The following is a 72,089-nucleotide window of genomic DNA, read 5'->3' as shown; positions in this document are numbered from 1 at the left end:
TGTTCATGAGGTTGGTTGGGAGGTCACTTATTATTCTCGTCCTTTCTTCTCGGTTACCTGCTATGTTGGGATTTATGCACACAAAGAAAGGAGATCTTGTTTTTGCTTTTTTTTTTTTTTACGTTAGTGACCCGTGTTAGTTGTAGATCTAGAAGAACTAAAAGCTTAACTAAGAGATCCCCACGATGGGCGCCAGATTGTTTGACCAAAAAATATAACTCTTGGTTCAAATAATTAAATTTATGTGATAATGAATTAAACCTAGTAAATAATAATATTTCTAGATGTGACTTCCGAAAGCGTGATTAACGTCGAATAGATCTGGTAGGAAAGTGATAACAGCATGCAATAACTATTCTAAAAAGTATGAGAAATAATGTAGCATTTAATAACAATGAATAACAATATTTGATATTCAAGCAAATAGGAGGAGTGATTCACCCAATAAAGGATATACTAGACGGTTGTTCCCCCTGACAATGATGAGTGACAAACAAATCCTTGAATGTTCGAATTATTCTCGGATCTGATGAAAAAGTATGAAATAATATAGACAAAAATCTTGATAAAAAAGTAGTGTTTGTATCTTAGTAAGAGAGAGAGAGAATCTTTTGTCAAAGTCAGTTCTTACAAAATGAATATTGCATGCCTCATATCATTGCCTTTTTCCTATTTATATGAGACATTTTCCTAATAAACCCTAATAGTACAAGTACAGAGAATATTCACTAGAATATTCTCTTACATATCTTATTTTGAAAATCAGTCGTTACAACTTCATCAGCGATGCTCGACTTCGACCATTATCAACACCTCGACCATGGCTCTCGTCGACTCTTCGGCTATAGGTCTTGCTGCTTCCTTCTCCACCTCGACTAACGACGGCTCGATGACTCTTTCTTTAGTGTTATCTTATCTTAAATATTCTAGGGCAGATTTTGACCCATACATTACTGCTGAAATACTATATCCGAAAGCATTTAAACTCTTTTTGATATAGTCGACTATTTTTTCAGGATTGGCTGATAATTATACTGTATAATGTTAGAGAGGGAGAGAGCCTCTTGCTTAATTTTAGGACAATTGAACACCCCTTCTAAAACGTTTACCTTTTCAACGCTGATATGTTGTTTTTGTTTTAACCACAACAAAACATTATTAGTACTAAATTAGAGGCGGTAAAAATTTATCTTTATCGAGTGTTTACGCCAAATTATAATTATTTACTATAGTTAAGTAATATATTAAAGTAAGAATATGTGTTAATTAACTACGGGTTAATGATAACTATGTTGTAAAGACATGTTTCATGTATTTCCCGGATTAATGCCAACATTCCGTGGCGAGTAAGTATTTACCTATCTCGATACACTTGATAGATTTGTTGTTTTAGTTACTATCACATGCCACAGACGAATATATGGGTGGATTCAAGCGGTACGTTTTTGGGGTCCCTTGTCTTCTCAAATCATACAACTTATTTTATGCTTGAATTGAAAACAATTAAAGAACAAGTTGTTATTTGTTCCCCTCGGCCCCTCCCCATTAAAAGTCATTTACTTGTTTATTACTTCGATCGCGATAAAGTTGAAAAACATACGATCAATATTTACATCAAATTAAACCATTCGGATTGCCCAGTTGGTTTGGAGGGCGGCTGGGATCGATTCCCCCCTCAATGTCTTCTGGGTTGAGCTTGTCGCACAGGACTTGCCTAGTGCGGTTTACATCCTCTGCGTGGTTTGCATGCTATTACACTAGGAAAAGTTTACTCAGTGCGCATAAAGTGCTCACCCGAAGGGCAGAGGTTGTGGCAGAGGTTGTAGCGGCTGCGAATTTCCCCTCTTAATAAAATAAATATTTACATCAAATTAAATAATATAATTGTAGCAATGACACATTAAAGTGAGATTACATATCAATTAACGTTTTTGATTAAGTGATAAAAATTTATATGCACGATATATATCTTGAATTTATTTGCTTGGTATAAACATCATGCGCGGGTATTTTCTTAGACAGTCTACACTAATGCAAGCATTAATGGCTGTTTTCACGGCTCGAACCCAGCAAAAGGTGGAGCATAAGTGGCTGAAAATCCGGAGTGTACATAATGTTCCAATATTTCTTCAAACGAAAAAATGAAAGAAGAGAAGGACCATTTGGGGTAAAAGAAAAAGAAAAGCCTTTGGCAACCAACAAACTAAAAATAAAACTTCATCTTTAAACATATAAATTAATTTTTTCAGTAAAGGTGATTTATAAAAGCCAAAGCATTGCTAGCAAGTTTAGTAACATAAGATATGGTACCACTAATCTTAGTCTTCACAACAGGATTCACTTTCCTATCAGATAAACCATCTAAACAAGAATTAGCATCACTTATAACAGCACTAGCATAGGTCTTAGCATTATCCCATTGAAATTCCTTATCTGGATCATTAAGATGATTCATTGCACCAAGTGTTTCCTTCAACTCATATACTGCATCTTTCAAATCAGTAATGCAGTCTTTAATGGCAGCAGCTTCATATTTTGTAATTCCTTTCTTTTTCCCTAGCTCAGATACCATATCGGAAGCGTTTTTCGCGCTGTCTATGGCTATGTCAAGGGCAGTGTCACACAGTTTTATGGTGTTAGTTTGGATAGAAGATGCATAAGGGACAAGTGTTTTTATGCAAATGGGAGGGAATGTTGAGATTAAGGTGCATTTGGATTCAATGAAGTTGGTGTAGTTTGAATTGGAGTTGGCTTGTGTGTGGGAGATTGTGAATAGAACAAGAATTGGAAAGAGGGTCTTGATCAATTTTCTGGAATTAGAACTACAACGCTCCATTATTACTATATTTGGAATTGGAATTAGAATTAATTGAGACTGCTCAGTGTGTTGGGGTTTCAGAGAAGGTGTAAATGAATATATATAGAGAGAGAGAGCTCAGCTCAATATCAGGTGGATTCTATCTTTTTTCTTTCTTTTGATAATAATGGTGGTACTCGGATGTATTTGTGCGCATTTCTATTACTTTATTTTGGGTGTTTGCTAACTTCCACCAATATATATATATATATATATATATATATATATATATATAGAGTCATTCTACCCACAAGTAGAGGCTAATACATGATTTTAACTTTACTGGTTGAGTTTGAATTCTACCCCAACTCATGATTAGATTTACTGGGTTTGAAATTAACTTCTGTGCTCATTTAGTGAATTTTCTGGTCCAAGTTACATTTGACACCCGTCCCTATCACTAGTGGCGTAAAAATGGATAAAATTATTCATTTATATTATCTAATAAAAATAGGTTGGATAATGTATTTTTTTAAAATAGTCGGTCAAAAATGATCATATTCAAGAAGCCAACTCATTTTCTATTCGTGGGTCAAATAATTTATCTATTTTTACATTACTCATTTTAATTCGCTCATATCCGACCCAGCATGCTCATTTGTCACACCTACCATCAAGGCTTAGACATAGGAAGAACACTTACCTTTTTAAAAAAATTTATTAAGATTTGAACCTTGGTATCTTATAATTTTCACTCATTATATTGATAGGTGGGCCACACCCTTAAATAGCAGTGAATTCAATCTTACACCATAACTGATGATGCATGTATGAACATAGGTCATTCAATAAAATAATTTTTTGGGCTTGTGCTAATAGTAGGGTATGTAGTATGTACTAAATGTGAGTTGTGCATGACAGATATGAACAATATTTCTAGCTGTCATATAGGGCAGCAACCACATGCAGATTCAAGTCACGTGAACTAAGTTAAATTATTGATTCATAATTTTATTATATATCAAGCAGTTAGAAGGAAATTTCATATATTGCAACATTGAATCATTCTCTCGAATTTTATTAGTTGGAATGAGTATGTATCTAATGCATTTGAGGATTCAAGTCATATATATTCCTTAATAATACATCCAACCCCAATGTCTGGAAATAAAATGGAACAGCTCTTGTAAAATCCTCTTATTTTCTTATTGTAGATCCTCTTATTTCTTATTCTAAAGTTTGGGGTTGGGAGATGGGGAATGGTCAACGGGGGGAAAGACAAAGGACCCAATGGATATATATATATATATATATATATATATATATATAATACTCTTACACCCTCGGAGTAGGAATGAGTTATGCGTAAACATTACCCTCCCCAGACCCACTTGTTAAATTATATTGGGTTGTTATTGTTGTTGAACTATGGATATTTTAAAGAAATTTAATCATAATTTTTTTTTGAAAAATAATTACTTCAACCTTTAAAAACTCTATCTCGATATTTTAATAATCACTCAAAAATATAGATATTTCAATCTTTATACTCCATCTGTTTCAATTTATGTGAACCTATTTGGCTGAGCATGAAATTTAAGGAAAAAAAAAACTTTTAAACTCGTGGTATAAGATGAGGCATATATATTTTGTGTAGATATAAATTATTGTAATAAGATAAATTATTTCCAAATATAAATAAAGATCATTCTTTTTGATATAAACTAAAAAAAATAGGTTGAAATATTTCGATATTCTTTGTGTAAATCTGCCACATGGAGATTTTGGCAGGCTATTGCTGCATGGCTACAAGTCAATACCCTCTGGGGCACATGATTGTATGGACTTTTAGGTGCTTCTAACGTGCCATCCCAAAATAAATAAGTAAATTTAATAATAGTAGTTGAATATGGCATTTAGGCGATGTTTGTGGAAATCATTCTCCTTAAATCAAGGTTAAAGTTTAATTTATCGTATGGCCACTCATTAAAGGTCTTTTTCTGTAGCGTTTTGGGATTCGGCTTTCTTTTTTAGGTACGAATTTTGGGGTTTTGATGAATTTGAATTTGCATAATTATATAAAGTTTATTAAAAGGAAAAAATACTCCTTATAAGAATATTTTTTATTCCAAAAATTGAACTCAAAATTTCTAGTTAATAATAAAAGGATCATATCTATCTCACATCAAATATTCCTTTGTAAAGCATGCAAGTGCTTCCTTTGCTGCAAAAACAAATCAAACACATACTTCTTTCTAAAATTAAATATATGAGTTTACAAAATTTAATTCTTACAAATGATAATGCCGAAGCTGGTTTAAACATTAAAGCAAGTGGACGACACAAATATGTGCGCAACGTGAAATGGGGTTGATTTTCCCGAGGAGCAATTAAAGGGAGAGAAGAATGAATAACAAGCCTAGTGTTACACCCCGCACTTTGGGGGTTTCGATTCGGGGGAGAAAAAGTCCTTCTGATTCTCTGTCGTAGACTACTCATGAACTTTAGGCTTTTTAATTTTAAGTATATATAAAGGGGTAGAGGTATTGAAGCTCAACTTGTTTTCCACGTGCGTGTTGCCACCAAACCGTACCAAATGAGCCACCTTGAGGGGGAACCTCAAGGGCCTGCCTGGACGACTCAAAGGAGTGTCTTAGGTATCCATACGAGTTAGGGAACTCTATGGACGGCGCGACGCTTTAGGGCTAGCGTTGGGCACGAAACGGGCGCTGGAGGCTTGATATGTGGGACGAGTATGCCCTGCGGGCTACCGAAATGGTGGATGAAGACCTCTGTGACGATTGGATACTTGAAGCACCTATCTTAGGGGCCTCATATGTCGACTTGTGAGCATGACTTGGGTTCAACCATGCGAGCAAGGGTCTGTTGGCCTAGACGTGCAGTTGTGGGCGACACTGCACAATTCGGGATGGAAGTATGTCGCGAGGGCTATGTATGGGCATGCCATGAAAGATGCACATGACGAAGGCCAAGGACTAAAGGTTTCTGTACTCGGGCGAAGCACAAGCTAGGTGCGGATGCACGAGGCGAGTGTCAAACTTGAGGATTGGACTGTGCACGCGAGAGCGATGCTCAGTTCTAGGCGAGGGACAGACATGTCCTGATCCAACCCTGGGTGTGCGCATGGATGAGATCCAGCAGATGCGATGCGCCACAATTAGTCGAGGCCATGAGCCTAGACATCAGACGGGCGGCACAGTTGGAGCAAGCCTCCTAGGCAAGCTTCACCACAGGCACAAGATCGTGCTAGAAAATCTGAGAAAGGAGAAAGGCTGGCCTGTAGCGAAGGGTGACTGCAGGCGCCGCATGGGCTATTCGGTGTCGCTGACGTACGTAAGAAAGTCGGCCTGTGACACGTGGTATTAGAGCTATTTAAGGCCATACTATGCCAGGACATGGTGTCAAGGCAAGAGTTGAGATGGCGAGTGCATTTTGGATGTCAGTGCAGAGATCATATTGAAGCAGAGATTGATGTTCATATGCCACCAAAGATCGAGAACCCGATACTACTGGTCGAAAAGGGATTGGTCGCGTGAGTTATGGCTAGAATTGCTTTATCAGCCATGAACTACGTGTGAAGACCTATATTGTGAGTGTTAATGCACGAAGGATGATGTCGTGCCATGATATGAGAGTTTATGCACGAAGGGTGATGTCGTGCCATGATATGAGAGTTTATGCACGAAGGGTTATGCCATGCCGTTTCTATTGATTTTATGGTAAGATTGAGAGTAAAAGCACGAAGGGTGATGCCGTGCATTTTTCCCTTACTGTATTCGTTGTTTCTGTTGATTCATAGTATATTGGTGGTTCCAGTTATCATTCTGATGTAGTTCCTTATCTCGTATTTCCCCCAGCATGTTTCCCCCCTTCCCGATATTTCCTGTCTAGCTCTTCATTACTGTTATTTGTATATACACTGTTAAATTATACAGGTTGATTTGTAGGTGCCTTGCCTTAGCCTCATTACTACTTCGTCGAGGTTAGGCTCGACACTTACTAGTATATGGGGTCGGTTATACTGATACTGAACTCTGCACTTTCTGTGCAGATTTTAGTACGGGCTTGGGTTGATCGAGATTTTGCTATTGGACCGCTATCCGGAGACTCAAGGTAAATCTGTCGGCGTTCACAGACCTTGAAGTCCCCGTCTATCTTTTATGTTCTACTGTTTCTTTCATTCAGACAGTTGTATTTCTTTCAGACTATTACTTGTAGTAAATTTTAGAATGCTCATAAATTGTAACTCCAGATCCGGGTGGTAGTAATTAATACAATTTTTATATTATTCCGCACTTATTATATTTCATCTTAGCTAATTATTGTTATTTACTGAATGGAAATAAGGATTTGGTTTAATGATTCTCTAACGTTGCTTTCCTAACAAGTGAAATGTTAGGCGCCATCACGGTCCCGATGGTGGGAATTCTGGGTCGTGACAAGTTGGTATTAGAGCACTAGGTTTCCTAGGTCTCACGATTCACGAGCGAGCTTAGTAGAGTCTGGAAGATCGGTACGGAGACGTCTGTGCTTATCTTCCAGAGGCTATGAAGTTTAGGAACAAATTTTACTTCTATTATTCTCTGTAGTGCGATGTTGTTTTCTCAATACTGATTGAACTTTTCTACTCTTATTTTCTCGCAGATGGCGAGAACACGTACCGCATTTTCAACCGAGTAGCAGCTAGAGCCTCCAGTGGCAGATCCTACGAGGGGCACAGGTCGAGGCCGAGGCCGTGCCAGAGGCCAAGGCAGGGGTAGGGCTCAGCCCAGAGCCCGAGCAGTGGCACCAGCGGTGGAGCCTCAGGTAGAGTTTGATGAGGAGGTTCCAACCCAGGCTGTACCAGCTCAGGTTCCGGAGGGATTCATTGCCATCCAGTGCTTTAGGACGCTTTGGTCCGTTTGGTGGGCCTTATGGAGAGTGTGGCCCAGACTGGCGCATTTCCAATGGCACCAGTCGTCTCTCAGGCTGGAGGAGGAGCCCAGACTCCTGCTACTCACACTCCGGAGCAGATGGCTCCCCAGTATCAGACTCCAGCCGCTCATCCAGTCGGAGTAGTTCAGCCGATTGTTGCGGCACAAATCGGTGATGAGTCAGTTATGTCTTCTGAGGCTTTTTGGAGATTGGAAAGGTTTACCAAGGTCTTCCCGGCTCACTTCAGTGGTGCTCCTTCAGAGGATCCCCAGGAGTATCTTGACAGTTGTTATGAGGTGCTACGGAACATGGGTATAGTAGAGACCAATGGGGTCGATTTTGCTGCATTTCAGATGACTGATTCCGCCAAGAAATGGTGGAGAGATTATTTGTTGACAAGACCAGCGGGGTCGCCTTCTCTTACTTGGGACCAGTTCTCTCAGCTCTTCCTAGAGAAGTTTCTGCCTATCACATTGAGAGAGGAGCGTCGTCGTCAGTTCGAATATCTCCAGCAGGGCAGTATGACTGTTACTCAGTATGAGACCCATTTTGTGGATTTGGCCCGTCATGCTATTCTTCTGCTTTCTACCGAGAGAGAGAGAGGGTGAGGAGGTTTATTTATAGACTTGCTCAGCCTATCAGATTGCAGATGGCTAAGGAGACTGGGAGTGAGATTTCTTTTCAGGCGGCTGCCAATGTTGCCAGGCGAGTCGAGATGGTTTTAGCTCAGGGGAGTGGTCAGGGGTCTGACAAGAGGCCTCGTCACTCCGGTGGATTCAGTGGAGCCTTATCTGGAGGTCGGGGTACTTATGGCAGAGGCCATCCCCCCAGGCTGTTTCATTCAGCACTCCAGGCATCCCACGGTGCCTCAGGTGGTCGTGGTCCTCATATGCCTTATTCCGACCAGCTAGCCTACAGTGCACCACCAGCTCCTATTAGTGCACCTCCACTCCAGAGTTATCAGGGTGGTTACTCAGGTCGACAGGGTCAGTTTCAAGGTCAACAGTCACAGCAGCCGAGGTCATGTTATACTTGTGGTGATCCGAGGCACATTGCTAGATTTTGCCCTCAGACATCAGGCAGCTCACAGCATCAGGGTTCCCGTGCCATGGTTCCGGCACCACCTGCTCAGCCTGCCAGAGGCAGGGGTCAGGCAGCTAGAGGTAGGGGCCAGACTGTTAGAGGTGGAGGTCAGGCCGTTAGAGGTGGAGACCAGCCAGCTAGAGGTCATCCCAGGGACGTAGTTAAGGGTGGTGGGGTCCATCCCCGATGTTATGCTTTCCCACCAAGGCCTGAGGCTGAGTCATATGACGTTCTTATCACATGTACTGTTTCGGCTTGCAGTAGAGATACTTCAGTTCTATTTGATCTGGGATCTACTTACTCCTATGTGTCATCCTATTTTGCTTCATATTTGGTTGTGCCTCATGATTCTTTGATTGCTCCTGTGTATGTGTCCACACATGTGGGAGATGCTATTATTGTAGATCATGTTTATCGTTCTTGTGTAGTCACCATTGGGAATCTTGAGACTAGTGTAGACTTTCTACTTCTCGATATGGTTGATTTCGATATCATCTTGGGTATGGATTGGTTGTCACCTTATCACGCTATATTCGATTGTCACGCCAAGACGGTGACCTTAGCCTTGCTGGGGTTGCCTCGATTAGAATGGAGAGGGAATCTTGGTCATTCTACCAGCAGGGTTATCTCTTATGTGAATGCTCGACATATGGTCAAGAAGGGGTGTCTAGCCTATTTGGCTTATGTCCGCAATTCTAGTGCGGAGATTCCTTCCATGGATTCAGTGCCGGTTGTTCATGAGTTTCCAGAGGTGTTTCCTGCAGAACTGCCGGGGATGCCACCCGACAGGGATATTGATTTCTGCATTGATTTGGCTCTAGGCACTCAGCCCATTTCCATTCTGCTATACCGTATGGCCCCGCCAGATTTGAAAGAATTAAAGGAACAGTTGTAAGATTTCCTTGATAAGGGCTTCATTAGACCTAGTGTCTCGCCCTGGGGTGCACCTGTGTTGTTTGTGAAGAAGAAAGATGGATTGATGAGGATGTGCATAGGTTATCGGTAGTTGAACAAAGTCACCATCAAGAATAAGTATCCATTACCGAGGATTGATGATTTATTTGATCAGCTTCAGGGTGCCAAGGTATTTTCGAAGATTGATTTGAGATCTGGCTACCATCAGTTGAGGATTAGGGCATCTGATATCCCTAAGACGCTCAATAAGAACCCGGAATAGCGGAAATAGGTTCGTGTTCCGCTTCCAAAGTCAGTCGTCTTTGCCGACAGCTTTTCGGACTCGTTACGGGCATTATGAGTTTCTGGTGATGTCCTTTGGGTTGACAGATGCCCCAGCAGCATTCATGGATTTGATGAATCGGGTGTTCAAGCCCTACTTGGATTCCTTTGTGATTGTGTTTATTGATGATATCTTGATCTACTCCCATAGCCGAGAGGAGCATGAGCAGCACCTTCGGATCGTTCTTCAGACTCTAAAAGACAGTCAGTTATATGCTAAGTTCTCAAAATGTGAGTTTTGGTTGAGTTCAGTTGCTTTCTTGGGTCACGTTGTATCAGCCGAGGGAATTCAGGTGGATCCTAAGAAGATTGAGGCAGTTTAGAACTGGCCTAGACCCACTTCAGCTACGGAGATCAGGAGTTTCTTGGGTTTGGCGAGCTATTACCGTCGATTTGTGGAGGGGTTTTCATCTATAGTAGCCATGTTGACTTGGTTAACCCAGAAGGGTGCCCCGTTCAGATGGTCGGACGAGTGTGAGGCGAGCTTTCAGAAGCTCAAGACTACTTTGACTACGGCACCGGTATTGGTGTTACCCTCAGGTTCAAGATCTTATACAGTATATTGTGATGCATCTCGTATTGGTCTGGGTGCGGTATTGATGCAGGGTGGCAAGGTAATTGCATATGCTTCGCGGCAGCTGAAGGTTCATGAGAAGAATTACCCTGTTCATGATCTAGAGCTGGCAGCCATTATTCACGCGCTGAAGATTTGGAGGCACTATCTTTACGGTGTACCATGTGAGGTATTCACGGATCATCAGAGCTTGAAGTATTTGTTCAAGCAGAAGGAGCTCAATTTGAGGCAGGGGAGGTGGTTGGAGCTATTGAAAGATTATGATATCACCATATTGTATCATCCCGGGAAGGCCAATGTGGTGGCTGATGCTTTGAGTAGAAAGTCAGCTAGTATGGGTAACCTTGCATATATTCCAATTGGTGAGAGGCCACTTGCATTAGATGTTCAAGCCTTGGCCAATCAGCTCGTGAGGTTGGATGTTTCTGAGCCCAGCCGTGTTCTAGCTTGTATAATTGCTCGATCTTCTTTGTTTGACCGTATCAAGGAGCGGCAGTATGATGATCCTCATTTGCTTGTCCTTAGGTACATGGTGTGGCACGGTGATTCCAAGCAGGTTACGGTCAGAGATGATGGAGTTTTGAGGATGCAGGGTCGTGTTTGTGTGCCTAATGTGGATGGACTTCGTGAGTTGATTCTAGAGAAGGCCCACAGTTCCCGGTATTTTATTCATCCGGGCGCCGCCAAGATGTATCAGGACTTGCGGCGGCATTATTGGTAGAAAAGGATGAAGAAAGACATAGTTGTATATATAGCTCGGTGTCTAAATTGCCAGCAAGTAAAGTACGAGCATCAGAGACCTGGTGGTTTGCTTCAGAAGATAGATATTCCTGAGTGGAAGTGGGAGCGTATCACTATGGATTTCGTTGTTAGCCTCCCACAGACTCGGAGAAAGTTCTATACCGTTTGGGTTATTGTGGACAGGCTGACTAAGTCAGTGCATTTCATTTCTGTGGCAGTTACCTATTCTTCGGAGCGATTGGCAGAGATTTATATTCGTGAGATCGTCCGTCTTCACGGTGTGCCCATGTCTATCATTTCTAATCGTGGTACGCAGTTCACCTCGCACTTTTGGAGGGCAGTACAGCGTGAGTTGGGTACGCGGGTTAAGTTGAGCACAACATTTCATCCTCAGACGGACGGGCAGTTCGAGCGCACTATTCAGATCTTGGAGGATATGCTCCACGCATGTGTTATAGACTTCGGAGGATCGTGGGATCAGTTCTTACCCCTTGTAGAGTTCGCCTACAACAACAGCTACCAGTCAAGCATTCAGATGGCTCCCTATGAGGCATTATATGGTAGGCGGTGCCGGTCGCTAGTTAGGTGGTTTAAGCCGGGGGAGGCTCGGTTGTTGGGCACAAACTTAGTACAGGATGCCCTGGATAAGGTCAAGATTATTCAGGATCGACTTCGCACAGCTCAGTCCTGGCAGAAGCATTATGCCAACCGCAGAGTTTGTGATGTTGCATTCATGGCCGGGGAGAGAGTGTTACTTCGGGTATCACCCATGAACGGTGTAATGAGATTTGGAAAAAAGGGCAAGTTGAGCCCTAGGTATATCAGGCCCTTTGAGATTCTGGAGAGAGTGGGCGGGGTGGCTTACACGCTCGCATTGCCACCTAGTTTAGCAGTTGTTCATCCGGTATTCCATGTGTCCATGCTCCGGAAGTATCGCGGCGATCTGTCCCATGTGTTTGATTTCAGCTCTGTCCAGTTGGACAAGGATCTGACTTACGAGGAGGAACCGGTGGCTATTCTAGCCCGGCAAGTTCGCCAGTTGAGATCAAAGAGTTACCCTTCAGTTCGAGTGCAGTGGAGAGGTCAGCCTGCTGAGGCAGCTTCTTGGGAGTCCGAGTCCGATATGCGTAGTAGATATCCCTACCTTTTCACCAGCTCTGGTACTTTTCTATGTCCGTTTGAGGAAGAACGGTTGTTTTAGAGGTGGAGAATGTGATAACCTAAAAGGTCATCTTATGTTTTAGAACTCGATTTTACGCTCTTAAGCCTTAAAAACCTCATTTTTACCCTCCTTGATTTGCGTGCGCAGTCTAGGCGTATTTCCGGAAAACTTATATGTTAAAAATTGATGAAAATAAGAATTTTTGCCTTAAAAGTTGATTTTAGTTAATTTCGGTCAACATTTTTGGTAAACGGGCCCGGATCCGTGTTTTGACAGTCCCGGTGGGTCCGTATCAAATTATGGAATCTGGGCGTATGCCCGAAATCAAATTCGGAGGTCCCTAGCTCGAGTTATGAATTTTTGATGAAAATTAAAAGTCTGAAAATTAATTATTTTTAAGAATTGGTTGATGTATGGACTTGCTGATACCGGGTCCGTATTTTGGTTCCAAAGCCAGGTATAGGTCCAATATAATATTTATGACTTGTCTGTGAAATTTGGTGAGAAACGGAGTTGGTTTGACGTGATTCGGACGTCTAGTTGAGAAAATAAAAATTTTAAAGTGTTCTTGAAAATTTCATTGGATTTGGTGCTAAATTCGTAGTTCTAGGTATTATTTTGGCGATTTGATCGCGCGAGCAAGTCCGTATGATATTTTTAAACTTGTGTGCATGTTTGGTTAGGAGCCACGAGGACTCGGGTGAGTTTCGGATAGGCTACGAGATGTTTTGGACTTAGAAATTCTCGTATTTTTGTTGTATCTGGTGTCTGCTATGTTGTGCTTCACGCGCGTAGTCACTCTCGCGATCCCGAAGGGAAAACTGGGTTGGGGAGGATTTTACTCTACACGAACGCGAGACCATGGTCGCGAACGCGGAGCATTGGGGGGAATTGCTCTACGCGAACGCGACCCGTCGAACGCGAATACGTAGCTTTAGCTAGGCTGGGCAGGGGACCTGGGAAACTCTATGCGAATGCGAGCCTTGTCTCATGAATGCAAAGGCAAGGCGGGCTAAGCCTTCGCGAACGCGTAAAGCCTCCCACGATCGCATAAGTCCTTAGGAGGCTGCTCTCCGCGAACGCGACAGTGTTCACACGATCGCGATGAATATTGTTGCCCAGCACTTAACAGAATCCAAAAACGGGAATTGGCCATTAACTCATTTTCTCAAAAACCAAACGGGATAGAGGCGATTTTCAAGAGATATTTTCTTCCCCAAAGTGTTGGTAAGTGATTCTAAACCATTTTCTTTCAATTACCCATTATATTTCATGAATTTTCAACTTAAAATCTAGAGTTTTCATGGTAGAATTATGGGTTTGGGTAGAAACTAGGGATTTCTGAAATTTGGGGATTTAGACCTCAATTTGAGATCGGATTCCAAAACCAATTATATATCCGGGCTCGGGGGTGAATGGGTAAATGGATTTTGGTCTGAATCTCGGGTTTTGACCAAGTGGGCCTGGGGTCGATTTTCGACTTTTTGGAAGAAAATTTGGGAAATCTACATTTATGCAATGTAATTAATTCCTTTAGCAATATTTAATATTACTGAGTCATTTTTGAATAGATACGAGTGGTTTGGAGGTGGATTTTAAAGAGAAAGTTGTGATTGAGTATTGAGTGGCCTTTGGAGCGAGGTAAGTATTGTGTCTAACCCTGAGTTGAGGGAATTAGGAACCTCAGATTATTTTTTATGTGAAATTCATGTGAGCGGCGTTTATGTGAGGTGACGAGTACTTATGCGCCGCCAATTTACCTGTCTTCCCTGTTTTCTCCCGTTTTTCTTATATTGTCTCTTTCCTATGCCTAATTGTTACGTGTTTAGACTAGTGTTGTTAAATTGATCGTTCTTATCATATTACGGATTCTCTGGTGATAATTGAGTATTTATTTCAAAGTTGAGATTGATATTGTGGAACCAAATGTTGAAGTAAGGCTTGTACTTGTTATTCTATCTCGTTGTTATTATTTATGCATTGCATTATGGTAAGGGAGAGTGTTAATGCACGAAGGGTAATGTCGTGCCATATTGTGAGTGTTAATGCACGAAGGGTGATGTCGTGCCATATTGTGAGTGTTAATACACGAAGGGTGATGTCGTGCCATATTGTGAGTGTTAATTCGCGAAGGGTGATGCCGTGCCATATTGTGAGTGTTAATACACGAAGGGTGATGCCGTGCCATATTGCGAGTGTAAAAGCACGAAGGGTGATGTCGTGCCATTATATGAGAGTTTATGCACGAAGGGTGATGCCGTGCCGTTTCTATTGATTTTATGGTGAGATTGAGAGTAAAAGCACGAAGGGTGATGCCGTGCATTTTTCCCTTACTGTATTCGTTGTTTCTGTTGATTCATAGTATATTGGTGGTTCCAGTTATCATTCTAATGTAGTTCCTTATCTCGTATTTCCCCCAGCATATTTCCCCTCCCGATATTTCCTATCTAGCTCTTCATTATTGTTATTTATATATACACTGTTAAATTGTACAGGTTGATTTGTAGGTGCCTTGCCTTAGCCTCGTCACTACTTCGTCGAGGTTAGGCTCGACACTTACCAGTACATGGGGCCGGTTGTACTGATACTGCACTCTGCACTTTCTGTGCAAATTTTGGTATCGGCTCGGATTGATTGAGATTTTACTATTGGACCGCTATCCGGTGACTCAAGGTAGATCTGTCGGCGTTCACAGACCTTGAAGTCCTCGTCTATCTTTTCTGTTCTACTGTTTCTTTCATTCAGACAATTGTATTTTTTTTAGACTATTACTTGTAGTAAATTCTAGAATGCTTGTGAATTGTGACTCCAGATCCGGGTGGTAGTAATTAATATAGTTTTTATATTATTCCGCACTTATTATATTTCATCTTAGCTAATTATTGTTATTTACTGAATATAAATAAGGATTTGGTTTAATGATTCTCTAACGTTGGCTTGCCTAGCAAGTGAAATGTTAGACGGCATCACAGTCCCGATGGTGGAAATTCCGGGTCGTGACACTACGACCATCAGAATCAGACCACTTCAGAGTCGTTGTTTCCGGGATCGTCTGTGTTTTGGAAGGTGGTTTTGGGGCATCCTAGTTTGATTGAGATATCGTTAGGGATGTCCTCCGTGCAGCGGGTGCTGTTTTCAGAAGGATTCTATTGAGGCGTGTTTGGCTTGCCAAAAGAGACATTGTGCGATGTTGTTGGGATAGTTCCACAAGAAGGGACAAACGGTTTGCATAAGCTCAATTGTTCTTGATTGTGATGATCCGGAAGTGTGTCAGCAACTCTGTTAGTAGTGGGTTAGCAGCTTTGCTAAGCAAGGCATAGACGTATTATAATTCATACGCAGACTGAGAGCGTTCCTTGCATAGGTTGAACACTGCTTGGACCAAGAGGGTTCAGTAGCATTGGAAGCTCGTCAGGTTGCGGCGTTTTGTTCATGTTAAGCAGACAGTTGAAGCTGTTGGCCGTTTTGAATAAGGAAATGGGTGACCCCAGTTTCTTTCGAAAGTCTAGGCTTCTGTCGAAGGTGATGATATGCCGATAAGTCGGGTGGTCAGGAAAAAGGCCATGTTTGCCAGGTCGTGCAACCATATTGCAAAGAATGTGAGCCGTGGACTATAAACTTAGGGCAGATCATGCAGAGATCTTGCCGAGGATGCAAGCAGTGCATCACTTGAGTGTCTTTCCTGTGGGATAGACTTATGAACTGCCTGAGGGCATTGAGAAGGGACCTTCCAGTGGGATGAGAGGCCTAGTGCTAAATTGCCAAGGTGAGGAGGCGAATTCGAAGGAAATAGCGAAGCTTCAGAATTGTGCGGATTTCCAAGTTAGAAGGTGTCATTATGGAAAGGGGTACGTCGAATGATCGGGGACCATTGAGATGGGGCCAAGTGCGAAGCTCACCGAACCGGGAAGCCATGATAGCAGAACCAAGAGAGTTCTTGTCTATTGGGCGAGTACAGAAGTACTACCGGGAGCATTGGTTACTTGCTGAGGAAGTAACAGTTAGAAAACAAAGAGCTTTGTTCGTGAATATTGCAATGCTATAACTTTGAGAATGTAGTACTCACCAAGAGTACGTCCCAAGAGCTTGTTGAGTACCAAAGGGTACGAAGCAGTTGAGTTGCCAAAGGTTCCATGTTGCAGCATGAATATCCTAAGGCCGGGCTAATATGCCAAGTGGGACAGGAGCGTCAAGAAGTATCCTCCACATTGAATGCGGGAGGATCCGCCTATGCAGAGGCATTGGGGCAAAATTGTGAGTCCTAAAACAAGCAAGCCTTCCAAGGTAACGAGGGTGCATAATCTGCTTACCATTGAGGGAAGAGCTTCGGACGGACATGAAGGCCGTGAGGGTCATGGTGTGATTGACCAATGTGAGTCACCACAAAGTTAGACACCAGAGGGTGAAAGTGCGGAGGCACTTTCCAAGCAAACACCGAAAGGAGGTGAAGTGCAGAGGCACACTTGGAAGATAATTGGGGGAGAAGTACAAGGGGCATGACTCTATTTTGAGCAGGACTTCGAGGAAGTCTAACCCACAGGATAAAGGGAGCCGCGGTATACATCCCTGAAGGGGCAGACTCCGGGTTGTCATAGGCATTGTTGTGTCATCGGGGATGATGACGGTATGAGTGTGGGAGAATGTTACACGCCGCACTTTGGGGGTTCTGATTTGGTGAGAAAAGGTCCTTCTGATTCTCTGGCGTAGACATGTCTACTCATGAACCTTGGGCTTTTTAATTTTAAGCATATATAAGGGGGATAGAGGTATTGAAGCTCAACCTGCCTCCCACGTGCGTGCTGCCACAAAGCCGTACCAAATGAGCCACCTTGAGGGGGAACCTCAAGGGCCTGCCTGGACGACTCAAAGGAGTGTCTTAGGTATCCATATGATTTAGGGAACTCTATGGATGACACGACTCCTTAGGGCTAGCATTGGGCACCAAACGGGCGCTGGAGGCTTGATATGTGGGACGAGTATGCCCTGCGGGCTACCGAAATAGTGGATGAGGACCTCCGTGTCAATTGGATACTTGAAGCACCTATCTTAGGGGCCTCATGTGTCGACTTGTGAGCATGGCTTGGGTTCAGTCATGCGAGCAAGGGTCTGTTGGCCTAGGCGTGCAGTTGTGGGGCGACACTGCACTATATGGGATGGAAGTATGTCGCGAGGGCTATGTATGGGCACGCCACGAAAGACGCACATGATGAAGGCCAAGGATTAAAGGTTTCCTTACTCGGGCGAAGCACAAGCTGGGTGCAGATGCACGACGCGAGTGTCAAGCTTGAGGATTGAACTGTGCACGCGAGAGCGATGCTCAGTACTAGGTGAGGGACAGACATGTCGTGAGCCAACCCCTGGTGTGCACATGGATGAGATCCAACAGATGCGATGCGCCACAATTAGTCGAGACCATGAGCCTAGACATCAGACGGGTGGCACAGTTGGAGCAAGCCTCCTAGGCAAGCTTCACCACAGGCACATGATCATGCTAGAAAACCTGGGAAAGGAGAAAGGTTGGCCTGCAAGGAGGGGTGACTGCAGGCGCCGAACAGGCTATTCGGTGTTGTTGACGTACGTAAGAAAATTGGCCCGTGACACCTGACTTCAGTACTAAGCTGAATATTAGTAGGATTTACATTTATACTATTACTATTACTATTACTAAATGAGAAGAAGTAAAGGAATACAAGTGCGTCAATGAAAGCAATTGCTCGACAACGATTCAAATATGAGAAGGATAACACTTGGACTGCAATCCCTCCTTCAACGCTCTTACTTAATGATTTGCTTAATTGATTGCCTAGTTAACTTTGTTTTGAAATAATTTGGTCATCCCACCCGGATTTTATTGATGTTGTCCAAATAACATTTGGGACACCATTAATCAAGAACTCTTACCAGCCATTGATTGTTTTTCTGCTAATGTCCAGGATTGGAACAAGTACTTTTTTGGTAACATCTTAATTGATCTGAACTAAGAGTCCACAAAACTGTATAGAGGACCTGGTTCTCCATCAGTTCCCACAAAAACACACACAGCAGTAAGTAAATGACACAACAGTATTTTACGTGAAAAACTCCCAACTCATGGGATTAAAAATCACGACCATCACTCGTATGATTTCAACTTCACTAACCGAGCAAACTTTAAATTACAACCTATTTTAATCTAGGAATTAACCTCGTAATCCCTCACCTACTTGCAATAATTCTATTGCAAGCCTCTTTGTAATAACTCTATTACAAAGCTCACTACTTTGACTAATTGTAGCCAAACACAAATACAAGATTTATGATTTTACAGACGATGTCCTACAGAATGCTTCTAACTAAGCTGAGTAGGAATTACAAGTAAATAACACTAACAAAGATACAACAATACTAAGGACATATGATAAACTCAGTGCTGGGATCTGGTCCTTTATTCTGTTGCTACTTTGTTCTTCAAGCCTTGGATTCAATGAGAGGCGGCAACACACTTGAGAGAGAGACTTAGTTATTTAGGGTTTGCAAGTGTGTATTTTTCCTTGCCTCATATTGGTAATATATAAGTGAGGTCATTGGGATGATGTATGCAAATATCCAATACAAGTCATACTCCATAAAGTGACTGCTGCACTATTTCGTGTGCAGAGAAATAATGCAGCGACTTTAATAGTTGTAGGAAGTTGACTTGTACTGTCACCGGAGGAACTGATAGCCATCGGTTCCCTCTGCTGTTTCTTTGACTAATCATGTTGGAACTTGTGTCAGACATGTGACTTGTTGTTCTGAATACTTTGAGGCTGTGTAACAGGTTCCTTATATAGTTCTCATATAAAGTTTGTTAAATCATCAAAATACAAAAAGCACATAACTTATCAATTTTCCCCTTTTTGATGATGACAAACTTATAATTGAAGTTCCCCCTGAGAACTAGATCTCCACAATTTACCTACCGAATAACTTTATTCCCCTTGAGAACCTATTTCTCCCTGGTTTCCCCCTCCCCTCCCCCCCCCCCCCGCAATTGTCTTCCCCTTTTGGCATCATAAAAAGAATATATGCAAGTAAACGCAAAATGAAGTCCATCAAAGTTAACTCATGCCACATGTGTGCACATAACATAGCTAAAAATAGAACACAAGAGCATAACATGCATAGCAAAAGGCTGAGATGCTCATTAATTAATAAGAGAAGAAGAGGCAGTAGCACCATTGTTACAAAACATCCACATAAAAATTAACTTAAAGTACCAGTCATAACAACAACAAGCCAAAAGAGATACTGGGTTAAGACAAACATAGTTTAAACTAGACATTGAGAAGGGAACAGTTTAAGGAGCACTGGAAGAGGGAAGGAAGGATGAGAAGGCAAGGTCTTTGAGAAGAATATCCACTCGAGCATGTGCAGACCGCTACTCATTTATCAGCTGCTCTTTCAGGTTCTCATCATGTTTCCTCAGGTCTGCATTTTTAGCAGTCAAGCAAGCAACCTCTGTGCTTTGTGCACTGCTAAAACTAGGTTCCTCCTTGGCTTAACTAAGCTGCCCCTCAAGAATGGCATTCCTAGCCTTCAGCCTCCTTATTTCCTCATTAGCAGCATTCTGAGCATCAATTAACTGAGAAATAGTAGAATTGCTGCCAACACCCCCCTTCTTGTCAATACACTCACATTCCTCCAAAGTTGTCTTTGAGAAAGTATGCTTTCGAGTTCCCACTTCTTCTCTTTCCAAAGGGACTTTGAAAAATTCAAATACTCTAGTGAGCAAGAATCCATAAGGCAAACCATGGTTCCCATCCTTAAAGTCAGCCACCATTTTCATATGTTCAATCATGATACCAGGCAGATTGATGGTGGTGTATGCATCCAGAGCTTCCATGAGGAACAAATCTGCTTTTGAAGTTATAGAATGCCTTTCTGCGCGTGGAAAAGTGACCTTGTTCACCATTTCAAACATAAGTTGATACTCTGGAAGGAGGGCCTTCTTGTGCACCCGTTCCCCTTGCTGAACAACCTGAGCTTTTAGAATGACCTTCTAAAGTCAGGGGAACAAGTCCCTTCAATAGATGAGAGCCCTTCAGTGGGCACACCCAAGATACTTCCTAGAACAACCTCGTCCATCACAAAATCTACTCCATTAACCTTCTAGCAGATGTTGTCATCTTCTACAGTAAACAGATCTACGTAGAAACTGTGGACCTCCTCTTCATAAACCTTAGGACTCTGAATGGTAAAAATATGAGTCCACTTCTGAAACTCGTAGATTGTAAATAGTTGTCTCATGCCTGACATTTCAAGAATGTCAGCGTCAAATGCTCTGCCCCATAGAACCCTTTACTTCTTAAGGTTTTCTCTTCTCTCAACTTCAGACACTTCTACTTTGACTTTCTTGGAGGAACCAGATTCCTCTTTGTCACTTGCTTTCCTCTTCTAAAACTTCTTCACACTTTTCTCCTTATTTTCATACTTACTTTTCTCACCAGACTCCTCTCCTTCAACACTCTTCTCTTTATCAAACTCCACCTCTTTCACAGACGATCCACTCTTGGCCTTTGTAGGCACAGATTTCTTAGAGGATTTGCGAATTAAGGAAGTAGGTTACTCATTTACCATTCATCTTCAACATTTACAATGTTTGTCGGAGGCACATCCTCCTCATCCATTAGCTTTCCCCATTTCACCAGCCTCCTTCTTTTCTTTTCTTTTTTGTTTCTCTTTAGAGCATTCTCTAGAGCTTCTTTCTTCTGCTGCCTAGTAGTGGGTCTTTTAAGAACGGACTCTTTGGGAACAGACCTACCACTTCTAGCAACAATGAATCTTGCCACCGTCACATCATCATAATCTTCCTCACTATTATCATTCTCCTATTCAAACAAGGGTCTCATCTCAGGAATATCAAAATCCAAAGGCACTGCATCAAAGTGAGGAGAAGGAGCAGGGTCAGTACTGACCAGGGGCTATTTTGAAGAGCATGTGGTTTCATCCTAAGTAGGAGCAGAGTGCTCTTCTTGGGCAGATGGAGCAGGTCCCTCTGTTGTTTCCCCTGTAGTACTGACTTGTACCAAGTTATCAAAAGGCACCAGTTCCCCACCTCCAACTCCATTTCCTTCTCCTTCCCCCTAAGACCCAGTAGTCACATCACCACACTCATACTCCCCAACCAACTCTTCATCAGTAGCAATAAGTAGCATATTGTCTATAGCTTCTCTCTCACTCACACCCAACAATGTAGAATCAGTAAATGTCGGAAGAGCGTTACCTGTCGGAGAGGCAACATTCAGATCAAACATAGGAGCAGGCACTTCTGATGCTTCACCACTGCCAGCAACATCTTGTTGGGCTGAAAAGACTTCCCCAACTTGCTTACTTGAGACCTCTGGCCTCTTTTCTCCATCTAATATTTCGTCATTTGCCATTGTTTTTGGCGAAGTAGAAGGAGAGGTTGTAGCGACAAATCTTTTGGGGGTTTGATTTTTACAACTGCGATGAGAACCAGAACTCGATGTGGTTGGAGAAGATGTTGGTCTGAGTTGGGATTTTCATTATGTTGACAGTTGAGACTCAGGCTCATGTTGCAGTGCTTTGTGAGACAAAGACGCAGTGGGAGTGACACTAGTAACATTTGAAACCTCTGGATTCTGGGAAGACATGGTGAATTTTTGGAAGTAAAGACACGAGAAAGATAGGGTTTTTGAGAGTAGAAGGAAGTTTGATGGCTTTGATGTGGACATTTGTGAGAAAGACGTCTTTTGGAGTTATTTAGAGGGGATGAGGGACCGGTTACAAAAGGGTGCAATGGATTGGGTAGACGGGACGGTTTGTAACGAGTGTAACGTTTGGGCTTTAAAAGGATGATAGAGAGAGAGAGAGAGAGGCAGACACATTTAATGACGTGGATCTTTTATAGCCATTTAAAATGTGTATGAGTGTAAAAGGAACTACTAACTTGAGTCAATGGAACCAGGTTCTGTGATTGAGTTTTGTAAATGTGAGCCTCACCCTTTTACCAAAATGCAATATTATTAGCTGCTTGTTTGCTCTGTAGTTTCCATGCTTGTTTACCTGTAACGCTATAGAAATGAGTTAGAAATTACCAGAAAATAATTTTTAGCAGTTTACCTGTTCATTCCTTCATAGCCAATCATTGAGGGACTTGGTGCTCAGTTTGATTTTATCAGTCCCAACGCTAGTTAATTCTTTTCAAAGTTCTCTCTGCTTAATGCTTTGGTAAATATATCAGCTACTCGGTCCTCTATTTTGCAAAACTTCATGCAGATGAGACCCTTTTCAACATTTTCCTTGAGAAAATGATGTCGCACATCAATGTGCTTTGTTCTCTTATGCTGAACCAGGTTCTTTGCCATGTTGAGAGCACTTGTGTTGTCACACAGTAATGGTACACAATTAAAAAACACACCAAAATATTCCAGTTAATACTTGATCCACAATAGTTGAGCACAACAGGAGGCAGCTGCCACATATTCAGCTTCTGCAGTAGAAAGAGTCACAGAGTTTTGTTTCTTTGTACCCCATGAAATCAAGCATGATACTAGAAAATGTGCCATACCAGATGTGTTATTTCTATCCACCAAATAACCAACATAATCAGCATCGACATACCCAATTAATTCGAGATTGTCTCCTGAAGGATAGTAGAGGACCAGGTCATGTGTTCCTTTGAGATACCTTAGAATCCTCTTAGCAGCTTTCAGATGAGATTCCTTTGGAATTGATTGGAATCTAGAATATAATCCCACACTGAACACAATATCAGGTCTGCTGGCTGTGAGATACAAGAGTGAACCAATGATACCTCTATACATGGTTTCGTTCACAGGAGAACCAGGTGCATCCATGTCCAGACGAGTGGCAGTGGCAATAGAAGTATTAATGGTTTTTGAACTTTCCATCTCAAATCTCTTCAGAAGCTCTTTAATGTACTTCTGCTGACTTATCATCATTTCCTTAGAGGTTTGCTTAACTTGCAGACCTAAGAAAAAGTTCAGTTCCCCCATCATGCTCATCTCAAACTCGCTTCCCATAAGCTTGACAAACTCCTCACATGAGGAATCATTTGTTGCACCAAAAATGATGTCGTCAACATAAACTTGCAAAATCAATAGGTTCCTCCCTTGTTTCTTCAAAAAGAGAGTGTTGTCAATTTTCTCTCTTGTAAAGCCATTTTCCAGAAGGAACCTGGACAACCTTTCATTCCATGCACGAGGTGCCTGCATTAAACCATATAGTGCCTTGTCAAGCTTAAATATATATTCAGGATGCTCATGACATTCAAAACTAGGTAGTTGTTTGACAAAGTCTTCTTCCTTTAAATACCTATTCAGAAATGCATTCTTGACATCCATTTGGAACAATTTGAATTCCATATGAGATGCAAAGGCAATGAGAATTCTGATAGCTTCTATTCGTGTAACTGGAGCAAAAGTATCATCATAGTCAATACCTTCTTCTTGATTATCGCCTTGAACCACTAACCTGGCCTTGTTCATTGTTGCATTCTCAAACTCATCAAGCTTGTTTCTGAACACCCACATGGTTCCTATAACAGTTCTATCTGAAGGTCGAGGAACCGGGTGTCATACATTGTTCCTCTCAAATTGATGGAGTTCATCTTACATAGCAGTGTTCCAGTCAACATCTTTCAATACTTCCTTGATATTTTTGGGCTCAATTCGAGAAAGAAAAGCTAAGAAGGCAAACATGCTTCTCGTCTTTGATCTGGTTTGAATCCCTGAATCAAGAGGAGTGATCACATTCTATAGAGGATGTGAACTTTCGTGCTTCTAGTTGGACACCTGAATCTCATTGTGAGAAAACCCAGGTTCCTCTAAATGGGATCCATAGTTAGCATCCATGGAAGAGTAAGTGCCATTTCTCCGCTCAGTATCAGGAGTTCCTTGCACGACATCAGCAACTTTGTTTTCTGCTTCAGTTGTTGTAATGGAGGAACCAGGTTCCTCTGAATCTACTGGAGGTTCTACTGCATCTTCTTCATTAGATTCCTTGACCTGACTCATCAGATCGGCCTTTCTAATTGCCATATCAATAGAACCTTTGACTGCTCTCCATCTTGATCATTCTTATCATGTGAGTCTTTCCTACTTAAGTGGTGTTATTCATCAAAGATTACATGTATTATTTCTTCAATACATTGAGTCTTTTTGTTGTATACCTTGTATGCTTTGCTTTGTAAGGAATATCCAAGAAAGATTCCTTCATCACTTTTGGCATTAAACTTTCCCAGTGCTTCCTTACCATTATTGAGAACGAAACATTTGCAACCAAACGTTCTCAGGTGAGTCATCTTGGGTTTCCTCCCATTCAATAATTCATACGGGGTCTTGTTTAAGAGGGACCTGATCATGCACCTGTTTATCAAATAGCAGGCAGTGTTCACCGCCTCCGCCCAAAAGCTTTTTGGTACACCGCTGTTAATTAGTATCGTCCTTGCCATGTCTTCAAGAGTCCTATTTTTTCTCTCTACAACATTATTTTATTGGGGTGTTCTAGGAGCTGAAAAATTATGAATTATACCATTTTCAGCACAGAATTCGTCGAAATTTGCATTGTCGAACTCTGTACCATGATCGGATATTATGCTTACAACATTATGGCTCATTTTCACTTGAATCTGCTTCACAAAGGCAGCAAAGACTATAAAAGTTTCATCCTTGGTTCTGATGAACAAGGTCCATATGAATCTAGAGTAGTCATAAACTATGACAAAAATATACTTCTTTCCTCTTCTACTGGGCATCCTCATAGGTCCACACAAATCCATACGAAGAAGATCCAGTGGCCTCGAGGTGCTTACTTCCCTTTTTGTCTTGAAGGAGGACCTGACTTGCTTTCCTCTTACACATGCATCATACACATTGTGATCCTTGAACCTTAACTTAGGCAGCCCACGAACCAGGTCCTTCTTAACCAGCTTGTTCAGCAACGAGAAGCTTACATGTCCTAATCTTCTATGCCATAACTCAGCATCATCATAACCAACACTCAAACATATAAGATCCCTACTGTTCAAGGACTCAAAATCAGCAACGTAGATATTTTTTTAATTTTTTTTCTATTAGAACCACTTCACTAGTCACAAGATTGGTGACTGTGCAAGTCTTTGATAAGAATTCAATTTTGTTTCCTTTGTCGCAGATTTGAGAGACACTCAGTAGGCTGTATTTTAGGCCATTCACATAGTACATATTCTCAATTGAGTAAGTGAGTGTCTTCCCAACTCTTCCAACTCCCAGAAGGTATCCCCTTTTGGCATTGCCAATGGACATACTCCCACCTTGCAGGGCTTTGAGTGAAAGGAAATCATCGGTGCTTCCAGTCATATGCTTAGAGCAACCGCTATCCATATACCATCTTTGGCTGCTTCCTTTCACTGCTCTATGCACAAGAAAATTAGAGATTAGACTTAGGAACCCAAACAAGTTTGGGTACCTTGTAGTAAGGAAAGAGGCGAATTAAAATTTTTCTTGTCTAGGCAGGCATCACACGTTTTTTATTGGAGGGACCAGGTTCCTTAGCGGTAGGTACTTTTTCAACAAAGACTTTGTTTTTCTGTTAGGACTGAAATCTAGCTTTACAGGATTCTTTAAAGTGCCCAATGTTATCACAGTGAGTGCAAAGCCAGTTATCAGGGACAGTAACATACTTGCTATGTGGGTTGTAAGGAACCTTTTCCTTTGGAACCTAATTCCTTGCATGTTCCCCCCGTTACCTTTATACATGGTAGTGATTGTATCAGAGGACCAGGTCCACTTTAGAGATTTATCTAGGTCATTTTTTACCCTGCCTAGATCTTCCTGAAGTTGTCTATTTCTTTCAAGTTCAGCACACATACTTAATTTTACCATTTTGAGCTCATTTTCAAGTTTAAGGTGTACCTCACTTGCCACTTCCTTACCTATTAAAGTGTTTCCAGAACTATTTTCTTCTTTTAATTCTTCTACTGTTTCTTTTAGATCCACAACTACTACCAACAAGTCATCTCTCTCATGATCTACCTTTTCAATTTTCTCAGTTAGAGCATCCTTTTCTTTCTTTAAATCCTTAATAGTTTCTTTTAAATCAATCATTACGACTACCAAATCATCTCTCTCATGTTTTACCTCTCCTAGTTCCACAGTTAACACGTTTTATCATTGATAAGGTTATGATAAGCATCAATCAGAACATTAGCTAAGGATACAAGCTTCTTTTGAGAATAAGACTTTAAATTTCTTTGAACGTCTAGAAAGTTTACCTCATCATCATCATCATCTTCATCCTCGTCAGATTTTGCCATCAAGACAAAGATGGAGTCATATTCAATTGCTTTGCTTTCGACAGCCATCATGGAGGTGTCACCTTGTTCATCATCTCCCTCAGATTCACTGGAGGAATCTCCCCATGAAACAAGAGCTTATTTCACAACATTGTCAGCGACATCTTTTCTATTAAATTTCCTGTCAGGAACCGGGTTCCTCTTGGCTGTTTTGTCTGTGTTGTGCTTGTACTGGTCTTACTTGTGGAGAGGATAATTTTTGATTAAATGTCCTGGCTTCCTACATTTATGACACAAGTCATAGCCTTTTGGTCTGCTGGAGCTGCCCCTCTTTCGGAATGCCTCCATTTCTGCGAACCATTTTCTAAAATCTCCTTGTCAAATAGTCCATGTCAGTGTTCTCACCACTTGAGTCATTGTTATCTGCCTTGAGGACCAGGTTCTTCTCCTTTTTGGGTTCTCTTTCAGATTTTCAATGAGTTCGTCAATGGACAACTTTTGTAGATCTTTTGCCTCTATGATAGTATTGACTTTACTTTCCCAAGAACGAGGTAATACACTGAGTATTTTCCTGACAAGTTTGTTCCTTGGAATGATCTCTCCTAGATATCATTGATGATGAAGGTGAATTGAGTATGCATATCCTGAATGGACTCATCATCCTTCATCCTGAAGAGTTCATACTCAGTAGTGAGCATGTCGATCTTTGACTGCTTAACTTGAGTTGTTCCCTCATGTTCGATTTGGAGAGCCTCCCAGATCTCCTTGGCAGATTGACAGGTTGAAATTCTATTTTACTCGTCTGGTCCAATACCACAGACGAGAATCTTCTTTGCTCGAAAGTTTTTCTCCATATCTTTGCGGTTGACATCGTTGTACCCCTTCCTTGTATTTGGAACTGTCAATACTGACTCGTCAATGGTCTTCATAGGGACGAAATATCCATCACAGATGACATCTCAAAGCTCTGATTCTTCAGTCATGATAAAATCATGCATCTTTATCTTCCACCATCCGTAGTATTGTCCATTGAATCTTGGTGGTCTGTAGGTTGATTGACCTTCTACAAAGTTTGGTGGAGCAGCCATGTGGATCCTTTCTAGGTGTTGACCTTATAGAAAGAACCTGCTCTGATACTAATTGATGTAAACTAAGAGTTCACTAAACTGTATAGAGAACTCGGTTCTCTATCAATTCTCATAGAACACACACACAACAATAAGTAAATGACACAATAGTTTTTTACGTGAAAAACTCCCAACTCACGGGATGAAAAAACATGACCTACACTCGTAGGATTTCAACTTCACTAACCGAGCAAACTTTAGATTACAATATATTATAATCTAGGAATTAACATCTTAATTCCTCACCTACTTGCAATAACTCTATTGCAAGCCTCTTTATAATAACTCTATTACAAAGCTCACCACTTTGACTAACTCTAGCCAAACACAAACACAAGGTTTATGATTTTACGAACGATGTCCTACAGAATGCTTCTAACTAAGCTGAGTAGGAATTACAAGTAAATAACACTAACAAAGATACAATAATACTGAGGACATATGATAAACTCAGTGATGGGATCTAGTCCTTTGTTCTGTTGCTACTTTGTTCATCAAGCCTTGGAGTCAATGAGAGGTGGCAACACACTTGAGAAAGAGACTTAATGATTTAGGGTTTGCAAGTGTGTGTTTTCCCTTGCCTCATGTTGGTAATATATAAGTGAGGTCATTGGAATGATGTATGCAAATATCTGATACAAGAGATACTCCATAAAGTGACTGTTGCACTGTTGCATGTGCAGAGAAACAGTGCAGTGACTTTAACAGTTGTAGGGAGTTGACTTGTACTGTCACTGGAGGAACTGATAGATATATGTTCCCATGTCGTTACTTTAACTGATCATGTTGGAACGTGTGCCACACATGTGACTTGTTTTTCTGAAAACTTTGAGGCTGTGTAACAGGTTCCCTATCTCGTTCTCATATAAAGTTTGTTAAATCATCAAAATACAAAAGGCACATAGCTTATCATCAATTAAAAAAAGGGCATATTTTAGCATGACCGGAATGACTGTGATCTTCTCAAACACTAACCCACCTATCCCTTTCCTCCAAAAACTCGAAAAGATGTGATTCTCTTACTAAAAGTGTTGTTTTTGCTTGTATTGTAACATAAGGGATGTGAATTCTCAATAAGACAGTAAATTGATCATGATTATGATACTGTTACGTTATGCTTAATTTGGTGGGGTGTAATTTCCTATCGGGAGCTACCTTTTTCTTATTTCTCTTTCTAAATTTATTCAAAAGACTTGGATACATCGAAATGATTGACATGTACTGAAAATGTTTAAGTTTGATAAAAAAACTAGTAAATAAAACCAAATTAACCCAAAATCAATTTAGTCATCTCTATTCTTCGTCTGTAATGGTAGGTCTTTATTAGAGACAGTGACTCGTAATATATAAATTTTAGGTCCTTCTCTGATTAATCCTATCTGGGCAAAAGCTATCACGACTTTGTATCACATTAAGTTAAACAAGGTAAAACCTCTGCCAAAGCAGCACTTTATTGATTGATTGCATACCAAATTCGAGGAACATAAGCGTACCAAACACTGCAAAAAAAAAGATATTTTACTAGTTATTGTAATAAATTTTATCGTTTACAATAGTAAAATGTCTATGTTCTGATAAATCATATCCCTATCTTGATAAGAGAAAAATTATCGTGACCTATAAAATAGGTAAGTACATGATATCACAATTATTATTCTTTTTTTAAAACACTTTTGCAAGATATATGTAGTAATAAGAAATATTTAAGTAGATGAGATATCTTAGTTTGCGCTACATGCTTGAATTGGTGCAGGATAAAACTAAAAATTGAGAAGTCGAATAGGACTAAAGATCTTAAATAGGACAAAAACGAATATATTAATTCAACAATAACACAATTAACAAGAGTGTGAAGAATGTATAGAGCTTTAAGCATCATACAAGAAAAGTAAAATTTTTTAGACTCAACTTTAGTTTTGTGCTTGTTTACTCTCTGCTTTCTTTATTCAAATTTTATTTTTGATCTGATACAAGCTTCTAAATTCTTTCATTTTGATAGGGTATTTACATGAGTCCAGCCAAATGAGAGATTGACTCTAAAAATAATTTTAAAGGAAATAAGAGCCAATTGAAGGTCGTCATGCAGTGTTGGTTGTGGCTATAATATTCAAGATGAGATTAACTATTTTCTAATAAAAAATAGTTGGGGTGTAAACTGGCTTACCGAGGTATGCTCGAGTTGAGGGGAGCATCGTTTTAGGCTTGTCTTTTCTGTTGACGTGTAGATAGGCTATACTTTCATATTACATAGATCAAAAATTAGACAAGCTTAAGTTGTCAAGGATATACAATTAGACTTTTTTTTTTTACCTTTAATCTGGCTTACAAGTAATTAATGTCAAATAAAAATATTTAATTTGCTGCTTAGAAAGTACGGACAGATTTCAAGATTATCTTTACTTTTAGGGATATTCAATCACCTTATGAAGTACAATACCTTAACGAGAGTACTTGGCATAGTTAGAAGTGAAACAAGGCAATCTTGAGAAAAGGAAAAAGAGATCCGCAAAGGGCACCAAAGGTGAGAGATACATAAACATATTATTTCTTTCACTTTTAGCTTTTCAATTCGGTTTGTAAAGGAGAATGGTTTGAATTTATTTTTGGTAGAGGATCTGGATGAGTTAATTTGTTGTAAATCCAAGACTTGAAATAAAAATTATGTATACAATAGTTATTTCGGTTGAATATTTTATAGAAGTTAAAAACATTTTAAGGTTTACCATTATAAACATGTCAAAAATTAGCTCATCTAGATTTAATTGTTACCATTATAAGTAAAATGACAGTAGTTATAATTTGATTGAAATAATTAAACTTAATGTGTCCAAGCAAATAATATAACAATTTGCTAGGATTAATTTCCTTTAATATTGATCACGCATTGTGCGAACTCGAGTACTAATTTCTTCTAATGATATCTGCTTACATTTAGACCTGTCAAGTTGGTGGAGTCACCGATATGATTCATGAACAGGGCCCTGCTCCCTAACCCAAATGGTAAAGGGCCTGAGCTGAGTTCATGTGATTTATTACCTCCAACCTGGACTGGCCGACCCTGCAAGACCTAATCTGAATCTCAAAAGAGAAAATGGATCAGTGTCATTTAACACAGTACACTAGATAGTAGAAAGTGAAAAAAAATCACTCGCTTTGACTAGTGTAATGATCTTGGTTTGGAGGAGAGTCCGAAATTTCTCTAGAATGAAGAAACATAAATGTTTATATTTAAGTTAACTAGTATCTATGAACGTGCGTTGCACGTTAATAATGGCACGTGACGAATGTGATGGTATCTTAACGAACACTTCTTTGTGGACAATATTTTTTTGTGTATGTTTCCTCCTAATGCGTTGGTTGCTCTGCTTTGACCAGAACTCTTGTTGTCGATCTTTATATCCCTCTTGAAAGTGCAACATACAGTTGTTCGTGCAAGAAAACATATTGTGGTAAATATAGTCCAATATTTAGAATGTTTGTCCTTATGTTATTTATTATATTTACAAAACATAAACATACTAAAAACTATTTTCACACAAATTTAAAAGGATATTCCTTAGTTTCGGAAGATGAAAGCGAATTCAGGGATAAGAATATACTTAGAAGCATATTAACCGGTATCATAATTTTTGCATGTATGACGTTATTGTCAAAACTTCTATATACTATCTGTGTGCAATTACATAAGTTATTCGGCGCATCTAAGTTTTTCAGTAGTATTACGGGCATATTTTTCTTCAAAATTAACATATATACAATGGAAGAACAATTTTAACTTAGTCTATTATATATAAAGTGACACTAACATACGTAAGAAATAAGAAACTTGACGACAAACATGTATGGTAGAAGGCCATTTGGTATTAAAGTATTTAAGTATTCTTCTTGGTACTAATTATTAGTTTCATTTTCTGCTGAGTCAAAAACTGAAAAATATTTTGTTTTTACTATAAAATTTTGCAATCAACCTTTTATTTAGTTGATCAACATATTTATTTTTGTTAGCTAAGATATCTTTTTAATTCTATCATGCGATTTGCACAAATTACGTTTTAATCTAATGATAGAAATATTTCTCTTATTAAATGTACAACTATTATCATTGGGATTGATAACCAAGTATTCTGAAAGAACCAAATCATCTTTTATTGGATGCTCTTCTTCGTTTCCAACACGAAGCAAGAAGACACTGAATATTGGATCTGTTCTTACTTTATATTTCTTGTCATTCTTAATCTTTTTCATTGAGGCCAGAAGTATAACTTTGGTAAGCTAGCTTTTACAGTCTCTACTTTTGTCGATTTTGGAACTACTGGTAGTACTTGACAAAATCACCTCCCAAACCATTAATTTTTCACCAAACGGTTCATTAATATCCAATATATCTCTAGAACTACAGTTAATTATTTCAATCGTTTGACACTTAGCCATAAGTGCTTCATCCCATATTATCAATTTTGCTTTCCTTATAAATTTAGCACAATTGCGTTGCTTTGATATATTTATGATGGTTATTTAAGTTGTTTGAAGAGGTATATCAAATCTAAAGTGGGTGGTCTCACAATAAAATCGTTGTTTGTACATCACTTGTTATTATTGCTAACAGTGTCATGCTTGTTGATATGATATTTGCAAGTAATGCATGACATAGAAATATTATTTCGATTCCGCCTGAAGCATCTACAAAGAATAATCCCGTTATACCAGAGTCAACTCTTTATAAAATAGTCTTGAAAACTTGTTCTTGTTTAGAATTTAGCTTTGATTGTGCTTCTTCGGACACTTGTATAGCATTTTGATTCTTAATAATATATTAACCTTTTTACTTTGTGTTCTAACGCTCTTTTTATGGAATAAATTTATGTACCTGGAGATTTTTTTTAACTTGAATAAGAATTTTACTCGATGAATTTAAAAAATAATTGAATTGGATTCTCTTGCTAAATAATTAATTCAACTATTTAATTATTTAGTTTTAACATAAAAAATAATATATTCTATGTTGATTCAGATCTTAATATTAGTTCATCTCTTATTTTGAATATTTAATCTTAATTATAATATTATCCACCATAAATTTTATTTTCAAAGAGTAAAAGATTGATATGACATTTCACTTTTAGATCTATATTGACTCTTACCAATCATTTTTTTCTTTTTCTCACAAATTTATATTCTTAAATATTTTCTTAGTTGTTGTTTAATAATTGGATATTTTTTAATATTACACAATAAATTGATAAAAAAATATTATTTTAGTAGGAAAATAGTTCAAATATAATATAAAAATATATTATCGTGGGGGTATTTTTTTCCTCTCAATTTTAACTCTTTATGTATTTTATTTAATATTACTTTTATTTTTTCTTCATATTGGACATTATGTAGTGGTAATGTATTAGTAGGAAAATAGTTCAAATATAATATAAAAATATATTATCGTGGGGGTATTTTTTTCTCTCAATTTTAACTCTTTATGTATTTTATTTAATATTACTTTTATTTTTTCTTCATATTGGACATTATGTAGTGGTAATGTATTGCCAATACGGAGGATTCTTATGAAATTAATTTTATTAAACCTTCCTACATATTTTTAATAAGAATTTAATAGACAAAATTTTATTAAATTTAAAGTTTTAAATATTAAAAATTAGCATAGAAGATACTATTGTCCAAAAAATAGGTTATTGCAATTATGTCTTTTCCCTATGAGTTCTTCTGTTTAATATTTTAGGGCAATTTTGATATATTAATATTGTATTTATGCTTTTATAATAATATATGCTCTCATTTTTCTTAATGGATTTGGACAATATAATACAGTCTCAAATTAAATTAGTAATAGGACATTATAATACATTTTTAAATTAAATTGGTAATAGGAATTTTATATGGATTAGACAACCCGGAAATAATTATACTAATAGGATTCCTAAAGGTAGTCATGTAGGATTCCTAACATGTAATATTATGTCCTAAAATTAATAGGATTATAAGGCTAATATCTAGAATTCCGGTTATGTCCTTTTATTATGAGTTATTATGCTTAAAATTATAAGGTTATTTTTGTAAACCGACATTGTGTTCATGTTTTATAATAATATAGATAGTAAAAGTATTTTGGGAAAGCATTTTAGGAGACAATTAAGCTCACGAGTTGGATAAAATCTGGGATTCAAATCACCATACACAACATTTATGCAATTGTTAGCCATGTACAAAATCGAAGGTGCAAGCTAAAACGCTCTCACTGCTGGTTCCTATTTAAGCCTACAGTAAGAGTATCTTGGTGACAACACCTCGATTTTAGAATTATCGTACTCATCATTTGTCAAATTGTTCGACTTTGTACAAGGCGGACAATTTCATAAATGATGTGCATGTTATGGTTCTAAAATAAGAGGTGTTGTCCCAATTAGTCCGGAGCCTAATGCAAGAGATCAAAAGAATGAAAAATGTTACCCCAAAAATCGAAATTCTTGATCAATGGAGGAACAATATCGTCATTTTTGTTCAATAAGCTATGCAAAATGTATGGTTTAATAAATGGCAAAAGACTTCCTGCGAAATGGGTGTTGTACAATGATTCTACAATCATTGATATGGTAAAGTGACAAGAACATGTAGAGAAACTAAAGGTGGAGTAAAGGGAAGGCTTTAGGACCTCCTTGCATTTCCCTTGCAGTGCGAGGAAGGTTCCTGAGCCAAGACTAGGCACATGGTACAGCTCTCACGGGCAAGCCCGGGACGAGACACAGTCAGATAATAAATATTGATTATAAATACTGCACAGTCAAACGATGAGCCAAGACAATGCACTCGCTGCATGTCTTCCTAGATAATAAATACTGCACAGTCAGAACAACAAATAAAATTTTAGGGTTCTTTAACTCAAAGTGGCGATTTTGGTCTATACACAAAGTCTACCAACTAAGGTATGTTATAAGTGTTAATTCAAGTTTATTATACTCAAAATATATATACACTCGAACATCACTTTGACATACAAAAGTATAGATTTTTCATAAAATCTTCCAATGACTCAAAAATCACAAAAAATAATTTTTTAAGATTTGAGTTCAAGAGGTAACTTCACCATTTAAACTTCATCTATTATGCATATCAACAAAAGCGGGTATGTATAATGCGTTTATAAGCTCGATTCAGGAGCAGTAAGATGTTACACTCCATGTTTTCGTACGTGAAAGTACGCCAGAAATAAATTGATGAAAGCTCGAAAATGAGATGTTACATCCCGCATTTTCAGACGTTAAAGTTTCGTCGTAAGTTTATCGACGCAAGCTTGGGAATGAGATTATTTTGAGGTTACAAATATTATGCTATTTCAAACAAGTGGTGAGTAAATTCGTGAAGATGAAAGGGTAAGCAAATCGAAGAAAATAAATTTCGTCGAAGTTTAATATATTGGGATAAAATACGGCCCGACCTAAAATACCTGACATTTATGGACTAGTACTATTCAAGGTACCATACGACTATGATAGTAAGGTATATAAAGTGTAGTAAAAGTGAGTAGTATTTTATGTAATTTGAGATAATTTTTAATTATGTGGATAATCGGATAATTATTGATTTTAGTGAGAGATTAATAATTAGTGAATACTTAATTAGGATCTTGGATTGGATAAGCCTAAGAGGCAAAAACGTGGGAGCTAGTAAGGATTAAATAATGACTAAGCAAGTCTTGAAAGTTAGGTGGAAAGATTTAAGAATTAGTTGGCCAAGTAATCCAAAAAGTGGGGCCCACTCAATTTGACAAAGAAATAACCTCCCTTCAATCATTAAATGGAAACGGGAAGTGCATATGTTTAGCAGCGAATCTTTAATAAGAATTCAACCAAAGCTGCTTATCATCTTAGCAACGTAGTTGCTTCAATATTCCATTCAAAACGGGAGATTTCATAGCATCTTCAAGCAATTCTTACAAGATTTCAACCAAACTTCTTGAAACCAAACAATTCAAACGAGAATTGTTAGAACCGTAGCAACGTAAAAATTTGCGGTTCTAAAGGATTACAGTGCAACCTTTTCCAAGAATATCATACGAATTTGCATTGACGACTTGAGGTATGTTAAGGCTATCCCTTCTTTCTTTTTGGCATGATCCAAATGATACAAACGAAACGAGCAAAATACGCAACTTTCATAAATGACTCTATTCATAGAAATACTAGGGGTGTCTATATTCTTGATTCCCCGTGTAAATTATTATTATATCCTCTGTTCATGGGTCTCAGAAAAATACGTATTTGATAAAGTTTGTCCGAAAGGCATATGGATTTTATGATATTCGAGAAATCTTATTAACGTATTTCTTATGCATTTCATGCATTTATACATGTACATTGACCCATGACCAGATGGCGTTATATACGAGTATATTATATGTATATGGGATATGGAAAAAGGTTATGGCATTATATACGCACCACCACCTGATCAGCTGGTATACGTTGATGATTTTGCCCATAGTGGCCGAGATAATATGATGGGATGCCCTCAAAGGCTTGATGATGTTATGAAACATGTACCTATGCACGACATGACATTCATACGCATATGAATGACACTATAATTATTTCATGATTTACAGAGTTATCCAGACTTACAGGTTGAGTCATTTACTCTATATTTCTTCTATGTCTGTTATGTACTTATTTATGTGCCTTACATACTCGGTACATTATTCGTACTGACGTCCCTTTTGCCTGGGGACGCTGCGTTTCATGCCCGCAGGTTCCGATAGACAGGTCGAGAGTCCTCCAAGTAGGCCATCAGATCAGCGGAAGATGTTAGTGCGCTCCATTTGCTCCAGAGTTGCTTGTTTGGTCAGTATAATTTAGACGTGTATTGTTTGGTATGGAAGGACCCTGCCCCGACCTTTGTGATAAGTATATACTCTTAAAGGTTTGTAGACAGATGTCATGTATACGAATGCTTGTATGGCCTTGCCGGCCTATGTTTAGAGTTTATAAATGATCATGTTGGCCTATTAGGCCCGTATGTCGCGTGTATATGATGATGTAATAAGAAAGATACGTTAAGTTGGTATTTGGTTGAGTAAGGTACCGGGTGCCCGTCGCGGCCCATCAGTTTGGGTCGTGACATAAGACTTGTGCCCCAGGCTTCCAAATTTGGGGGCCATTTTTTAAAAGTAATAGGTTCATAAATATCTTAAAAATAATATTTAGTACTTTTAATTCAAAAGTAAAGTTTTTAATATAAAAGAAAAAAAGTAATTATTACTTCTTAGATATATAAATAAAGTAATAATTTGACTTACTTAAAAGTGGGTAGATGGCTAGTTTTCCAAACGTTTCAGTTTTTCACTTTTTAGTCCTTCATTAAAAAATTTACTCTCTTCCTTAAATTGTCCAAGTCAATATTTCTTTTTCCAAATCCTTTTTATCTTTCTCTTTGTTATTCTTACTCACCTTCTTTTTTTAAGATTTTATTAGTTTAAGTATTCAATAATACTTTTAAGCTTCCAATAGTTCTACATTGGTATTGCTATGTAAAATCTTATCTAAGATCAACAATTCTCGACATATTTTTTATTGGTATTCAATAAAGAGTTTATTCTAGTTAAATGAAAGTTGTGGCAACTTTAAAGATTTTATGTATTTACAACTTGTTTGGATGGTTGTTACATATAAAAATTATACGGGGCGCCCTATTTGGTCGCCCCCATTTAACCTATACCCACTTTTTAAAAAAAGTTTTAACTTATACCCACTTTTTAAATAACTTCATGCCTCTTTCTTCTCCTCTTTCGTTTTCTGAATGCTGAAGCTTGAGTTATTGTTATGTGTTCTAGCCTCTGATGTTTCATACATATCTGCTTGTCCCATTATGTTCAGTTTGGTCTTATTCACAATAATTTAACCTCTTAGATATTTTAGCTTTACAGGCACATTGGTTTTTGGTTCTAATTTATCTGTATATACTTGTTTTCATGTCGAAAATATTTTTCATTCTTTAATATTTGAAATGAACAGCATCAATCGCTGCTAATCATGATCTATTAAATTCATTGTTGTTTAGTACTATTTCGTTTATGTACAATATGTTCTTTTGTTGAATTCTTTTTTTTGAAAGATTTTCTTTCTCATTTCCATGTGCAGACTTATAACTTCAGCTCTAAGAATGCTGAAGTTCAGCAAATATAAATAAAAACTTCAGCTCCTAGAATGCTGAAGTTCAGCAATTACAAAACAAAAACTTCAGCCAAAACATGTTGTAGTTTTATTGAGCTGAAGTTTGCCATTGCACTATGAACTGAAGTTTGCGTGATTGCCTTTGCAAGTCAGGCCAAACTTCAAGCAAAAATATCTGAAGTTTTGCTACACTTCAGGCAAAACATTCTGAAGTTCAAACTTCAGACATAAAATTTTGCTACTTCAGACCCGTATGTCTGAAGTTACCCGAAAAATGGGTACGCTTGCAATTTTTTTGCAAAGCGGTTAAAAGTTGACCCAAAAACCGAGTATAGATGCAAATCCCCCTTGTTACATGTTGTATCATATCGTGTTGTTATTTTAAATATGATGTTTGTTTTGATTGTTACTTAAATTTTATCGTATCGTATCGTTAATTCTGTCATTACGTAACGAGGAAATGTGTCACTTTATGTAACGACCGATTTGGTGTGGTCGCGTCGTTACCTTGTCTTTTTCTCTCAATCTCACCCTTAATTATTATTAAATAATTTTATTTTATCATTTATCCTATCTTTTAATATAGTAATTTTACTATGTATCATAATTTATTTTTATAATATTACAAGTTTATTATTCATATTGTTGGTACGTGATATCATGAAACGACGGCAAACAACACAATCTATTCAAACACTGTATTCATCAAACGATACAACACAATACAATATAATAAGATACGATACATTATAAAACGATAGGTAAGACCCATCCAAACAAGGGTTAGCCAAATAAAAAACAAATGTTCCCTTCTAAATTGAAAAAAATACGGGGAAATACAATGAAATCTGCCACTACGTAAACTATAAAATGGAAAAAGAAACCAGATCCAGTCCTACAATTCAATTCAAACTGCTCCACTGAACAAAAGATGCTTCCTCCTCGCTCCATCTTGATCTTCACCGTCGGCCTCCTCCTCCTATCTCCGTCGTCATTGCCGTCGATCGAGGCGACGGAGCAGAAGCAACAGTTCGCCGTCGATGGGAAAGTATTGGAACTTGAAGAATCCAACTTTTACGCTGCAATTTCCACCTTCGATTATATGTTGGTCGATTTCTATGCTCCTTGGTGTGGTCACTGTAAACGTCTATCTCCTGAGGTCTTTCATTTTCTTTTTTCTCTCTATTTGCTTAATTTGCTTATTTTCTTAAATTAAAAAGAGCTAGTTTGGATTTGTTTTAACTTAATTGTTGTGTAACTTAATTGTTGTGTCATTATATTATGATAAAAATAAATGAATAAAGGATAGTTTACCACAAATTACGAAAAATAATGACGAAATGACAGAAACAGTGGCTTTGGTAGAAAAACTATAGTACATTGTATACGGTCGAAATAGATTTCGGCCTTCGCACGTCCGATCAAGTTCGAACGATAATCTATCGAAATAAGATCCCGAAGGTGGAACAAACTAATCTCGAACTCGGGGGGCCGATCCGTGTCGAGTTCGATATAATTATCAAGCTCGAATCCAAATCGAACCATGATGCAGAGCAGATCTATCATGCTTATAATCCAGAGACCAACCAACATTGACCTCGAATCAATTCGAGGGCTCGAGCCAAGATCGGGCTCGAACCAAGATCAAGAGCTCGAGTCGAAATCAAGCTCAAACCAAAATCGAGATCTCTAAGCAAAATCGAGCTCGCAGACAAAAGCCGTTGCAATTCCACTAGAGAGAATCTTGGCAGAAATTGTGGAAAAGCTAACTTATCATGAGTCTCCCACTGAATGTTTATTTTATTATGCTTAGAGCCAAATCCCTCCACTATAAAAGGGCTTGGTTACCATTTCTGTAGGACAGGTTTTTCTCAGGCTTACATTGTAATAAAAACGCTATATTCTTCTACAGTAAAGAATCGTTCTTTCAGATTTCTTAAATTGATTCTATTTGTTGAGTCCTAAGATTCATTGTTCCTTATAATCTTATCTATTTCGCATTCTCTGCAATCCATATTTACATTTCTATTTATCCTTACAATTTGTGTTAAGTTACGCCATATATCCTCGAAATTACGTATAAATTCAACTCTATCCATTTTTCGGGTAAATAGTTTGGCGCCCACCGTGGGGCCGAGGATAACAGTGGTTATTTGATACAAATCTGAAAAAACACGCCATTGTGCTTTGCGCTTATTTCCGAAAACATCTTGAATTTCGGATCAGCTACGAATAACCATCAATCAAATGGCTTCACCGATCGATAACGGGGCCGGTCTTCAAGACGAAAACAACAACTTGACACCTAATACTGAAAGACCACTTGTGAACACGGTTAGAGCTCGAATCGGAGCGCCAATTGATATCAATTCGCATGTAGCCATTGAGGCGAACCTACATGCTGAACCTGAGAATAGCATCCATAGTGGAACTCGGTTTGCGGTTCGAGATACTCATAAAGTCGACGAAAACGGTGTTAGCTTGCGTATGATTTTCGAAATGTTGCAAGCCCAACATGCAGCAATAGCCCAATTGCAAAGCCAAACCCAGCTACAAAGCAGGCCGGAGCCCAATCCACCCCGAGAAATCACCCACAGAACGGAACCAGCCATAGTGAAGTCAAATGAGCAAGAATCGGGGACTACTCCCGAAATTGCTAAATTACTCGAGAAACTAAAAAGGCGAGTCGAAGCCAACGATAAAAAAATTGAAACTTATAATTCTAGGGTCGATCAGATCCCGAGAGCTCCACCAATGATAAAGGGGTTGGATTCGAAAAAATTCATACAAAAGCCTTTTCCCTCGAGTGCGGCCCCAAAACCAATCCCCAAAAAATTCCGTATGCCCGAAATTCCCAAATATAACGGTACGACCGATCCTAACGAACACGTCACCTCTTATACATGTGCCATCAAGGGTAACGATTTGGAGGACGATGAGATCGAATCCGTGTTGTTGAAAAAGTTTGGGGAGACCCTCTCGAAGGGAGCAATCTGGTATCACAATCTACCGCCAAATTCCATCGATTCTTTTGCCATGTTAGCACATTCGTTCGTAAAGGCACATGTTGGTGCCATAAAGGTTGCAACAAGAAAATCAGACCTCTTCAAAGTAAAGCAAATGGGTAATGAAATGCTGAGGGAATTCGTATCCCGATTTCAAATGGAACGCATGGAATTGCCACCGGTCACAGACGATTGGGCCGTACAAGCTTTCACCCAAGGGTTGAACGAGCAAAGTTCGACAGCATCACGTCGGCTGAAGTAAAATTTGATCGAGTATCCAGCAATAACTTGGGCAGATATACACAACCGATATCAATCGAAAATTAGGGTCGAAGATGACCAGTTGGGAGCTCCGTATGGACCCGTGCATCAGAACAGGACAACTACTAAAAACCAAAGGGAGATCGACGGAGAACAAAGGTCGAACAGAGACCGATATCAACCGTACGTCGCAGATCGGATGAACAACGGTTCAACACGCAATACAGTTCGGAACAATCGAAGGATTGATCGAGGGCAAAATTCTCGGGGACTTATGAGCAAGAGCGGCTTTGATAAATATGCCGATCCTATAGAAACACCTTGGTTATCAGAGTATAATTTCAGCATTGATGCATCCGCCATCGTGTCGGCTATCGGACGCATCAAAGACACTAAATGGCCTCGACCCATGCAGACAGATCCTGCCTAAAGGAATCCCAATCAAATGTGCGAATATCATGGCACCCATGGCCACAGAACGGAAGACTGCAGGCAACTAAGAGAGGAAGTAGCCCGCTTATTTAACACCTTCGGGAATTTCTGAGTGATAGGGCGAAGAACCATTTTAAAAACAGGGATTTCGGCAAGCAAAACGAGCAAGAAGAACCGCAGCACGTCATTCACATGATCATCGGCGGCGCCGATACCCCTTAAGGACCAGTGCTTAAACGCACTAAAACATCGATTGTGAGGGAAAAGCGATCTCGAACTCAAGATTACGCACCCATAAGGACTTTGTCCTTCGATGATGAAGATGCAGAAGGAGTCATCCAACCTTATAACGATGCACTGGTAATATCCGTACTCATGAATAAAACTAAAGTTAAGCGTATGTTAATCGATCCAGGTAGCTCGGCCAACATCATCAGATTGAAGGTCGTAGAACAGCTCGGCCTGCAGGACCAGATCGTACCCGCAACTCTGGTTCTAAACGGATTCAATATGGCATGTGAAACCACCAAAGGCGAGATAATCCTACCAATAAACGTGGTCGGAACCATCCAGGAAACGAAGTTTCACGTGATCGAAGGCGACATGAGATACAACGCCCTTTTCGGAAGGCCATGGATCCACAACATGAGAGTTGTACCTTCGACCCTACACCAGGTCCTCAAATTCCCAACATAGAGAGGTGTCAAAACAGTGTACGGAGAACAACCAGCCGCAAAAGAAATGTTCGCCGTCGAGGAAGCGAAATCAATATCCTCGCCTTTGCCGATAAAGGGATCGGGCTCAAAAGGAGAACGGGACACCAAATAGCAATCACAGATGTCGGCTTCGACCCAGCCAGATAACCAGAAGATCGAAGAAGATGATGATCAAAGGGTCCCTCGATCTTTCATGATTCCCGATGACTCCGACGCCGCCAAATCAACAATTGAGGAACTAGAGCAAGTCACACTAATCGAGCACTGGCCCGAGCGAAAGGTATACTTGGGAACGGGGTTGAGCCCCAAACTCAGGAAGAAACTTGTTCAATTTCTTATCGATAACATTGATTGTTTTGCCTGGTCCCACTTAGATATAACAGGGATCCCACCGGACATAACGACGCATCGGCTAAGCTTGGACCCTAGGTTCTGACCGGTGAAGCAAAAGAGAAGACCCCAGTCCGAGGAAAAGCACGCATTCATAAAGGACGAGGTAACCAAACTTCTCAAAATAGGGTCCATTCGGGAGGTGAAATATCTCGAATGGTTAGCCAATGTAGTTGTAGTGCCTAAAAAAGGGAACAAACTTAGAATATGTGTGGACTATAAGGATTTGAACAAAGCATGCCCCAAAGATTCCTTTCCGCTGCCCAACATCGATCGCATGATCGATGCCACGGTCGGCCACGAGATCCTCACTTTTCTCGATGCCTATTCCGGGTATAATCAAATCCAGATGAACCCGGAGGACCAGGAAAAGACTTCATTTGTCACCAAATATGGAACATATTGTTATAATGTGATGCCCTTCGGGCTAAAAAATGCAGGGGTTACTTACCAACGCCTAGTAAAGAAAATGTTCGAAGAACAAATAGGTAAATCAATGGAAGTTTATATTGATGACATGCTAGTTAAGTCCCTGCGCGCAGAGGACTATTTGACCCATTTGCAGGAAATGTTCGAGATTTTGAGGAAATACAACATGAAGCTCAACCTCGAAAAATGTGCTTTCGGGGTCGGTTCGGGCAAGTTCCTCGGCTTCATGGTGTCAAATCGGGGAATCGAGATTAACCCCGATAAAATCAAGGCCATCGAAGACATCACCATCGTGGACAACGTGAAAGCTGTACAAAGGCTAACGGGACGGATTGCAGACTTAGGCCGATTCATTTCGAGATCATCAGATCGAAGTCACAAATTTTTCTCTCTACTCAAAAAGAAAAACGATTTCGCTTGGACCCCGGAATGCCAACAAGCATTAGAGGAACTAAAACGATATCTATCGAGCCCACCACTACTTCACACTCCAAAAACAGACGAAAAACTTTGCTTGTACTTGGCAGTATCGGAAATCGCCGTAAGCGGTGTCCTAGTTCGAGAAGAGCAAGGTACGCAATTTTCCGTTTATTATATAAGTCGGACCTTAGGAGAAGCAGAAACTAGATATTCGCACCTAGAAAAATTGGCACTTGCACTGATAAGCGCCTCTAGAAAGTTAAGACCGTACTTTCAATGTCACCCCATATGCGTATTAACCACTTACCCGCTTCGTAATATTTTGCACAAGCCCGAACTATCAGGCCGATTGGCCAAATGGGCCGTCGAACTTAGTGGGTACGATATCGAATATCAACCTCGTACGGTCATCAAGTCTCAAATTTTAGCAGATTTCGTGGCCGATTTCACGCCAACCCTCGCACCCGAAGTCGAAAAAGAACTCCTGTTGAAATCGGGTACATCATCGGGGGTATGGATCCTTTTTACAGACGGGGCTTCGAACGTGAAGGGGTCCGGACTAGGCATAGTTTTGAAACCACCAACGGGTAACACTATTAGGCAATCTATTAAAACTACCAGGTTGACCAACAACGAGACCGAGTATGAGACCATGATTGCAGGTCTCGAGTTAGCTAAAAACTTGGGAGCAGAAGTCATTGAAGCCAAATGTGACTCCTTGCTGGTGGTAAGTCAAGTAAACAAAACCTTTGAAGTTCGAGAGGATAGAATGCAACGGTATTTGGATAAACTATATGTCACTTTGCACCATTTCAAACAATGGACTTTACAGCATATTCCACGAGAGCAAAACAGTGAGGCTGATGCACTTGCAAATTTGGGATCATCCAGTGTTATAAATAGCGCTCGCCTCAGCGCTAATAGCGTGAGGCGAGGCGAGGCGAGACAGTGTCGCCACAGAGCCTCTGTTGCGTTGCGTTTCAAAATAGCGCTCGCCTTTGCCTGCGTGGCGAGAGGCGACAGTATCGCGAGAAGCGACCATAGCGTCGCCTTTTGTTTTTTTAAAAAAGAAAAAAAGAAAAAAAGAAAAGACTCAACAAAAAGGGTCGTGATTAGGGCTTGACAACATATCTTCTTCAACTTGAACAAAACAACAGAGCTTCTTTGAGACTTTGACGTTCTGAACTCGCGAGCCATCGTCTTCTTCTTTCAGAAGCTTGAGGTTCCAGCCATTGAAAGTCCAGGTATGCTTCTTCTCCTTTCTTCTTTCTTCTTTTTTCTTTCTTCTTTCTTCTTCTTCTTCTTTCTATTTTTTTTCCTCTGTTTTTTGTCGAAAAGAACAGAAACAGAGGTCTGTTTTCTGCTCTATTTTTCGAGCAAAATACAGAGGTTTCTTCTTCTCCTTTCTTCTTTCTTCTTTTTTCTTTCTTCTTTCTTCTTTCTCCTTTCTCCTTCTTCTTCTTCTTCTTCTTTCAATTTTTTTTCCTCTGTTTTTTGTCGAAAAGAACAGAAACAGAGTTCTGTTTTCTGCTCTATTTTTCGAGCAAAATACAGAGGTTTCTTCTTCTCTTAACAGAAAAAGAGGTCTGTTTTTGTGCTCTATTTTTTTTGGTTCTGTTTTGGCAAAATAACAGAGGTTTTGAAGCTCTGTTTTTGCAAAATTACAGAGGTTGTTTCGAAGCCCTGTTTTTGCAAAATAACAGAGGTTGCTTCTTCTCTTAACAAACTTTCTGTTTCTTTCAGGCCCCTGTTTTTTTTTTTCAATTATTGACTTATAGTCTCTTATAGAGTAGAATTAATTGCATATTGACTTGATAATTTTTTTTTCAATAAAACAGCGTTGAAATGTCATCCGATAGTAATAAACGAAATGATATAGCTTGGAATTATGCTATACAAGGCTCATCAAGATCCGCAATTAAATGTGTATTTTGTGAAAAAACATATAATGGTGGGATAACTCGTCACAAGCAACATTTGATAGGTGGATTTAAAAATATAGTACAATGTCCCCTTTGTCCGCCCGAGGTTAGGGAGGAAGTAAAAGCGTTTGTTGATAAGAAAAATGTGACAAGAACTCAAATGAATTTTGAAGCATCGGTGAATCTAATTGATGAAGATGATGAAATGGATGAAGATGGTGAAATGAGACCTCCCCCCCAAAAACTCATAAGATATCTTCTTCAAATAGTTCTAGTGGGTCATCCACGACGGCACGTACAGTGCAAAAGGTCCTCTCAATCTTTATTTCTCGGCAAAACAACAAGAAAAGGGAAAAGGTGAAGAAGGTCTAGGTTTAGAAGCCAAGAAGATTTTGAGAGACCGCGCCGTAAGTGCCTTTGCAGCATGGATGTATGATGCAGGGCTTCCTTTCAACTGTGTTAACTACAAAACTTTTGATAAATTCATTGAAGCTGTAGGACAATATGGCCCAGGAATGAAGCCTCCTAGCTATCATGAAGTTAGAGTAACTCATCTTAAAAAAGAGGTGAAGAAGATAGACCAAATTATTGAGGAGCATAAAGTGGAATGGAACAAGTTTGGATGTTCCATTATGATGGATAAATGGACAGCACGGAATGGAAAAATGATCATAAATGTGTTGGTGAACTCTCCAAGAGGGAGTGTTTTTCTTGAATCTCACGATGCTAGCAACTCTTCTACGGATGGAAGCAAAATGTACAGCTTGTTTAGAAAGACTATTGATAAAATTGGAAAGGAAAATGTTGTACAAATTGTTACAGATAATGCTAGTGAGAATGTTAGTGCGGGTAGGATGATGGAAGCTATGTATCCACACATTTATTGGACTCCATCTTGATGTTTGGTGACATATTCAAGGAAAACCCATATGCTTCAGGTAACTTTAATATAGTTATTTATACTTATGTCCTATCCTATTAAGTATTAACTATAAAATTGTTATTGTTACTTTTACAGTTTTCACTAAGGCCGTCAGGGTATATTCTTACATCATTCAGAGGCCGTTGTTGTTGAATTTGATGAGGAAATTCACAAATGAAAGAAATTTGGTGAGACCGGCCAAGACTAGATTTGCAACGGCTTTCTTAACTTTGCATAGTTTTTACTTGCAAAAGAAAAAATTGAGAAAGCTAGTTCTTTCAAATGAATGGAAAGATAATAGATATGCAAAGGAAGTTGCGGGAAAAGAAACTGCCAAAGTTCTTATTTCTCCATCATTCTGGAATGACGTCGTTCGGGCTCTTAAAGTTGGTGGTCCTTTGATTAAGGTACTTCGTATGGTGGATGGGGAGAGAAAACCACCAATGGGCTATCTTTATGAGGCTATGGATAGAGCCAAAGAGACTATTGCAGCGTCATTTGAGGGAGATGTTAGAAAATATGAGAAAGTTTTTGAGATAATTGATATCAGGTGGGAGAATCAACTCCATCGACCTTTGCATGCAGCAGGCCATCTTCTGAACCCGGGATTATTTTACAAGAACACTAGAGATGAAACTTTGGCTTCAGAGGTGTGGATTGGATACCATGCATGTCTTGAGAAGTTGGTCCCTAATTCAGCGACGATAGATCAAATAGGGGAGGAGTTTGGTAGGTACTCACAAGCAGAGGGCCTATTTGGTTTACAAGCGGCCATTAGAGCCAGAGACATAAGGTCGCCAGGTAACTAACTTTAATATAGATATCCTTATAACTTTAAATTAATTTATTTGATTTATACTTATTAACTTTTAAAATATTTTTCTATAGTTGAATGGTGGAAGCAATTTGGACATCAAACTCCAAACTTGCAAAAGTTTGCCATCAAAGTACTAAGCCTAACTTGTAGTGCATCTGGATGCGAGAGAAATTGGAGCGTATTTGAGCATGTAAGAAGTAGATTTATTATATTAATATATTTTATATTGTATTATTATTAGTATCGATTAATTAATCTAAACAACTTATGCGCAGATTCACTCCAAGAAAAGGAATAGGCTTGAGCTATCGCGTCTCAATGATCTAGTGTATATTAAATACAATAGAACATTGAGGCGACGTTATGAAGCTCGCGATACCATTGATCCAATTTTGTTGGACAACATTGACGAGGCAAATGAATGGTTAACTGGAGCCCCCAAAATCATGAAGATGAACAAGTGTATGAAGGAGATGATCTTGATTGGGGTACTGTTTCTATGGCGGTTGGAGTTGAGGAGAATATCTATGGTCTTAGAGGGAGTTCTTCAAGTTACAAGGGAAAGGGAGTAGCAAGTTCAAGCCGGTCCCTAATTGATGAAAACTCCGAGGATGAAGAAGATGATAGCCAATATAATGCTAACATTCATGAAGTTGTAGAATTTGAAAATCTTGAAGAAGAATAGACGTTGCTTGTTTTAGACTATTAGACTTTAGTTTATGAATCTACTATGAGTCTATGACTATCTATTGAGTCTTTAATTTTTGAATGATATATTTATTAATATATTATTGTTATTGAGTTTTTAGTTATATGTATATAATATTTTATGTTTTTGTATAAATTGTCGCTTCACATCAAAAAGGCGAGCGCTTCGCTGCGCGCCTCTCGCCTCAGTGAAGCGGGCCCTCGTCGCTATTTGTCGCCGCACGCTATCCAAAACACTGGGATCATCGGTCGAGGAAGGTGACTTGAGCTCACTGTCGTTCAACTCTCAAGATCAGTAATCAAAGAAGGTTACGCCGAGATAAATTCTACAAGCTTAACCTGGGATTGGAGAAATAAGTATATTGAATACTTAAAGAGCGGAAAGCTCCCATCGGACCCTAAAGATTCTAGGGCCCTACGGATTAAAGCTGCTCGATTCACGTTGGCTTTGGATGGAACGCTATATCGAAGGACATTCGACGGACCGTTGGCAGTATGCTTGGGTCCGGGAGATACCGATTACATCCTACGGGAAGTGCACGAGGGCACTTGTGGGAATCACTCCGGTGCCGATACATTAGTTCAAAAAATAATCAGAGCAGGATATTATTGGATCGATATGGGCAAAGATGAGAAGGAATTTGTTCGAAAATGTGACAAATGTCAAAGGTTTGTGCCAATGATCCATCAACCCGGAGAGCAACTTCACTCAGTCCTATCCTATCATCAGCCCTCTGCCATCGACCCCAGGTAAAGCCAAATTCATTTTATTTATGACTGACTATTTTTCTAAATGGGTTGAAGCGCAGGCGTTCGAGAAAATAAGAGAGAAAGAAGTTATAGACTTTATCTGGGATCATATCGTATGCCGATTCGGGATACCCGCCGAAATAGTATGTGACAATGGGAAACAATTCGTTGGCAGCAAAATAACAAAATTCTTCAAAGATCACAAAATAAGAAGGATATTATCAACACCATACCACCCCAGTGGGAACGGACATGCCGAATCAACGAACAAAACTATCATTCAAAACCTAAAGAAGAGGTTGAACGACGCTAAATGAAAGTGGAGAGAAATCCTGCCCGAAGTCCTTTGGGCATATCGGACAACGTCAAAATCCAGTACGGGGGCGACCCCATTCTCCTTAGTATATGGGTTCGAAGCATTGATACCAGTCGATGTCGGCGAACCCAGTACCAGATTTTGATTCACGATGGAAGAATCAAATAACGAGGCTATGAATACCAACCTCGAATTATCGGACGAAAGACGAGAAGCTGCTCTCGTCCAATTGGCCGCCCAAAAGCAGCGAATCGAAAGATATTATAATCGAAGAACCAAGCTCCTCCATTTCAAGCCCGGGGACTTAGTATGAAGGAAAGTCACCATCAATACCCGAAATCCGAACGAAGGAAAACTAGGACCAAATTGGGAAGGACCATATCAGGTTCTCGAGAACGTCGGAAAGGGATCATACAGGCTCGGCATTATAAACGGCAAACAACTATCAAGCAATTGGAATGTGTCGCATCTAAAACGATACTACTACTAAGGTACGACCCTTCCATATTCATTTACATTTCAAAACTGACCCCTGCAGAAGTCCGAACAAGAGCTAAGATGGATCCTTCGCCTGAAAGCACGCGTTGCACTCTTTTTCCCTTAGATCAGTTTTATCCCAAATGAGTTTTTCGGCAAGGTTTTTAATGAGGCAACCAATGATCGTGCTGCACTTACAACAATATCCGAGGCCTCTGTACAATCGACCTCGAATACTGGGGGGGCATTAGCCCTCAAATATATCAAATTCTGATGCAAGAAAGTTATTTCGCAACAACGGGGTTCCAGAAGGAGAAGTTGTAAGAGCCAAAATGGTCAAAACGAACCATGCTCATGTAGTTGGCCCAAACCCAGACGCGAAACATGAACACATGTATAATGACTTGCAAAGAAAGTCCTCCTCTTTACCGATATCTTATATCAAGAAAAATTCCTCTATTTGGAAATTTATTATGCAATCAGAATTAAGATAAACTCGACCACTAAGCCTATGGGCTACTTTTATTTTGAGTTTGAGCAAACACTCACTCGACCATTATGCCTACGAGCTACATTACTTCGAGTTCGAATCATTCACTCGACTAAGCCTACGGGCTACTTTTATTTCGAGTTCGAGCAAACACTCACTCGACCATTATGCCTACGGGCTACATTACTTCGAGTTCGAATCATTCACTCGACTAAGCCTACGGGCTACTTTTATTTCGAGTTCGAGCAAACACTCACTCGACCATTACGCATACAGGCTACATTACTTCGAGTTCGAATCACTCACTCGACTACTAAGCCTATGGGCTACTTTTATTTCGAGTTCGAGCAAGCACTCACTCGACCATTACGCCTACAGGCTATATTTCTTAGAGCTCGAATCATTGACTCAACTAATAAGCCTAAGGGCTACATCGCTCTAAGTTTGAGTAAGCGCTCGCTCGGTTACAGAGGCTACGAAGTCCAAATTTGATTAAGTTGTTTAAATCCTTGTGAAAACATTCATAAGGCGTGAATAAAGTCCTCACAAGACAGGAAACAAAACAGAAGCAAGCCGGCAAAAAAGGGGATATATCTATATACAAATTTATCTACATGGTTGATTACAACGTAAAAACTAAGAACTAAACTTCTCGGTCAGGAGCGGTCTCTTCTTTATCAGGCTCCCCCCGTTCTCGGATCTGCTCTTGCTCCCATCATCATCGTCATCATTATCGTCATCAGAAACCAGAGCTTCAGCATCGGCTTCGAGTTCTTTGGCCCTTTTTATCTCTTCAGCGAGATCGAAACCACGAGCATGGATCTCCTCGAGGGTTTCCCTTCGGGATCAGCACTTAGCAAATTCAGCGACCCAATGTGCTCGAGTATCGGCGTACTCGGCTGTCTCTCTTGCTTGGACTTGGGCAGCTTCAGCATCGGCCCGATAGACGGCCACGAGTGCATCCGCATCGGCCTTTGCCTTTTCGGCATCAGATTCGGCCTTGGCAAGTACAGAGGCCAACCGAGCCTCAAGCTCCTCTATTCTTCTTGCTTGAACCAGGCCTTTTTCCTTCATTTTCTGAAGTTGGGTTTCGGACGATGATAACTGGGCTCGAGCAGTTTCTTTCTCTGCAGCAAAGCGGTCCACACCTTCTTTCCACCGCAAAGACTCCGTTTTTATCACGTCGACCTCCTCACGAAGCTTCCCGATCATCTCGATTTTTTGCTGCAGCTGTGAGACCGAAATGTTAGCTATCGTTCCGGTACCAAACCCATAGGCTTTCAAAAGTATCATTACCTGCTCAGACAAATCAGTCTGATCTCGATAAGCCTTGGCCAGCTCAACTCGGAGGTCTTTTATTTCCTCTTCTCACTGCCCTAAGGAAAGTCTAAGGGAGTTCCTCTCATCAGTAGCCCGTTGCAGGTCGGTCTCATATCGATGTAGCTCATTTTGGAATCGAGAACATTGTTCTCGATGAACTGTCGCTGCCTACAAAGAAACAAGAAGCGAAGTTAACGAAAAGTGAACATAAAGGTAGTACCGACAAAATAATTTTAAAAGCTCACCTGATTCAAAGCCTGCCGCAATCCGTAAAAAATATCCGATTCATCACCAGCACCGGCAACGTCCTCAATGCCGGTAAACAGGTCACGAAAGGGATCTTCTTCATCGTGAGGCCTGTCTAGATCGAGGGCTCCCAGAGCTTGAGCTTCCCGAATCACCCTTGCGGAAAAAACGGGAAAGGTAGGCGAATCCTCGATTGCTACTGCCCCAAATGAATCTCCTGGAGCATTCTCCTCGGTTCGAAGGGGTTCGAGGGCCCCTTCGGTCATATCCCCTGCCCGTTGACTCTGATGAGATGCGTCTTCGATATCCGATAGTTCGAGGACTCTACCCGAATCTTTCTTCGGTATATCGTCAGTTCGAGGCGGAGCCTTATGGAGCATCATCGATCCAGCCGCCGATGAGGCATCGGTGGTTCTCTTCATTCGGACCGCCAGCGCGGACTCATCGTTTTCCTCTTCTTCATCTTCATCCCTTAGACGCAGAACGGATTCCACGATCAAAGGAATGACATTCTTGTTCAGCTTACGAGCCATCCTCTTCTTCGGTTTTGGATCTTCGGGAACGGAGGCTCTTTTCCTTTTATTTTCCTTCACCGGCTTTGGGACAGAGGCCGAAATTTCCTCCTCGTTGGACAAGGGCCTCAAAACTGCGTCTTTACCCAAACCTGCATATGGAAAACCTTAATAAAATATTTTGAAAACCACCTCGTTCGAATCATCAAAGAGTACGAGAAATGGGCTTACCATGATTTTTGGCCTCCCACCGACCCTTTGACAAATCACGCCATGAGCGCTCAACGTATGTAGAGGTCGAAACAAGAGCTCGTACCCAGTTCTTGAGATCGGGAACTGCTCCGGGCATCCAGGGAACCGCTACATCACAAAAGGAGGAGTGTCGATGAGAGAAGAAATGAAAGAACAAAGTAGAAGTAATAGCAGGATCACACTTACGTTTCATATTCCACTCCTCGGGAAAGGGCATCTTTTCAGTCGGAATCAGGTCCGAAGTCCTTACTTGAACGAACCTGCCATCCAACCCCGGTCCCTGTCCTCGTCAATACTCAAGAACAGAGCCTTGGTAGCCCGACGCTGAAGTTTTATTAACCCTCCTCGAAAAAGTCGAGGACGGTATAATCGGATAAGATGGTCGAGGGTGAACGGCATCCCCTCGATTTTGCTCACGAAATATCGGATCAGGATAACGATCCGCCAAAAAGAAGGGTGGACCTGGCCTAGGGTTATTTGGTATTGACGACAGAAATCAATGATAACGGAATCGAGGGGACCCAACGTGAAAGGATAAGAATACACATTCAAAAACCCTCTCACGTGCGAAGTGATATCTTCGTCAGAAGAGGGAATCATTATTTCTTTTTTATCCCAATTGCAATCTTTCTTTAGATGTTGGAGGTGCTTCTCGGTTATCGAACATATATACCTCGATACCAGTTCACATCGACTAGGGTCCGATGAGCCTTTATCGACCTTGAAATCAGAAGTAAGGACGCACGCCTCGGGAATGCACTCCTCAGGCCGTGGTTCTGCCGGCGTATCATCGGCGACACACTGTGAAGATGAAGCTTTCTCTTTCTGAGGGATGGTTTGTGACGTTTTCGCCATTTTCCAGTTCAGAAGTAAGGAATAGAGAAAAGTGACAAAGATTTGGTAGAATTGAAGAGGGGCTTTTGCAGAAAGAAATCACAGATTTACTGGTAAGTTGGAGAGTACGAAGAAGGACTTGGGAATAGAAGATGTAAAAGTGGTAAAGGATAAAAGAAAGGGTTATTTATAGGTTCAAGCGATGACGGTTTAGTATTGGCGGTGGCCGAAATGCCTTGAAAGACTAAACCGACGGGACAACTACCAGATGCGTCATGGTCGAACCCGATGGAAACGTCAGGTTATAATCCGATCGAGCCGTTAAAAAATCATATTGTTTCTCACCACATTCTTTCTGAGAAATTAAGAAGTGGATTGTATACGGTCGAAATAGATTTCGGCCTTCGCTCGTCCGATCGAGTTCGAACGATGATCTATCGAAGTAAGATCCCGAAGGTGGAACAAACTAACCTCGAACCCGGGGGGCCGATCCGTGTCGAGTTCGATATCATTATCAAGCTCGAATCCAAATCGAACCATGATGCAGAGTAGATCTATCATGCTTATAATCCAGAGACCAACCAACATTGACCTCGAATCAATTCGAGGGCTCGAGCCAGGATCGGGCTCGAACCAAGATCAAGAGCTCGAGTCGAAATCAAGCTCAAACCAAAATCGAGGGCTCTAAGCAAGATCGAGCTCGCAGACAAAAGCCGTTGCAATCCCACTAGAGAGAATCTTGGCAGAAATTGTGGAAAAACTAACTTATCATGGGTCTCCCACTGAATGTTTATTTTATTATGCTTAGAGCCAAATCCCTCCACTATAAAAGGGTTTGGTTACCATTTCTGTAGGACAGGTTTTTCTCAGGCTTACATTGTAATAAAAACGCTATATTCTTCTACAGTAAAGAATCGTTCTTTCATATTTCTTAAATTGATTCTATTTGTTGAGTCCTAAGATTCATTGTTCCTTACAATCTTATCTGTTTCGCATTCTTTGCAATCCATATTTACATTTCTATTTATCCTTACAATTTGTGTTAAGTTACGCCACATATCCTCGGAACTACGTATAAATTCAACTCTATCCATTTTTCGGGTAAACAGACATAAAGTAATATCATCTTAAAGTTTAGTCTTTCCTTGAGGCTTTATTTCCAAAAAATTTCAGTATTGATTAGTTGTGTATGGGCAATTTGATACCTACTAGTTTAAAAATGAAATTATGGTGCATGAATCAAGTGTGCCTCAGCGGCTAGTGTATGGGCACACTCTTGTGGTAGCTAACAAGGTGTTGACATTAAATTTGAGACTCGAGAAATTCCTTAAAAAATTGACACTAAAGATTGATTTTGATTTGAAAGCATAGAGGGATGGAGGGCTTATCATGGTCGCGTAATTTAACTTATGGGGAAAATGAAGCTTCCTTTGTGCTACTAAAGAACATAGAGTGATTTCAGTTATAACGAAAGAAGATTTTGGATGCTATATTTTAGGTTCATATGTTCATATCCATGATAGATGAACTGCCAGAAAGAAGCTGTTTTCCATGAACAACAAAGTTCGAGAGGCTGAGTAGAACACTTTTGAGGGCTGATTTTAGCAACTGAACTAACTTGTGTTATGTCACTAGTGAGAAATTACTCATTTCTTTATTTGTTGCGACTTTCTTTTCTCTTCTAGTACTGGTCAAATTCTTGCACCAAATTTGAAAGGTTCATATGCATACTTAGATATCCAATCAGGAGAGAAACAAAGGTTCTAAGATACCTTGGACAGTAAGTCATTCCTCCAGTCAAAAGGTGGAGAATAAAAAGCGAGTAATAGAGGAAAGTGGGATCGGAAAAGGAAATTTGGTTATGTTGTCTTAGAGTAATCTTGCAAAGGAAGTTCATTGGTGTCATACAAGATCATGATATGTCACTTAAGTAAGAAGTGATTGTTACCACCTGGTCATCGACTGATGGGCTTTACTTCTACTTTATCAGCTGTTCCCTGTCCTCTAAGAGAAAATTTATCCCTTTATGGGTGCTTCTACGTTGGGTTAAGTGTGTTGCTGGTGGTCACTGAAACTGCTTGAGTGATGAGGTTGAGTTCTCTAAGCTTCATACTCTGTGTTCTATGTTAGTATTCTTTTTCCTCCAAAGGGACATTGATTTTGTTTTCTTCGCTATACAAGTGTAGACATGTGAACAATATTTCCTGTTCTTGTCTTTATGGATAATTGGTATTTTAAATGTTACATCACGAAGCACTCTGACAGAAGTTCCTTGTAGTTGGACAAAGCTGCTGCCATTCTTGCTGAACTGAAGCAGCCCGTTGTCATTGCAAAAGTGGATGCTGATAAATACAGTCGTGTTGCTTCAAAACATGAAATTGAGTATGTCTGCTTTATCCATATAAGTTATTACTACAATTATTTTGCTAAGTCATTTTCTCAATGTGCAACTTGTTTTCTGGTTAAATTAAGTTGCTCGAACCAAAAGAAGAGAATAAGATATTTTTTTAGTTTGGTAAAACATTTCTATTAGCATTCTAAAAGGATTCCCAGTTTGTGATCTTAATCAATTTGTTAGTCTTATATAGATTGCCGAAGAGTGTAGATGCATATCCTATAAAAGAACTCCTGATCCAGTATTCATCCCTATATGAAACCATTTGTGTTGCAACAGAAGGAAATGAACAAGGACACTTGTTTAAAGCGCATAGATTATCACACATACCCGCGTGCATCACACTGATGATCCTGCCTGAGCCCCTTTGCTGTTTCACTACACCTGACAGCTGCCATAATCATTCACTGCCCTGCACATCTCCCTAAACCTCTTCAGAGCTTCCTTAATCATACCTTCTTATATCCCAATTCAGAACATGATCTCAACGTTCCTTCTCTCTTTGAGACTATCCCATATCTAAGTAGTTCCGGCACTTCTAAAATGTTCGCGCATGTCTAATGCTGTTTTCTGATGTAGGATGCTCATTTTATTTGGTAAGTCCTCGTCAGAAGCAGATTAGCCAGGTCAGATAAGCAGCAACAGGCATAATTGGGGAAGTGCTGATGGATAGAAGATAATGCAAGTGGGAATGGGAACGTGATGCTGAATTGTGGACTCTGTGGTCCTGAGGATTGGAATTGGGTTCTTGTTTAATCTGTAGGGGATATTCTCTAGAGTCCCCAAGAGGCTGGATCACCTAAAAGCTTAACTTTATTTTTTCCAATCTCTTCCGTTTTCACTACAATATATGCTGAAATTCAAACATATTTTCCTTTTAGGCAGAGGATGAAAACGGAAGAGACTTTGGACTGAAGGTTTACTCGATGCTACTTTCCATGCGACAAATAAAATCAAAATAGACTGACTATACCAATGTTTATTTTAGAAATTTTGGTAATTTACCACTAGTAAATGTTTTCAGTTGTTGCCTGAGATGAATTTAAATGGTGAGACATGGTCAGTAGATCATATAGTCGACCCCAACTCGTTTGGGGTTGAAGTATAGTTTGTTTTGTAAATGTTTGCAGTTGTTTGGATAAAAAGACAGTGAAATGTTAATTTTGTTGCAATGCAGTGGATTTCCAACTTTGAAGATATTCATGCATGGAGTTCCAACAGATTATTATGGACCAAGAAAGGCAGATTTACTTGTGCGATTTTTGAAAAAGTTTGTCGCTCCTGATGTGGCCGCACTCAATTCTGACTCAGCTATTAGTGAATTTATTGAAGAAGCTGGCAAAAGTTTTCCTATATTCATAGGCTTTGGCTTGAACGAGTCTGCCATATCACGTTTGGCAGTGAAATACAAGAAAAAAGCATGGTTTTCTGTGGCAAAAGATTTCTCAGATAAAACAATGGAATTCTATGATTTTGACAAAGTACCTGCACTGGTAACCCTTCATCCGAGCTACAACGAACAGAGCATCTTCTATGGCCCCTTTGAAGGTCAGTTTATCATAGCTACTTCACCAAGATATGAAACTAATTAAAGTCATATCCCTACCTTAAAGCAAATAAGTATCAACACATAAAGGATTGTTAGCTTGCTATTCGATATAAGTTCTTTAGATGGATGTCAGTACGTTCTTGAATTTTGGTGTAGCCCCAACCTTGTTCTTGCTATATTCCCTTTTCATTTGGAACATGCAAATGACAAATCCTCGGATGTATTTATTCTTGAAAGATGTCAGTTATGTGCTTTAGTAGCTCCTCTAGTTCCATCATATGAGCTTTATATGGTGTTCCTAGTTCGTTATAACTGCTCATTTCTGCTATTGATCTGCTTTTCAACTTATTAAAGAACAACTGAGAACTATTTTTAGCTGAAGCTGTGCCTTGAATATTATAGCACAAACAATGGCTGAATCTAAGTTTTTCTGCTATAGTTGCAGAAAAGTTCCTTGAAGATTATATAAAACAGAGCTTGCTCCCTCTGGCTTTGCCTATTAATCAAGATACTTTGAAGTTGTTGAAAGACGACGAGAGGAAAATTGTTCTAACAATTGTAGAAGATGAGAATGATGAGAGGTCAAAAGGATTAGTAAAACTCCTGAAAGCTGCTGCATCTGCGAACCGTGACTTGGTGTTTGCTTTTGTTGGGTTCAAGCAATGGCAAGACTTTGCTGAGTCATTTGAAGTATCTAAGAAAATGAAACTACCAAAGATGATTGTGTGGGATGGAAACGAGGAGTACTTTTCAGTAAGCTCGAAACCTTCTGTTCCTCTCCCTGTGCAAGTGTAGTTTTGCTGCTCTTAATAACATTTGCTTGCATGCTCCTTTATCATGTCAGTTAAGTTAGCGACAGGCATGTCCTCTCTCATTTTATAAGTATATATAGAGACATGAATCTGTAGTTAGCCTAGATTGCTGTTCAGACTTTGTCTCCTTTTTTGCCAATTTCTCATCTATCAATTAACCAGCTTGTAAAGGAACATTAATTATTCATGAGTCTTGAAAGAGTTTCAGAGGTTTGCATTTTCAACAAATAATCATGAACTATGACTGACTTGATGGATTTGGTAGACATTGCCTAGCCTATGTAAGTGCTAAAAGAAAAAGAGAAACAAGGAACGAAAAGCCCAAACACATGAAGTGTCAGAAATGCGGCAGTTGGATTTTTATGCACTCTCTAGGTAGTGGATACCACCGGAAGTTTCAGGTCACAAATATTGTAGGGCTCTGGCAATTGGTTAAAACCATTCGGCATGATCTTATTCTGGATCTTGGTTCTGCATGAATTTGTAAGTTGTCTTTGTTTCTTCTATGATCATGTTTAATTTGATTCATGAGGAGTATAAGTCACTTTTAACTTTTAGATTTTAAGCCTGCTTGGTTTTAATAAACTAATAAAGCACTACATGAAAATCATAAGTTGATTTTAATTTGAAATCTTATTTACCTAGTTCAAACATATTTCAATAGGTTTTAAGATTTACATGCTCCTATTCTCTGGAAGAATGGATGCACCTTGAAGAAAATTTTGAGTGTTTTATCTATTTTTGAGATGGTTGTGATGTATCGCATAGTGTTGGCAGGCTTAAGAAACATACATTAGGTTCAGACACTTCATCCTTCCGTTGTTAAGTTTCTAACACTAGACACCATACCATAAAAAAGACATTTGTAACTTGTTTAAGTTTTGGACTAAGGTGAAACCATAACTGACTTTATATGGTGATGGTGATACGAATTGATTTTTATATACGGATATTGACATTTACACAAACAATAGGTCATTGGCTCAGACAGTGTTGAAGAGGAAGATGAGGGTTCTCAAATTACGCAGTTTCTTCAAGGATACAAGGAAGGAAGTGTTATTCAGAAACGTATCACTTCAGATTCTTATAAGGCTTTGAGAAACTCAATGATTGGGATCGGAGCAGTTATTCTTGTTCTCGTTGTGCTACTGGTGGTTACGGTCATGCAGTCTCTTAAAGAGGAGCCGTCAAGAGACCAGGTAGATCATCCAAGTAGCTCCGCCGCATCTCCATCAGAAGCCAGAGAAGCACTTCGTTCTGGAGACAAAGAAGACAAGATAGACTAAAGTTTTCACTTATCTGACCCAAAAAGTTGCTTGAGAAATCTTTGAGCAATGCAGTCACTGAGAGGTTCGAATTTCGCCCTCCATGCTGGTAGCCAGTAAACGAGCAACTGCTTGTAGGGTTTTCTGCATCCACTGATAGGAAATGAATACTCAGTGTAAGGATTTGTTGACTCTAACGGTTCTGACAAATTTTATTTCGTGCTGTTGTGTATGAGTTCAAGACCAAAAACGAAAATGCTGCGAGTTTTGTTCCGCAGCTTGTCCCCCTGTTATAAATAAGAATATTTATTTAGAAGCTATTGTAGGTCAGGCTAGATTTAATGTAGCCATAAGGTTGATACAGAGGATGAGATCTATGCTACAACCCAGACAAATCTGATACTAAAATTTACTTTTTCTTTGTTGCAACTTGCAAATCAGTAATGGTTTGAAAATTGGTAGTGGAGAAAACAATTGAGCCGAAAGATGAAAACCATCAAGCCGAGATTTATTAATAGTCCGATCCTTTGCAGAAACTACAAGTAACAATGAACTTTTTTTTTAATGTAATAGTAATGAATATTCTTGGTCGTTACGGACAGGCTTCACATTCGCCAGAAATTTCCTCGAAAGAAGTAAAAAAAATCCGACAAAGGATATTCAATATATGTTATACACCTCTAAAACTTAGTAATATTTTTACTTAATATACACAGTGTAATTTTTCGACAAAGATTGACCACCCTTCTAAGACATGTAGCTTCGCCTCTACTGCTTCATCTTAATTGTTATTTGGACAAGTAAAAGTTCTATCTTCATCCATGTCAATAGACAAATGACAATATTTTGTATTTAAGAATAGGGAAAAAAATTTAAACCACTTATGCCTTCATGTAGTTATTTTCTCTTCAAAAGGCCACCCTTAATCCCCCAGTCCCCGCACAAAAAAAAACACGTATTTTACTGAATTCATGACCTAACAAAAGTATCCTGCTCAAATATACAACAAAGTCACCTCCATAACATTTATCTACGTACAAGCTCGAGCTCTAAGCGGAAGGTTTCAACTAAAAGACCTAAACCATCTAGCAAAGGAGACTCCTAAGAACATCAATAACACTAGATAAACAAAAAGCAAAACAACAAACAAGAAGGATATGTAAAGGGGGGCAACTGCATACAGTATTTACATCCATTGCTTTTCGTGTATACACTCATAAATACCTCAAAATAAAAACCGAATATATCCCTCCTTTAACCGACATAAGGGAATGTCACGCAATAATGTACAAATCTAGCGGTTCCTGTCCGTATTCCTCCATCTGCCAATGTGTCAAAGCTGCTGATCTTCAAAGACTTTAGGTGTGTGATTTGAGGTGCAAACAACCCAACCACATTGATCCCTGTAAACAGGGTAGCACAAGCTTGACCCCAGATTCAACAGATCATGACTCACATCCCGGAAGAGACTGAGCTGAAGCAAATGGTGAAAAGCTAGTGGTCGACTCACTATGACGCAGAGGGTTTGGGTACCTACTTGAGGAGCCAATATAACTCGACGAGGCATTTCCTGGACTAGGAACATATGGAGACATGTATCTTGAATTAAGAGGAGATAGCCCCAATGAGTGAGAGGAAATCAAAAAAGTAGATGCACGAGATCTCTGGGAAGATGCATTTTGAAGGTCAAGTGAACTGCGACTTATAGTAAGATGAGGAGACTGATTGTAGGACAGAAGTGACTGGCGGTTATAAGGAGTAGTAGAGATTGATTGAGGACGAGAAACTGAAGGGGATCGGAATGATCCTCCTGGGCCTATTTGTATTGCTGATGACGATGAAGCTAAAGACGATGACAATGAAGATAGAGAAGCTAGACCGGAAGAAAGCAATGGTGTGGATTCTGATGCTGGAGGATCTCCATTGCTGGTTCTTGCATCACGTTTACAGACAGGGCAAAACGTTCTCCATGATGTAAGCCAAGCATCAACGCACATAGCGTGAAATTCTGCAAAATTCCGATAGAGAGGAAATCTGATTAAAACACACAGGATATGACAAATATCAACGAATTACTGCCTAAAGTTCTTCCTATTAACTAAAGAGTACGTAAATCCCACATAAACATACTAAATTAGTGCATTTCCTACGAGATAGAATTCTTCTAATTGTAGCCTTTCATTTTCACCATTGTTTGTTGCCTAGAAGTTTGGAAATTAAAATGCTCCTACAGATTCGGTAGCAACTAGCAACAGGCAACAACATTTACATCAGGTTCTGCTAGCATCTTGACAATGATAATCATAATGTTCATAACAGTCAAACAGACCCAGAATATAATTTTGAGACTTACTCAAGACTTTTGTTAAGTGTCCCACATTGTTAAGTCTCCTTATATGAATCTTTGGGAAATCCCTACCTTATGAGCTAGCTTTTGGATTGAGTTAGACCCAAGGTCCATATCTTAACATTGTATTAGAGCCAAACCGATTCCTATTCATTGGGCCCCCATGTTATGTCGTCTTAAGTGCCCCACATTGGTGGAGGAGGAAATGGGTTGTCCCTTATATGGACTTCGGCAATTCTCACCTCATGGAGCTAGCTTTTAGGGTTGAGTTAGGCCCTAGGTCCATTTCTTATCAACTTTCAAAAGTGAAAAGCACAAAAGAGCAACAGGACTCCTGGAAATGTTTCTTCGATGTAATTGCATTATTTATAGCGAATACAAATTTACCTAAAATATCAGAATTTAATGTTTCTCTCCGCTGTCTTAGTTAGAGACTCAGATGGCAGCTTAGTGACTTCTGATCCCTCCCAAAGAAATTAACTCAGGTGACCGACCACTTCCACAATTTTTTTTTCTTCTTTTTGTTAGCAAGGCTTCAGAAACATGATATATTGCAACGGTTTTAGACTATGGTTTTCTGATCCATTTTGACAACACTAATTCCAATTCACTCCTGAAGCAATGTTTTACAGATCTGAATATCTACTCTAAATGCAACGTTTTGTGCAGAAAGTCCTCGGAGTGGAAATGCTGAAATACATACAATTGGTTCAATGCAAAAGTTGTGGTAGAATAATATTTATTTATTAATTTGTATCTCATCCAAAAGATACATGCAGATAACGTTAATGTTTGTCCCTAATAGTGGAATATATTAGGTAACTAACCTTTTGTAGACAGAAAAAACACGAACAGAAGCACACAGGTTAACAGCCAAAGCAATTAACAGCATTGGGAAGAGAGATAAACTTACTGTGCCGGCAGGGAAGAATTCTAAGCTTGTCTCCCACACTATAGTCTTCAAGACATATAGCACATGTTACAGATGTACAATTATCCTCAAGAACTGATGTAAATATCAAACTTGGCATTGCTTTCACCAGACGACTACTCATTCCATGAAATTCACGAACACGTGAGGCCCGCGGCCGTTCTCTTCGAATCCTATGTCTACGGACAAAGAAGCAGGTAGCGAGTACTGCTGACATAGCGAGCAATGAAATGAATGATATAGCCATGATCGACCAGGCAGAGTTTTCAAAGCTCGGGATTATCCATACTTCCACATCACTGTTACCAGCATACTTTGTAAGTTTTTCTCCTGAAGCTCTAGAAACAAATACCGCGAGTATCTTCACACCGGCAGAGTTTCCTGCCACTGTACCATGTGACTAGTTAAGTTAAACACTTTGATTTCAACAGTTCTCAAAACTAGCAAAAGGAAGCAAGAGATGAAAAAGGGCCAGCGGTATAATTGTCTCCTAGTTCCTCAGATACCAGGCATGAAATTTATGACACCACTATATTAAAAAACTACAAGCTAAGCCAAACCAAGAAGATGTATCTGTAATACTGACAAATCAAACACTTGCCAACCAAGATAACATTGTACTTGTTTGAGTTTGCTATAAACTGTTGAGAGATTAATATAACTAATTAAAAGTATGCTCTTTCTAGCAACACAAGCTTTTAGATGAGATGATGCCCAGACAATTTAACGTGGTATTAAAGCAAGAGTGGTACTAGGTTCAAATCCACAGCTACGAAATTAAGAAACATGTTTGGCTGAAAATAAATCAGGCCCATCCACACGTAGGGGGTGGGGGGTGGGGTTGTTGAAAATAATATTTTTAAGTAACAAAAGTATGATCTGTCCAACAACTTAAGCTTTAGATATGAAGGTCACACAATTCAAACATAAACGAACAAGCCGACTTCAAAAATCTTGAAGCTAGTTCTTTTAGTGAGAGGATGGTATCCATTTATACAAAGCACAGTTGGGAAACCTTGTATATAAAACTTGAGCTCGAATCTCACATTTTCATGTAGGCTGTCTACTTTTTGTACACATGGGACTTAAGTCTCAAAACGTCAATAATTTATCACCTTATCTTAAAGATCAGAGTATCAAGAAACACTAGGCAGTGTTAGTGAAAATGTGCTAATTCTTCAAAATGCACTTTTCACCCTGTTATCAGTGCCTAACCAAAAGTCTTCAGCTGAAAACAGACATAACATATGATCATCACTTACCAAAAGAAAACAAAAAAGAAACTTGGACAACTATTATCCTGCCATTTTTTCTTGTTTCTAAAACTTTAAAAATCCTAGTTGAAAAGAAAACAATGGAGTTACTGCTTATTTATTCTTCAATCGACTCTATCAACTAATGCCTACATTATGCAAGAAGAAAGTGCAAGAACATAAAAGGTTGATATACGTCCTCAAAAAGATATCCAGTTCAAGCCACGCAATCAATATGGTCTATTAAGAAGGTAGGAATGATTATACTCATCAAAATATTCATTCATTTATAAGAATACTTTTAGACAACACTACTCTTTACGGAGACAATTAGAAGCCCTTCTCACCCCCAAAAAAAGGACTCCATAGACCTATAAGAAATATTACAAGAAACTTGAAAATAGGTAAAAGCTTTAAAGTTTCTTCATCACGGATCAACTTCTTCCCCTATGTTTAACATTTTATAGCAAAGCTCGAGCAGTTTCTTTGAGTTGTTTAATCTGTTTGCCTTTCCAAGATACCACCTTATTTGTGCCTCAACATATCAAGATTAGCTGACATGATATTAGACTTGAATCAGTTTCAGTGATATTCCACTTACTAATTATCCATAAGCCATTCTCTTGCCACTTACATAACTAAGTATCAAGTAAGATAGCCCACTTGAACCAGAGAGTTTGAGCGAATCAGATTATTTCAACTAAAATCTAAAATTGCCGGTAAGTTGAAAGCACAAAATCAATAATAATATCAAGTAAGAGGAAGAGTTCATTACTTGCAACTAGATCACCGTATTCATCGTCGTAGATAATGGCTGCTTTGAAACCTGCAGCTTGAGCTTGTCTGACTTTATCTTCGAAACTACATCGACCCCTAATTATGAGCAAGAATGGCTCATGGGTGCTGTTTTTAGCTGGTTCAACCTTATTAGTCAAGGTCGAGCAGGCATCTAAAGGTTCTGCCACATACAATGTCCCGCATATGCCTGATTCCCTCGCTGACGGAGCTGATATTAAACATTTAGTACAAATTACAACAGCATCAAAGAAACAACATATGTTAAAAGAAAAAAAAAAACAAGACTAAGTTTTCAATGATAGTACCAGCATTAAATTATGATGAATCAAATCATATCCCAATCCACATTTTCTTACTTACCTACGGCACAATAACCTATTTGCCGAAGAAAATAAATAGAAGCAACAACAACACCTACCCCAAAACAGAAGCAACAACTACTACCCCAAAAGAGAACCAGGTAAAATTAGATTGATAGTAAGCAAATAAAGGTCAACCACTAAAGTTAAACAAACTTAGCATTCCATCATACAACAAAAACACCAATTACAAGAAAGATAGAAATTAAAACACAAATCAATAGTGGGTAGAAGCAAAGCAAAAGTTAAGATTTTTATCTCACCAAAATTAGCTTCAATGTCTTCAAATGATAAAGTCACGTTCTTTCCTATCAAAACCACATTGCCAAACACTCTAGTACACAAAACACACACAAAACTCAAGTACCAAAATACCCACAAATTCATCATCTCTAATAAATAGCTTATAAAAAGAAGAAAAAAGTATCAATTCACCATCTTTGAGTCCCAAATCTCAAAAACCCCACAACCCCTTTTGCCAATTTTCAAGAAAAGCCCCACAAAAAAAAAAAAGATTTTTTACTTTGTTGAAAGAATAGAAACATCAGCTTCCATTCTCTACAGAGCAAGAATGAAACATTCGATTGTAAAAAAAAATTGGTTCTTTTTCCCCCCCTTTTTGGTGTCTAGAAATGGAGAGAAAAGGAGAAATTTTTGGAAGGATTTGGGAATTTTCGAGTGAGTATTTCAACGGAGGAAGAAAATAATTATTTTGCTATTTATAGATTTGTCTCTATGGTGTGCTCACTGTGCTGTGATGATTATCTGAAGCTAAAAAGACAAGAAAAAAAACACTACGTGAGGGGGAAAATGTGAATCAATAAAAAGGAGAAAGAAAAAGGGAAGGAAAAGGAGGGGGGAAATATTACTGCAAATTGCAAAAACCAAAAAGGAAAATGACTTTGAGAAAATAACCTCCAATATTTTTGAAAAGACTTTAACGTCCAGTTTCTTTTTTTCTTAAACAAGAATGTTAGTGCTTTTTAACTAGCGGAAATTTTGACATATTTCTCTTATTACAAATATGAAATTACAATGGTTTTTCCTTGAGATAGTTTTTTCTTCATGCTCTTTGGGATCGCACCCTCACCTATAAGGCTATAACGTTCGTGATAAGCCTCCTCGATTGTATGTCGATCGAAAAATGGGGCGGCACAGTCCCCAACCAATGGAGTTGTTACATTCAGTACTAGTATGTCTTCTTTTAGTCCCGACATGTTATGGTAATCCGAAATGAATAAGAGCGGGTTGAGTCCGTATTGCCACGGAGTAATAGTCGCGTTCAAATTTAATTTTTTTTTTACTATTCAAAGAGAGGTTGGCTATGGCGGGTTCAAGGAGAGAGGGTGTGGTAGGCCAAAAAAATATTGGAGAGAGATGATCAGAAATGACATGGTACATTTTCAGCTTATCGAGGATTCTTGATAGGAGGGTGTAGAGGTCGGAGATTAGGGTTATAGGTTAGTTAGTAGTCGAGTTTATTTCCTTTCACACCTATACTTCCTTCTCTAGCTGTAGTACTAGTGTTATCCTTGTGTTCCTTATTTTTAAATCGATATTTTTTTACCTCAAGTTCTGTTGGGCGTTATTTTATTTTTCTGGTTGTTGTTACTATTTCGTTTGTCGTAGTTCTCTGTCGTAACTACTGTGATTGTATTGTATTGAGCCGAAAGTCTATCGGAAACAGTCTCTCTACCTTCACAAGGTATGGGTAAGGACTATGTATATATTATCCACTTCGGACCCCATTTGTAAAAATATACTAGGTATATTATAGTTGTTGTTGTTATTGAAAGACTACCAAAGTTTGACTAACATCAAAACCATAAAACGAGAATACTATAAGATCAACTTTCTCCGGATAATCTATATTATATTTAAAGTTGGATAGTTTGCAATGTGGTTAAGCCAAGCGGCAAGCTAAAATGAAGTCACTTGGCAATTTTAAGACAACAATGATAATTTAAAATTATAAATGGAAACATAATTAATTAAAGTAGTAGTTGAATGATAATTTTTTTTTAAATTATGATAGGAAATATATTTGACGTCTATTGACTAATCAGAACTATATTATATTATTAAATATAGATTTTAATTCGAAAAATAAATAACATAGAGTAGCTTATTTAGTACAAGCTTTGTATCTGATCTTATTTGTGTACAATATACATTATTGTAGGTATCTTTAATAAACTTTTGTGTATAATTCAGTTATGGTAGTTTTTTTTTAGAAAGAATCATAGGGATTTTAATTCGAAAAATAAATAACATAGTATAGTAATATTTAGTTAACCTATAATTATGATACAGACGTTTGTTGACTAATCAATTAAAGATGGATGAAGTATTCTTATTTAGCACAAGCTTTGTATCGGACCTTATTTATGTACAATATACATTATTTTATGTATCTTTAATTAAAGTTTTGTGTATAATTCAGTTATGGTAGGTTTTCTTTTTTGAGAAAGAATCAATTAAATTTTTGTTTTGTATCTTACGCATTCCTTTTAAGTTGAAATAATAATTCTTTATTTGGAAAATAAATAATAAAAAGTAGTACAAGCTTTGCTCTGTCTAGCTTTATTTGTGTATAATATAGATAATCAAAATACACGTTTTGACATTTACACATACCTTTTATAAAAATTAGGTTTTTAGAAAACTATTTTTTTTTTTGAATTGAGATTGAAAAATCAAATTTGAATTGATAGGAGTTAATTACTATAAAAAGATCCGCTAGCGGACCTTATTGATTTTTCGCCATGCTTTATTATTGAATCTGTAGAGAACTGAATTTCTTTTAATGAAATATGATCTGCAAATGTGTAAAACTATAAATATAGTAATCATATATTGTGTATCTATATTTGTTAGAGATGTGATATTATATGATATATATTATAGGAATATGATATTCTTAAAATATTCTTAGGAGAGATTTTAGAGAGTATGAACTTAAACTCATGTATATATATTCTTCTTTCTCGGAATGAGAAAACAAGGCAGATCCATCTAAAAGTTGTGCAATCTCTAATGTATTACCTTTCCCTTGAAGCAGTAGTGCGTTGAATTCTCATTTTCTTTCTTATTTATGATACTTTGAAAAAATTATGTAACCATTATATGATACTGTTCTTATTGTTCATTCATTTTCTAGAAGTATATCATCAGTTTCTAAAAGCAATTAATATGATTTTTTGGTGAATTTGAATATTGTAAGGTTTATCAAGTTATAAAATGAAGTATTTATGCGATTTTCATAATTGGATCATATGTATGCGTTATATGTAATTACCGATAATTATTGTATTTAAATTTTCAGTCTAACATTTTATTATATCATCTATCATTTATTTTGATTACTTTCATTTCAATAGGCTTACTGGTTGGTTAAAGAACATAGAAAATACTCTTTTGAATAGTTACAAATAAATTGTAATAGGTACAACTGTTAAATTTTAGAGAACACCCATAATCTTTGTGCGGTAATTATCTCAACTGATTGGACCCATGTTATGTATTGTTCTTTAAAATAGAGCACCAAGGACCGGGAATGGGATGACTAAAAAAGAGAGTTTATTTGTAATATAAGATGGTATCGTTTGACTCTTGCATCATTTTCTCATTAGTGTATGCATCGAAAGAACATGATGTAAAATAGTATGTATGTATAGAAAAGATGTCGAATTGAGTTTGTAATTCGTCTTTACTATGACTTAATTCTTATTTGCTTATCTTCAAACCTTTTTATGTAAATATTTTGCTTTTGCAAATAACATAAGTTGTTAATTATTTGGTATACTAGGAGTACAATTATTCAGAATATTTATTTTCTTTTTACTATTTTTTTTTATTTAAATAGTAGTACTTCAACATGTACAAAATTATTGTACATCTACAAAAAAAAAAGATCAAATTACTTTTAAATAAAAATTATTTTGTGTTGTTCTGTCATAGCTAAACCTAATTTTCTTCTACTTTTTACCAATTTTTTCACCTTCTCAACCGATTGAATTTTACATAATGAATGAATTTTTCTGCTATAAAATAAGAGTGTGAAAACAAATTAAATTTAAGAGTTAGACTAAGTATTGCATAGTGCAATAACGAACTAACATGGTTTAAAAGGTTGAAAGAATAAGACTTATTTTAGTTTGAGATAAGTAATTATTTTTGATTTGTGATAAGCAACGACATACGATGGATAATATTATATAACTCAAATCTGAATAGGTAAAGTCAAAAATAAAAATATTGAATAATAAATTTTCTAAGCAACATAGTAAAATTTTAGACATATAATGAAATTTCTCATATAGAAACTTTTTAATAATTAAAATAAAATAGAAGAAAAAATATTTCATTAATAGACGTAATACAAAATAAAAAATTATTAAAACATTAGATAAAAAAGTAAAAGAGGAAAACCAATATATCATAGTATAACTAATATACAAAACGGGGGATAGAGAAAATGCTAGGATATTAATTTTAAAAATAAAATAAAGTAATGAAATACAAAATTATTATTGATACATTTAAATATTTTAAAAACTATTAAAAATATAATAAAATTTTAAAAATTAAAGAATTAGGAGAAGGAAAAATATATATCGATGATATATAAAATGGTAATGGACAAGGATACTAAGCCATTAATAGAAACTTTTATACCAATGTAATTATACAAAATATCCGAAAATTTAATAAATTAAAATAAGAAGTACAAAAGTTAATTAATGACTATGTAAATAGTTTTCTTTAATTTTATTATTTTATTTTTGGGTACACTACATTAAGATACAAAATTCTCAATTTTGTTAAAAGAATATGATCTAATATGACTAAGTCAGACCATCATTAGACATAATCAATATTTTTCTAATGTTTGGTTCTAATACTAGTTATTAGATAATAGTTTCCAATTGCGGATGAAAAAGAATATAGCGTGGTTGTGTTAGAATCTTTCATTTAAAGTAGATCACAAAGATCCTTGCTAATGGAAATATATCGGGCCTAACAATTATAACCAAATTCTAAAAGGCAAAATACAAAACTGATCAATCGGCTAAAATTAATTGTATTTGCTAGCCGAAAAATATATACACAGATACATATACAAACACACACATACACACACACATATATATATATATATATATATATAGAGAGAGAGAGATGTGTTACAACCATCTAAAATTCAAAAAAAAAAAAATTACTTTATCTTTATAAATCTTATCGACCATACTGATCAATTTTAACAATAGAAAGTTTTTCCTTATTATTAGCATACTTTATTAAGTAGAAATTGCGTCACCAACTAACCGTGATATACATCACAAATAATTCATTAAAAAGAAAGAATTAAGTAACCAGCTTTGTTGCCCAAAAATGTCAGACCCTAGATATTTATGCTCTCCTAAAATACTAGTAAAAATAACTTGAATGGCGAGTAGTTTATGTATCTTAATTTTATTTTAATAGTATAATGACAAATAATTCCACAAATATAGGTTAAGTTATTTGTTAAGTTTGTTTCAACATTATCAATGCTCGTTTATATAATTACAATAAAATCTTCTACAATAATTAATAAAGATCTTTTACAACAAATCATATGAATTTTGGAACTCCTACATCAAAAATCTCCTCTCACAACAAATATGAATTTGATAAATCATCAATATGTATGTAATTTATCCGGCTTAAATGTTAACTCAAACTTTTTTTGTTAAAAAAAGGCCAAAGAAGTATTTCCTTGTCAAAGTAACCATCTTTAATAGAAGATGAAACTGTAATAAAAGAACTTTTTTGGCTTAAAATAATATTCGAATATTGATCCATAAATATCTTGCACCTCCAAGAGGGTACTGGATTAATCTAATCTAATTAGAACTGTCCTTCTAGCTTGTTACAATAATTTATTTGTATGATGAAGTTGTTAATTAATTGTTTATGGACAAGTAGTTGTGGAGTGTCAACAAGTAGAAGAATGAAAAGAAAATAAAGGACTTTAGGTGCAAATTGATATACTGGGCCCCGTTCCAAATTATAAATTCGAGTTAATTAAGTTTGATTTCGATTTTGATTGTATTTGTTTATTTATGTCGTCAGTCATTTTGTTTGTTTCCTTTTATTTTTTAAGATTATCATTACCATAAGAAGCATCAGCGAAGCACATGTTTTATGTAAGACTTGCACAAGTAAGGAATTAATAATTGATAATTAGTAGATTATAAATATAAGTACACACTTAAATGTACTATAAATGCATAGACTTATTGTAAATCTACTCGTCACAAATAATATAATTCAAAATCGGGGGAAAGTGCACGGGTGGACATTCGGTGAACCTCTACTCCCGCATTTACCCCATATCGTATGGTACCGCCCTATGTTGGAGGAGCTTAGGAAATAATTGAAAGAGCTATTGGATGTCGGTCACATCCGCTCATCGAAGACACCCTTCGGCGCGCTAGTGTTGCTTCAAAAGAAGAAAGATGGATCGTTGCGCTTATGCATGGACTGTCGGGTGCTTAATAAGGTCACCATGAAGAATAAGTACTCGATCCCGTTCATTGTTGACTTATTTGATAGATTTGGGCAATCCAAGCACTTTACTAAGGTGGATCTCCCTAAGGGCTACTACCAAGTTCTCATTGCGGAAGGGGATAAGCCGAAGATGGCATATGTGATAAGATAGGGAGCTTTTGAATGGTTGGTGATACCCTTCAGCTTAACCAATGCAACTGTAATGACCCGACCGGTCGTTTTGAGAGTTGTAGCCATGTTCCCCCATTTACTGCTCATTTTGTATTTTATATTTGTTATATGACTTGTTGCGGTAGTTGGTTCGGGTCTGGAGAGGTTTCGGAATGAATTGAGACACTTAGTCTCAAGGTTAAAAGTTTAAGTTAAAAAGATTGACCGGATGTTGATTTATGTGTAATCGACTCCGAAATAGAGTTTCGATGGTTCCGTTAGCTCCGTTGGGTGATTTTGGACTTAGGAGCGTGTTCAGATTGTGGTTTGGAGGTCTATAGT

At 38.5% G+C, this 72,089-nt stretch overlaps 3 protein-coding genes and 1 long non-coding RNA gene across 9 annotated transcripts; 2 read left to right on the top strand and 2 right to left on the bottom strand.

Moving 5' to 3' along the window:
- Positions 1-2,204: 2,204 nt before the first annotated feature.
- Positions 2,205-3,016, bottom strand: LOC107822734 (pectinesterase inhibitor 4-like). Its single transcript, XM_016649301.2, has one exon. It carries the CDS (start codon positions 2,834-2,836, stop codon positions 2,246-2,248), a length of 591 nt encoding a protein of 196 aa, XP_016504787.1. The 5' UTR covers positions 2,837-3,016; the 3' UTR covers positions 2,205-2,245.
- Positions 3,017-38,910: 35,894 nt separating this feature from the next.
- LOC107794039 (protein disulfide-isomerase 5-2) lies at positions 38,911-59,672 on the top strand. 6 transcript variants are annotated; one of them, XR_012709010.1, is made up of 5 exons: positions 38,911-39,273; positions 55,612-55,715; positions 56,906-57,276; positions 57,717-58,572; positions 59,064-59,202. XR_012709010.1 is itself a non-coding variant. In XM_075252583.1 (5 exons), the coding sequence occupies exons 1-5, from the start codon at positions 39,046-39,048 to the stop codon at positions 59,373-59,375; spliced, it is 1,323 nt and encodes a 440-aa protein (XP_075108684.1). In that variant the 5' UTR covers positions 38,912-39,045; the 3' UTR covers positions 59,376-59,672. The 6 variants fall into 6 exon arrangements, 5 of the variants coding, with proteins under 5 accessions (XP_075108684.1, XP_075108683.1, XP_075108686.1 ...); XM_075252583.1 differs by having other exon boundaries at positions 38,912-39,273; positions 57,723-58,030; positions 59,064-59,672; XM_075252582.1 differs by having other exon boundaries at positions 38,916-39,273; positions 57,717-58,030; positions 59,064-59,672.
- Positions 39,282-45,933, top strand: LOC142180379 (uncharacterized). Its single transcript, XR_012709011.1, has 2 exons — positions 39,282-45,011; positions 45,606-45,933. It is a non-coding gene; the product is annotated as an uncharacterized LOC142180379 (long non-coding RNA).
- A 640-nt stretch (positions 59,673-60,312) lies between the features above and the next one.
- On the bottom strand, positions 60,313-66,116 carry LOC107794041 (receptor homology region, transmembrane domain- and RING domain-containing protein 2-like). The gene is made up of 4 exons (XM_016616496.2): positions 65,306-66,116; positions 64,661-64,891; positions 62,615-63,019; positions 60,313-61,362 (listed from the first exon to the last, which is right to left on the bottom strand). Exons 1-4 carry the CDS (start codon positions 65,430-65,432, stop codon positions 60,800-60,802), a joined length of 1,326 nt encoding a protein of 441 aa, XP_016471982.1. The 5' UTR covers positions 65,433-66,116; the 3' UTR covers positions 60,313-60,799.
- Between the last annotated feature and the right edge of the window lie 5,973 nt (positions 66,117-72,089).

Source organism: Nicotiana tabacum, chromosome 4 (assembly GCF_000715075.1).
Source record: "Nicotiana tabacum cultivar K326 chromosome 4, ASM71507v2, whole genome shotgun sequence".
In the NCBI taxonomy this organism is placed as follows: Eukaryota; Viridiplantae; Streptophyta; class Magnoliopsida; order Solanales; family Solanaceae; genus Nicotiana; species Nicotiana tabacum.
Note: the sequence above shows the minus strand (reverse complement) of the source record. Positions and strands in the feature narration are given on the sequence as shown.

Bases quoted from the DNA above. Each gene is read 5' to 3' on its own strand.
- LOC107794039 (XM_075252582.1), top strand. From the start codon at position 39,046: ATGCTTCCTCCTCGCTCCATCTTGATCTTCACCGTCGGCCTCCTCCTC. The intron at 55,716-56,905 runs GTATGTCTGCTT...GTTGCAATGCAG, and splicing joins GCTTCAAAACATGAAATTGA to TGGATTTCCAACTTTGAAGA. The intron at 58,031-59,063 runs GTAAGCTCGAAA...CACAAACAATAG, and splicing joins GAAACGAGGAGTACTTTTCA to GTCATTGGCTCAGACAGTGT.
- LOC107822734 (XM_016649301.2), bottom strand. From the start codon at position 2,836: ATGGAGCGTTGTAGTTCTAATTCCAGAAAATTGATCAAGACCCTCTTT.
- LOC107794041 (XM_016616496.2), bottom strand. From the start codon at position 65,432: ATGATGAATTTGTGGGTATTTTGGTACTTGAGTTTTGTGTGTGTTTTG. The intron at 63,020-64,660 runs GTAATGAACTCT...CACATGGTACAG, and splicing joins ATACGGTGATCTAGTTGCAA to TGGCAGGAAACTCTGCCGGT. The intron at 61,363-62,614 runs GTAAGTTTATCT...GGAATTTTGCAG, and splicing joins AATTCTTCCCTGCCGGCACA to AATTTCACGCTATGTGCGTT.